This window comes from Sesamum indicum, linkage group LG4, assembly GCF_000512975.1.
Source record: "Sesamum indicum cultivar Zhongzhi No. 13 linkage group LG4, S_indicum_v1.0, whole genome shotgun sequence".
Classification (NCBI taxonomy): domain Eukaryota; kingdom Viridiplantae; phylum Streptophyta; class Magnoliopsida; order Lamiales; family Pedaliaceae; genus Sesamum; species Sesamum indicum.
In genome coordinates, this window is record NC_026148.1 from 12,995,926 (window position 1) to 13,068,014 (window position 72,089).

The 72,089-nt window shown below is 31.9% G+C and overlaps 5 protein-coding genes across 8 annotated transcripts in view; 3 read left to right on the forward strand and 2 right to left on the reverse strand.

Moving 5' to 3' along the window:
• The window catches only part of LOC105160897, a 7,069-nt gene extending 711 nt beyond the window's left edge, over positions 1 to 6,358 (reverse strand). For both annotated transcript variants that reach the window (XM_011078412.2, XM_011078413.2), the window contains exons 1-4: positions 6,200 to 6,358; positions 5,968 to 6,063; positions 2,750 to 2,878; positions 83 to 254 (exon numbers count right to left, since the gene is read on the reverse strand). In XM_011078412.2, the coding sequence (XP_011076714.1) occupies positions 83 to 254; positions 2,750 to 2,878; positions 5,968 to 6,063; positions 6,200 to 6,223 (421 nt within the window). In that variant the 5' untranslated portion in view covers positions 6,224 to 6,358. The remainder of the gene's footprint in view (positions 1 to 82; positions 255 to 2,749; positions 2,879 to 5,967; positions 6,064 to 6,199) is intronic.
• Positions 12,659 to 17,358, reverse strand: LOC105160898 (auxin transporter-like protein 2). Of its 3 annotated transcripts, none has more exons than XM_011078415.2 (9): positions 16,600 to 17,358; positions 16,106 to 16,305; positions 15,540 to 15,725; positions 15,267 to 15,379; positions 14,931 to 15,114; positions 14,532 to 14,629; positions 14,110 to 14,317; positions 13,765 to 14,022; positions 12,659 to 13,144 (listed from the first exon to the last, which is right to left on the reverse strand). In XM_011078415.2, exons 2-9 carry the CDS (start codon positions 16,286 to 16,288, stop codon positions 12,947 to 12,949), a joined length of 1,428 nt encoding a protein of 475 aa, XP_011076717.1. In that variant the 5' UTR covers positions 16,289 to 16,305; positions 16,600 to 17,358; the 3' UTR covers positions 12,659 to 12,946. The 3 variants fall into 3 exon arrangements, with proteins under 3 accessions (XP_011076717.1, XP_011076716.1, XP_011076718.1); XM_011078414.2 differs by having other exon boundaries at positions 16,619 to 17,357; XM_011078416.2 differs by lacking the exon at positions 16,600 to 17,358 and adding an exon at positions 16,434 to 16,551.
• Positions 24,861 to 27,168, forward strand: LOC105160899 (60S acidic ribosomal protein P0). Its single transcript, XM_011078417.2, has 5 exons — positions 24,861 to 25,118; positions 25,480 to 25,548; positions 26,167 to 26,265; positions 26,355 to 26,747; positions 26,834 to 27,168. Exons 1-5 carry the CDS (start codon positions 24,861 to 24,863, stop codon positions 26,978 to 26,980), a joined length of 966 nt encoding a protein of 321 aa, XP_011076719.1. The 3' UTR covers positions 26,981 to 27,168.
• On the forward strand, positions 47,488 to 49,204 carry LOC105160900 (nematode resistance protein-like HSPRO2). The gene has a single exon (XM_011078418.2). The coding sequence runs from the start codon at positions 47,563 to 47,565 to the stop codon at positions 48,988 to 48,990; it is 1,428 nt and encodes a 475-aa protein (XP_011076720.1). The 5' UTR covers positions 47,488 to 47,562; the 3' UTR covers positions 48,991 to 49,204.
• Positions 65,200 to 66,839, forward strand: LOC105160901 (probable aquaporin PIP1-5). The gene is made up of 4 exons (XM_011078419.2): positions 65,200 to 65,630; positions 65,720 to 66,015; positions 66,140 to 66,280; positions 66,436 to 66,839. The coding sequence occupies exons 1-4, from the start codon at positions 65,300 to 65,302 to the stop codon at positions 66,526 to 66,528; spliced, it is 861 nt and encodes a 286-aa protein (XP_011076721.1). The 5' UTR covers positions 65,200 to 65,299; the 3' UTR covers positions 66,529 to 66,839.

A 72,089-nucleotide genomic window follows, 5' to 3' on the forward strand; every position in this document is an offset into this window, starting at 1 on the left:
AGTATGATCAGGGATATACGGGATAGCTAATCAAGAATTATGAAGCACATTGTGCATCTGAATTAGTGATAATTCATTTTACCAGCATTGATCCCTAATGAACTGCTGGAAATTTCAGGGAGTGTAGACTCAGCAACAGCACAAGAGGATCCTGCAATATCTGCTGGAGTAGTTTCTTGAGGTCTTTCATCTTGCTGAGAATCTGGTGCGCTACTGGAAGTACCAGCAGCTATTTCATCCCCAGATGACTTGTCCTGGAAAGAGAAATTACCATGTATAAAGATGAATAGGCAACAACTTAAGCACAATTGACATATCTAATCCAAACATTTAATGCAACAACACCATTTATATTGTAGCGAAGTTTTGAGCCTGCACTTAACAATTCATGCCTTATTGCTTGTGAAACTATAAGATATTTGAGCTTTTTCAACTTAGTCTGTGCTTAGCTTCAACAGGCAAGAATGGTAGGTTGCATTGACAACAGAACATCCAAAGTGTCACAAAAATTTACACAGTGAAGGATAACAAAGGTTTCGGCAAGAGACTCAATATCAATGTAGAAAAGAGAAGCAACAAGTGACAAAGATGAGTCGCCTATGTTAAAGTGAAATTCCCATAGCCACACCGAAAATATGTTAAAATTGCAAACTCTTGCGCATTATTGATGTAATAACTATGAAGGTAGCACAAAATTATCAGTCGGGTATAGCAGATAGAAACAACTTATTAACTCAAGTATACAAACTAAGATATGATGGCCAACCCAAAAACTCTGAGACCTAAACTTGCTAAGGAAGCTACCTCAGTGCAAAGAATTCAAGACATTTTATAGAACACAGAAGCTTTTTTCAGCTGTTTAAAGAGGCACAACTCAAACAAAAACGGAAAGCAAATTGAGATTCATTTCATGCCTGTTAAGCAATTAATCTTAGTTGCCCAGCTTTTAGGTATTCCTATAAGGTAATGGCAGTAGCTGAACAACGAAAATTTTAGTTTCTTTCTGAAACAATTATAAAAGAAATGGTCAAAAGTCTGCTCATGATGCTCTTTTTATATCAATGCCAATTTACTTGAAGGAAGCAGAAATTATTTTCTTGTTCATGCAGCAGAATGAAATGTATGTCATTTTACCATCAGATACAATATCATGGAAACACCATAATATTGATAAAGAAACGCAGTTACCATTTTTCTGTTATGACATATACAGGCATTTAGTTCTCATAATGTCTATCTCACTTCAAAGGTGGTATTAAGAACAGGTTTCTTCTATCACACAGAGATATCATCAATTTGAAGCAATTGGCAATGATGAATAGGTCTTGTTCAGGAGGAAATCAGCTGCCACATTCCAGTGAGTATAAAACTGAATCTCTAACTGTTGTATGAGATAATTTATGATTGTACATCAGTATCTTTGCACAATAAAGCCTACAAAATCAATAGAAACGCCTCAAGCAGTAGCAGAAGCTTCAGAAATTAGATTGACTTAAAGATATTACTTTTTGCCAATTTAATGTCCTTTCCTTTATCTGCTAGCAAATGGCAATTAAGCATTTGATATTACATATCGTTTCGCATTAATATTAGTAGTCTGTGCTTGAGTTGTTACCTGTTATTTCAGAAAGACAACAACTGATGAACAATGATATTTTGATAAAACTCAGTATTCCTTGCAGTATAATGTATTCTGCTTCATGTAGCAATCTGGTTGCGTGGAAGCAATTATATGTTGTTCATCTTCTGCTAAAGCAAAAAGGACTGCTGTTAACATATCAAATGGAGTCAAAGTTTCCACTGACATTATATTATAGCAATATAGATCTATTTTTCACAAACATGGTGAAATGCTACTAATCTTCCTGTACCCTGTTTCCAAAGGAACCAAGATTGCGGCTTCTGTAAATGTATTCTAGAATCTTAATAGTAAGAAGTTTATCCTGAAAACTGATATTGGTACTTTGTTAACACGAATGCACTTTCCACAGTTTAGCTCCTATTCTTTATCTCTGTTTTTATTTCCAGACAGCCAAGAAAGTCACTACTTCCTGCATGATTATCTGTTGATGCAAGAACAAGAGATTCATTAGAAGAAAAGTTTCATGACACAGATTCAAATTATTTATAGTGTTAAGTGTCCCATCAGTCCCAAATTTATAGGCATTGCAAAATAAGAATCATTCCAGAAAACGAAAATGTTTTCCTAAACTAGTTAATGGTACTAAATCTATCACACGCTTTGACGGTAATAGACTCAAAGTTTTCGTATTTTCAACAGTAAGAACAGAAACCTTCATAACAAGTCAAATGGACCTATTATACATTCAGGTGGAAAGGGTATACTGTAAAGTAAGAGGCAAGAAGAGAAAGAAACAAATGAGTCTGAGTGTGCTCTATAATGCTACTTTAATAACCTCGAAACAAAAATGCAACTTAAATTCAATAATTTGTTGTATGCCAAAAACTAATAACTTTGTCCATCTTTATAACCACAAATTGCTTCCTATAATCGAGATTGATGGGCCACGCTGGAAGACAAGTTCTTTGAAGAATTTTTAATTCTAGATAGACTTTAAGTTCATCACCAGACTTGTGATCATCTTTGCTTAGAGCAATGCATATACTCTATTGCTAGTCAAACAAGAGAAGAGACAGCAATCGAAAACCAGAATCACAGATATTAATTCAAGATTGCCACAATAAAACCAGGAGGAAAAAAACAAGAGTGCGCTGATAATTTTTATACCTTGCCCCGGTGGCCATCTTCTGCAACTTTCTCTTGATCATTTTCTTCATCATCACGAAGAATGGCATCAATAAGTTCCTTATATGAGTATTCCTCAATGAAAGGCCAACCTTCATCTCCACCATATTCCTTTGTTTCAAAACATATTAAGTGAATCATATAATTATGCTTCATGGTGGCCGTCTTTCATGTACATGCACCAACTCTGCACACTTATGCACATATACCATACACATGCACACTTTGATGTGCCACACATACTACACATGCTAAAGGAGGTTGAAGTTACCATAAATCATGATCAGTGCTGTTTTTGAACTCTTGAATTGCGGAAGGGTAGAGGGGAGAGAAACACAATAACAACGTGGAGAAAATTCTCTATATTTAGTTTCTTAATATTTTGGTCATACTATACACATAAGCAGCTCATCAATTTCTGAATCCATGTAAACTGGGGGGTCTTTCGCCAAAGCTAAATAAAAAATGAGAATTTCAACTGTACAAACACATTTGCTTTTCCTATCCCTTAACACTTTACAATTTTTGCCCACCTAATCTATTAAAGTAATTAAGTACCCTCAAGTGACAGTTTTCTTGATCTTATCGGACAGCAAAATCATCTAAAAATTATGTGCAACCACCCAACTTGGTAATCTAAATTGACAAGGGAAGTCATCGACAGTGTGACTTTCCGAATTTTAGTATGAAAGCAGAAATGTCTCAGTAGCATCATCAAATAAGTAGAAGCACATGACAGCTATATCATTATCCTCATACGAACACCAAATTAGTCAGCATTTACATGCTTACTGCATCTTAAATATTTCCAAAATGACTAAGTTTTTACAGATGAGCTCAACTAATTTGCACACTTATATTTGAAGACCTATCTCAACATTTGACACAGTCAACAAAGAATTCATTGGGAACATGACAGCTACTCTGAAAGGCAGAACATAAATCCTTAGTGTAGAAACCCTCATGAAGAAACGCCAAATAAGTCAATATATGCAGTTATTGCATCTACAGACTCCATTATCTAAATTCATCACTTCTATTTTCTTTTGTTAAGATATTCTAAGATAAGCTTTCATTTTAAAGTAGACATACTTTTTCCAAGTATTACACTTACTTAAACTCATGATACGATACTATTGACTCTCGACTACTGCAGTTAAAGGTAATAGGAAAGGATCACTATGTTTGGTTTCATTTTTAACTTATTTTGATGTGTTTTGTGGAGATAGAGAGAGAAAAACAAAGATAAATGAATATGTGTTAGAGATAGTGTGTATGTTTGGATTTGTTTTTGAAAATAATATAAAATAAATATGGTATGTTTGATGTTGTTTAGTAGGAGACAAAAACTACTGTTCATTGTCAAATCATATCTCTTATATATATATATTTATATATATGTATGAGTATGTATATAATTTTTTTAGTTGTAGAGCCTATAATTAGTGTAAACTTATTTTGACAAAAAACAAATGAAATACTGTTGCAAAACATCTCAAAACACCACCAAAACTTCCAAGACAAATCAAGGCAAACATTGTCCATGTTTTAGCCCATCTCGGAAATGAAGTAAAATTGAAACCAAACATTATGATCCATAATGTTTTCCCACCACTTTAGTCCTTCATCTTTTTCAGATGTATTATTTTAGTCCCTTATCTCATAAATAAATATCGGTGTCATCCATAACCATTAATACTAACAGAAACTTACTCAAAGTAGATGGAAATGTCATGAATGAATGATTAAGCTGGAAAAGCATGTAGACTTCAATGGTCTTCCTTATTTTGCATCTAAAATAGAGACGAGAATAATAAGTCAACTACTACTAGTCGTTATAGATAGCAACAGGAAAACGATTAGACGAAAGAAATTGAAGGAAAAACTGAAGGTAATAAGTAATAAGAACCTTCATAACCAATGAAACTCTCATAAAAAACACAAAAGATATCAAAATAGAAGTTCCATAGAATCATTTGTAAAATGAGATAGATAACTAGTTGAAAAAAACCAATTCCAAATGTCATCATAAATTGATTACTGCTGCAGTTTTCTTGCAGTAAGAACTACACAATAACACCTTGTTAATGCAAAGGTATAGAATAAAAGTTTTATAATCTACAAAACATTGTAGACTCTCATTAAATATCAAACAATAATTACATAGGACTCTTCATTTTTGTGGATTAAATAATATTACCTTCTTATAGTATTGTATAATAGGACAAATATTTTCTTAAAATGAAATAAATAAATTCAAGTTTAGTAACACATTCTTTTTCTCGAATGAAAGCAATAAGTAGGAAAAAAGATCTCCGCAATCACTTATAGTGAATAATATAGCCAGCGAAGCATTTCGAAATTAGTTTTCACAAAAGAAAAGGCAATTGTCTAAATAGATCTCAAAGATTGTATTATAGATTATATCAAGCAATCTAACAATTCTAATTCTTTTATTGATAAAACTAAAAGCCTATATATTTGTAATGAAACTTCAATAAAATATCACCATCCAAATAATGGCACAATAATTATTTAAAAAGTCTATGTATATAAAAAATAATACACCAAATTGGATTTGACTACACTCAATTAATTAGATTACATGAAAAGCAAATCATATTATAGGTGCACTATAGTTGCTATATGAAAAGTAAATCATATTGCGAGTGCAACACTTGCCATCTAATTTGTACCCAAGGGCAAAACCTATTCCAACAAGAATTTTGCCACAACTTTGTGGAACATCCAGATACACCGCCACCTATGTGAATCACTACCCACTGATACTATCATCCATACTGCTACTTTAAACCATCTTTTTCTCATGAATCTTTTCTAATGCCATCCCCCAATCTTAACATATTCCTGAATTTCATATTTGTTTCTGAAAACAAGTTTGGATTCAAGTTCAAGACTCGAAAAAACTTTCACCCCCCTTGATTGGTCAAAGCTTCACCTGGATCAGATTTATTATAACTAGCTTCTACATCATAACAGGCCTTATAGACTAATGTGATATTTCAGATAACTTGAAAGAAGACGGAACAAAAACAAAAATAACACACAGGAACTCACTGGAGACCCACATCCTTCCATATTTATGCTCATTCTTCACTACAGGCAACTCTAACTAATACACATAAAGGAAAAAAAGAAACTAAAAATCAGAAAAACTAAATAAATAATTTCAAGTTTACCTTCAGAAGTTCTTTCACATGTTTCCTCACTTTCTCCTCCGGGAAGCCAAACGGCACCATCGCGTCCACCGCCGCGTCCATTCGCGTCAACCGCGCCTGAAAATCAAAACCCACAAATTAAAATGCAACAAAAATGTAGAAATGCGGGAAACAGTAGAAATAGGAAGGAAACATGGAAGGAAAACTCTAGAAATAAATATCAGTGACGATGCTGAGGAAGAAAAAGGAATACCTTTCTGGCTCTGCTTCTTGGCATCTCCGATGATGCTCACAGTGAAACAAGGGGAGGCAAAGCTGAAAAGGGCACTGATCTTTGTATTTTGTTGCAAAAAATGGGGTGAAGAGGGGAGGGGGGCCTGCTGAGCGTACAGCACAAAGATGAGCACGAAAGGGAAACTAGTCTGTATGCATGCTTGTTATGCGTGTCCTTGTTTTTCTATTTTTCTATTGTGTGTGTACTGTTTGTGCAAATACATATAAATATATTTGGCAATAAAAGCAAATTCCACGTATGTATATAATTTAAATTTTTATTATTTTTAAATTTATTTAAAAAAATGAACATAAAATTAATGGGTGAAATTTATTCTTATACCCGAATTCTGTTATTAATATAACATCAATTCTTGAGTAATTATAAATAATTCAATTAATACTCGAATTTCACTGTCAATATCATTTTGATACTCAAATTGTTTTTTTTTTTTAATTTATTACTTTGTTATTTATTTATATAATCATCATTTTACTCTCAAATATTAACATAAAAAATAATAAATATATAAAAGAAAAATTTGTATAAATTCCTATTGATATAAATTTGTTTTTATTTAAATCACTTGACATTCATTTTCATAATTGGTTATAAAGATTATTAAATTTTCGTCGCAAGTCCACATTTAATTCTAAATACTATCAAATTTTCGTTGCAAAAAGGAAATAATAGGCACGAAAAATGATCCTAATACAGTGGTGACTAAGCCGTTGAGCAAATAAGATTGAATTTATTGAACAAAATTTGGAGGATAGTTTGAACACGTTCATGTATTACCAGTTTATTTATTAATAAAATTTATATTTACTTAAAAAATATTTTTTTTAATTATTTTGATATTTTACTATCTCTATTCTCAATCTTTATAAAAAAAAATTATCATTATTAAATAACTTTTATTAATAGCCAAGTCCACTCAAGAAATAGATTTCTAATATATAATAAAAGTATGGACTTAATTTTGTTCATCATCAAAGGTACTTTTGCATTTAATCGAAATATTAAAGTCTGGTTGCAAAAAAAGGCTTAAATTTAGATTGAAAAGTTTAAAGTTTAGATTTCAATTTCTTAAAAAAAGCAAAATGTAAATTAAATTTATGCGAGATTCCAATATATTTTGAATTTTACTTGCAATATGATTAATTACTTTCTCTTAGTCTCTGTAGTGCCCCTAGTATCTGCAGCGCTCCAACTTGAGTCTGTCTAGTCTCAGTTTCTCTTTTGTGTCTGTTCAGCAGCAACAATAGTATTCAACTTACTACATTTCAGACAATCCCTCGCTCTGGGTTCACTAATGCCACAAATGAAAAAGTCAGCCTTCGGTCTCTCTACGCACGAGGCTCGAAACTCTCGGTCACAACTTTCGTAGCTTTTTCCTTCTTCTTGAACTTCTTACCGGACTTTGCCTTGCCGTTCCCCCAATCATCCTTCCTTTGTTCCAAGTTGTTTACAACTTTAAAGTCCGCTAAACGATCGGCTGCAGCTATTGCCAAAGGTAAGCCCTTGACACCCTGCCACCTCAATTCGGTCTGTGCCTAAGGTTGCAAACCTGCCATATTAAACAACTTGTCCTCCTTCGACATATCCCTCATGTCCAACAAGAGAGACTCACAAATGTACCCGTATGCCTCAAATTCCACAAGGACTCCCTTGCAACCCAACTTATATTGCAAAGAAGGAATTGCTCCTTCAACTCCTTCTTCAACACTTCCCATGTCTCAATACGCTCCCGATTAGTGTTGGCATCATTCGACAAATGAGAACACCACCACAAGTTAGCATTCCCAGTTAGATACATACTTGTAATGGATACCTTCTCCGCATCCGGCATCTTTGCAGCCTGAAAATACGTCTCCATGTCCCACAAGAAGCTCTCTAATTCCTCGATGCTCCAATCACCACTAAAAGATTTAGGATCCGATTCGATACTTCCCTCAGTTCCACTGGCCCAAACAGCCTTTTTTACCACCTTCAAGTCCGTCTTCAAGGCCTCCAACTTGATGTCCACATCGTCAGTCAGGCAACTCACATTATCCGACACTGCCACTCTCCACAAACTGTGGCAACTCCTCCATCACCATCATATTCATATTCTCGACTATCATCTACAAAGCTGTAAAATCTACTGAATCAGGTCCATTGCAAGAGGTTCTTCCGGCCGCCCTACTAATTCTTCAACCCCATGTAATCTTGCCTTCATGGCGTCCAACCGGTTACTGATCCTTATTTGGTCTGCTATCCCAAATACTTATCGTCTGAGCCTTCGCAAATCTGACCCAGACAAGTTCTTTGAAGTCTCCACAAATTTAACTCCAAAAGCTCGAACTAGAGCCAACCAACCTGGTTGCTCTGATACCACCTGTTAAAAAATAATATGCATGAATATAAAATTACTAAAGAATTAATTGATTCAAAAAAACAAATATCTTGTGAATACATAAATATGTTTAAGGGTGTTTTTATTGATAAAAGTTTTGTCAATCAAGATAATTATTATAGGGGTCTTACCCTTAATAAATAAAAAAAATTATGACGAGTAGAAAATTTAAAAATAATTATTTAATTTTAAAAAAAAATTAACATAGCAATAAATTAATGATGCCAACAAGATGCTCTTATAAATATAAATAGATATCAAAGACATGAAGACATATTCTACACGTACATGTGGCAGTTCATCATTGGAGACTTTGTCGCTGAGGCTTCGTCCTGCGTGATGAGCCCACATCTAAATGTGTAAATGGCTCGATACTACACCCATAAAATATACCTACAGTTCTTCCACTTCTCAGTATTGAAATATGGAAAAATTATTTGCTTACTCCTTTAAATTTGTTTGTTATTAATTTTAATTATTTAAATTTATTTATTTTAGTTTTAATTTAATAATTTTTAAAATTATTTAATTTTAGTTATTGACTTAATTTTGAATAATTTTATTCTACATAACTTTTTAAGAGTAATTTTAGTTCATATATATTCATTTTTTGTATCTCGTAGCTAATGCTCGCCTTAAATGATATAAGAGTTTAGATTTATTGAAAAAAGTATTTATTTATATTATACTTAGAGCATTATAATGGACTATTAGCATTTATCATTAGAAAGACAAAAGAGTCATAAATTTGGGTAAAAGACCAAATCTATGCAAAATTAATAGATAACAGACTAAAACTAATATTGCCAAAGATAAAGGATCAAAATGAACTCAGACCAAAGTTATAGGACGAAAATTTTATTTTTCCCTTGAGGGTATATAAAATATACAAAACAATAATTGGGGAGGATGAGGGTCCGGCTCCAAACCACTAAGACATGGGACCTACTTGAGGCTTCAAAACTCCGAGTTGGACCTGGTCTCGGAACCACTGCCATCCCTAGCTGTACTTATAGATTACCATGGACCAAGCATGCGTTTAGACCATAGATCTATTTATGAGTACTTATTGATTACCATGAGTCATAACATGCTCTTCAGACCATAGGTCGTTTGTAGGAATATTTATAAATTGCTTATCAGTAACCCTCACATTAACACCAATGAGGCCTAGTTTAATTGGTAAAGTTGATGTCCCATGATTTTAGAGGTCATGAAATCCCTTTGGGTACGTGGAATGTTGTTTACTATATAGTAGGAGTCTATAACTATTTACGAAAGTGTTATGTTGTCGTTAACCAATCATCATTAAAAGACGGTATCATTAATCGTCATTTGTGATTACTTGAAATGTTTATAGATAATAGTGGTCCAAAGCAGCGGAACATTGGGCACGAGAAACAATATCTTGATTCATCCAACTGATTAAAAGCCAGAAACAACATCGTACAGTTTCATGCTGTAATTGTTTTGTCTTATAAAGTTTCAAAATCTTGAACAAATAAAAGTAAGTAATACATCTGCTTAAAATAAGTTAAGACATTATTATTTACTACTATAACCAAGAGATCCTCTTTGCACATTTGGTAAACTTATGTTTGGCTTATGAATGATAGAAAATTATTAAATCGCACTTAAATTAAAAATCCAATAATCCTAGAAAATATTCAATATAATCCAGCCAATTATGAATCTCAATTTTTATTGTTTTATGGTATATAGAATTATAATCTTATTTTTATAGTTAATTGTTGAATAACAATCAATAAGAAGCGGGCACAGTTCGATAAATCGATCGAATTGTGTCAAAATAGAATTTTTGCGAATCAAATTGCCAATTTCAATCTGGGTTGTTTATTAAACTTAACCAAATTGAACACTGAATTGTTTGAAGTATATAATTTCAATTTATTTTTGTGAAATGTGAAAAAAGTATTAGAACATGTTGAACACTTTTAGGAGCTCTAATTCCTAAATCTGATTAGTCTAATTGATTTGTTTTATATATTGGAATCATGTTTGATTTTAATATTGGAACTGGATCTTTGTGTTTTATTTTGTTTTCTGATTGAAATTTGGAATCATAAATGATTTGTTTGCCATTATAAATTTTTACTTTCACATGTCTTTTGAACAAATAAATTTGGAATTTGCTATATATGGATTTTTTATTAGAAAAAATAGTTTTATCAATTTTTAATCGGATTAGAACAAAATTTTCAGTTATTTACTGAATTGAATTAAGTGTGATTGCACAAAAAGCACACTCCTACAATCAACTAGCATAAAGGGGTTTTTATGTCAAAACTTAAGTTCCGAGATTTGTATAATACAATATGAAAGAATTATTTTTAAGGGCTCGAGTCCCACCAATATGTCGGATTAATAGTAGTAATAGTTTTACTTTAATATTGGTTGTTGATTAGTTATACATATTTGATATTGATTATTCATTAAAAAACAATAAAGACATGCTCGATCATACAGACAAAACCAACACTATAAGTAAATATAAAAATTACATTAAGAAAATGATACAAATATTCCCTTATTGTTTGAAAAATGACTGATACCCCTGATAATATCGTCCAATAATTGACCTTATTCCATAAGTTTTCTATAGAATTTCTTTAAAAAGTTGTATTGAATTGCTCCAAATAATTTTACATATATTTTTTCATAATATCGTCCATCTAATATCAAACTTTTACATTCTTTTTCTAAAATTAAAATTTCAGCAAAAATAAAATTGACATTTCCAACTTATCTTCCAAAGTTGTATAATTATGTCGAGAAAAAAATATTTATAATTATATCAAATATGTGAACAGTAAAATATAATATGTCCATAAGAAATCAACATTTCTTGCCAATGTTCTCATACCATAATACACATCTATCAAGCCAAGAAAACAAATGGTCAAAATGCACATACACATGCTAAAAGATGATCATTTCCCATGTTAAACATATCACACAAACAAGAAAACATGTCCACACAAAGATTGTCCTTTACAAGTATGGGTTGTTATTTTCTTGCATAAATGATTTGATTCCACAAGGGAGTGGGCAATAAAGTTGAAAAAACAAATTATTGAAATTTGTTTGAATATTATAAAATATTGCAAATACTTCGACTTTTATTCTGAATCATACTTTTTTGAATATTTATGAACTTTCAAATTCTTCAGTATGGAGTCATTTGAAAGTTTTTTTTATTTTTAAATCATTGCCCTTAATTCAATACATCAGGCCGAATGTAACTTAAGGTGATATTTACGCATCGCAATCCTAATAATTCAAGATTATCCAATAATCTAAATCAATGTGTTATTAGATATTTGAAATTAGGATAAATTACACCAAGTTCTCCTGAGGTTTAATACAATTACAAATTCCTTCTCGTGTGTTTGATAAATTATCAAAGCTGCTGATGAATGACATAATTGTGTAAACTTTAAATAGTAAGGTAAAAATGTCAACTTTATCCTTACTGAAATTTTAATTCATTTTAAGAAAAAATTGATTAAATGTGAAAAAAAAATCTAATGTTGGACAACAATTGTTGTTAACCAAAAAAAAAAAACACCAATGCAAATACCTAATGTTGAACATGTGTTAGTATAAAAAATTATAAAATTAAAATTTAAAGTCTAACAAGATATATTTTAGATAATTCGACCAACGTTTGGATGAAATCCTAACAAAATAGGTCAGTTGTTGGATAAAGTTATTATCGGGGGGTATTAATAGTTTCTCAAACAACAAATGAATATTTATAAGTGTAAATTACAATAGACTCCCCTGATATTTGAAATAATTACAAATATCCCCTAAAATTAACAGTCTTTTAACAAATACCCTTAGTGACTAACATATTGTAGGAGGTTTTTATTAGATGCCGTTAATTTTAAGAAAAATGAGATATATTTGTAATTTTTCAAATAATGAGATAGTATTTATAATTATAGTAAATTTCAAGAGAGAATATTATAATTTACCTTATTTATAATTGTATCAAATTTCATGGGACATTGACGTAGTTCACCATTTGATATTATTACCCACAAGTTCCTTAATCCTAACTCCATAGTTCTTAAAAACTGTCCTGAATCCTGGTTGCCCATATGCTTTCCATAGGAGCCATCACACTCTGTTCATCGGCATAACTTAATCAATCTACATCAGATCAGACTATGCAATCAATCAGCATTTACACCGAACATCAGACACAGTCCACATCCAGAAAATGAACTTCTTCATCCTGCTACATTACTTGAAATTGGCTTCCAGCCTCAGAAAAAGTGTGATCTCCATACAGCACAGCATCAGTGCTTTGCCGGTGGCTGGCACTGATAGCACTTGGCGAAGAGACCAAATGTGTCGACTTGCTTAATGAAATTAGTCATGCTCGCCCACCCTCCGAATCCGAACCCAACGATGAAAACCCACAACACCACGACTATGTTGATGGCATACATGCCTGTCCAGCTTGGGAGGAAAAATGGAGGCTTTTCTGCTGCATTCTGCATGTAAACCGGAAAAATAGGCGATGTTAGCACGACTAACTTGGAGTGACTTGATTGGGGAAATAACCTGTAAATACTTGTCCATAATGTGGTGACTTTTACTAAGATCACAAAGAGAATTCTGTTCAGACAATATATCTTCTACCTAAACTATTGATGCTAGCAATCATTGAATAAAGGAACTAAGTCAAACATCGAATTGCTTTCTACTATTTTCATTAGGAGACAAATCCAGCTGGGATAAACGAGCTGTGAGATAAACCTGTCAGGATCGTGAGTGATGAAACGACAGTCTTATAATCACACAATTGTAGTTGCGCTGGAGATGCTAACCATTGGATAAAGCCAGCAGAACATTGTTAGAAGGATGATTGCATCGACATCCTTCGATTTTCAAGTTAACACCAAAGAAGAAAGGATCTTTTTAATTTTGAAAATATACGCTTTTCATTTGCATTATATTTGGCACTACAGGTTCCCCCTAAAAACTGGGCGGTCTGAGATTTTGTAGTCTAAAATATGACTGCAGCGGTTGCTAGTGTAACTTTTTCAACATTGAGAGACTTATTTGCAATTAGAATGGAATGAAAACTTTGGAGCAAGCATGGACTGATTACCTGCCGGGCCGAGGCTTTCCTGTAGGTGAGCATATGGGCAAGAGCAGGGATGATGTAGACCGTAAAGCTAACCAGAAATGCCCCCACAGCTGAGTTTATAGGCCCGAAGAAGGGAAAGATAATGGCCAAGAACCATATTGGTATTACTACCGGTAACCTAGCTAGTGCCCTCAAACATATGCTCTTCGTGTCGTGCACACCGAGCACTTTCTCCCAAACAAAGTACAAAGGTGTGCAGGCAAACCCAAATGTTATAAACTGCAAGAAAAGACGATAGTTTTTATTGCTTCTGTAGTCTCAATTTTGGCACTAAACTGCCAGCACCAAAGTCAAAATTTGAAGGACCTGATGTATAAGCATTAGAATGACAGCAGCATCACGGAAGCCAGTCCGTGGGAGAAGCGAGAAGGCGTTGGAGTGAGTGAGAAGTTGGTCCCCGAAGGCCCAGTAGACAGCAGCAGCAGATGGAATTGTAAGGGTGAACACATATGACGTTGCTAGCAAATATATGTACTTGAACTTTTGAGGCTTCCACATAGCATGCATGATTTCCCTGAAAGCATTAGTGACCAAAACATAAGTCACACTACATATGAAAGCATTGGAATAGTTTAAAAGAAGAAATTAGCTCATGCTCAATGCATTTGTCAAAGAAGCTCCATCAACGATTTTTCATAGTTACTAAATTAGTACTCTGGCACTATTTTAGGAAGTTTGCAATGCATAAGAAGAATATGTTACTCAATAGAAGTGAAGAAACTACTTACACGGTGACGGCATGGCCACCGAAAGTGTAAAGTATATTGGTGGCACCGGTAAAATATAAAACCATCTTCGTCGGTCCGGAGTGCGTTACTCCTTTGACCTGTACATGGAAATGGTAAGGGACTCAAAATCTTGTACAAAGTTGTGATGCCAAATTTAATCATGTCGCATGTAATGAAAACTCAAGTACCAAAAGTTATATCGGGACACTTGTGCCAAATACAAAGACAAAAGCTCCTATCCATCTACTAGAAGTGCCTTATTTCTCTAGGCACGAAGCAAATTTTAACACAAAAGTATTGATACCCGTAGAAGATGCAATCGCTTTTTCGTTAATGCAATGATCTTATTTGCAAGATTTCAAGAATGGCAAGTAGGCTGACAATTTTCACTCATATTACCTGGCCGTGAACAAAGGATGCAATCGTCAAATACCAAGCTGTATAAGAGGTCATTCCTAGACCCAGAAAGGACCATATTCTGTAGTTGTGATAAGATGGAATAAACACGGTAGTCGCACAACACGCCCCAAATATGTATGTCCAAGTCCTCTTGTCCAACCGATCGTTAATGTAATATATGTTACTGCAAATTCATAATGATGATTATGAAATATCAAGGACATTAAATTGCACTTCTCTACATTCCTTAAAGGTGCAAAATTGACATGAAATGCAGCAGCGAAAGAAAGGAATTCAAACATCAACAACCAAAAACACTATAACAGGTATCCAAACCTTGCACAAGCTATAAGCTGGATGACAGAGCCAAATAAAAGGAATGTGCAATTGAAGGCTAATCCCACAGCCTTCCAGTGTGGCCCCAGCAAGCCATCCAACACCTCAAACCACTGCATACACATCGAAAACAAGCAAATTAAACTGATACTCCTACGTTATTGCACCTACAGACTCACAATGATAAAAATAGTTACTCTTTGATTCTTGAATTTTTACTAACTGTTCCAAACTGAAAACAATTTCTATTAGAAATATTCTTGGAAGGTTAACCTGAATGACATGATTCTTGAAACTGACATTCTCTTTCTCTTTTCTGGTTCTGTACTCAACATAGAGTACACTGATAAGATAAGCAGTCCAGCTTCCAAGTAAACCATAAAACACTTGGAGAATTACTCCTGAGAGCATTCCCACTTGAGAAAAAGAGTACGGCAAAGTCAACAAAACTTGTGCCACCTGCATCCAAAACATCCAAGACTCAACTTTCTTATAGAAATGAAGAAACTTTGAGAAAAGAGCTAAGCACAACAAAGTTTGTATAATGGCAGAAAATTCACAAAAATTAACTCTTTAGTGGAAAAATTGCACTTCTGATCCCATGCGATTGAGGATGTTTGGACCTACAACATAAAAAATTGTAGCATTTTTTTGTATCCGAGGATGAAAAATTATACCATTTTTGGTCCCAAATGCTACAATGTTTTAGCCTCTGGACCAAATGTACTAAAATCGCAAACTATGTGACCAAAAATGCAACATCCCCCCTCTATGATACGGGCTAAAAATGAAACATCCCCCTCTTTAGCATTTCTTGTTTTCTGAACTTTGAGAATTACCTGATTCGAGGCACAGCTGAACCAAGCATCATACACAGACCCTCCATGCCAAAGAAAACTTTTGAAGTTACGCCTGGGATGAATGTCCGCTGCTTCTTCCTCTACCTGATGATGATCATCATGATCATTCTCATTCATATTCCCAGGGACAATGGCTTCTTCTGCTTGTTTCTGGGGCACCATTTTCTTCACTATAAGCTCTGAAACTCAAAATAAACAAGAATCCAATCAGAGAAGTTCAGAATCAATCAGAATTGTGTACTGAAATGATGGAATAAAGCAAACACTTTTGCCTGAAAAGACAACAAACTCATACTAAACTCCTTACACTTTTGTGGGAGTGAGGTCTCTTTCTTGAAAGTGCTATGACTATGAGTGTATTGTGCCTAACTGAAGCTAATATATATATAGCCAAATGTACACAAACCCGAAAGTTCAGACACATTTTCAAATACATTTTTGTAAAAGTAATCATAATTTCGCTGTACTCCCACCTATTTTTAGAGTGCTTACAGTGAAGACTGATTTTTGGCGGACACAGGCTGCAGAGGGCGGTTACAAATTGTGCAGACTGTTGATTTCCAAGAAGAAGCAGTGTAGCAGCTTAAATGCCATTCCACATTTATAAACAAGAAAGATCTCTCTCTCTCTCTCTCTCTCTCTCTCTCTCTCTCTCTCTCTCTCTTTGTGTGTGTGTGTTTTTCCAACTCAAAAATCACGACTTTTTCCCTCCTTGATCCTTAGTAAATAAGGGTTCTTGGTTATCTGGTTGAAAAAGAAAAAAAATTTGACAAACCAAGGCACAGATGATTGGTTAAGAGGAGAGCTATTGAAGCTAGATAGCCAAGAAACTGCCCAGAGAGAAACGTTTCCTTGCTGCACACACTAATACAGGCGTAAAGCCTCTCTGTTAATTTGCTCTTCTTACAATAATGAACACAACAGACAGTGTGTGTGTGTGTGTGTTTTTTTGATAATCGAGAGATGATTAAGGGAGAGGCTGCTCTGAGTTCTCTCTCTTGAGTGTAAATAAAGATAGCCAGGAAGAGGGAGAGAGAGAGAGAGAGAGAGAGAAAGAGATGGGGAAAAGCTCTTTTTGCAGCAAAAGAGGAGGCACTTTTTCCACACAATCTTTTTTTCCTAGCAGAATTGAGAAATACAACAAGGGAGAGCAATGCAACAAGAATTCCTTCTCTTTCTCCCTTCTGCGCCTTCTCTTTTGTGTTCCTCTGTCTCAATGTGCTTCTCTGTTTGCAGATGGAGACAGTCAGAGATTTTTCTCCAACCACTTGTGCTTTTACACTTGTAGTAGCTGTGTCATACTCTCTTTTCAAATTGATGAGCAATCGAAACAGGGTGAAATTTTAATCTAAATCCAATTTTATGTAAAAAAATAAAGCCTTAATTTGAAAGTCCCTAAATGGGAATATATTTTCCTGAATTCTGTGCATGCAACTTTTAAGGAATATTTGCAATAGCTCCAACCAAAAAAAGCTGCAAGTTAATCAATAATCAAAGTTGGAAGTACGTAAAAACAAAAGCTAAAAATCGAAAAAAAAAAATTGAAGTTGCAATATTTGTAAAATAATTTAATATTTACAATCTTACTAATAAACTGCAAAAGTTGATAGAGAGCTGCTTATAATTATTATCCAAAATCAATTTAATTTAATCAATTCAAAATCAAAAACTATAAAATAAAAACCATTATTTTTAATTTATTTTGAACAATAACCTCATAAATACTTATTTTAATATTTACAAACAACCAATTACACAGCTGACCAGCAATTGATTGATAATGATTATAGTTGATAAGTTTGAAATTTTATTTATATTTTTGAAAAATAGATAAACTTAAAAATTCATGTGTTTTGTAGGTGAAAAATGGCCCTAGGAATCATACAAATAGGAAGTTTTCTCCTCATGCGGCTCAAGAAAGCAAAAGCACATCTTTGATTTAAGTTGGTATAATTGCTCTACAACTTGTTGCTATTCTATTTCAAAAGCAGGATGGATGTTGACCAGAGAAATAATTAATACTAGTAAATAAAACAGACTCGATGCATGTGCATAATTTATATTCTATTTATTTAATAAATGCAAAAAAAAAAGAATAAAATAATAATTGATTAAAATCGGGCAATCATTATTGAAGTATATGGATCATAGCGTTGAAGGGCAATTCCCGTAATAAGAATAAAATTGTATAAGTACCTTTAATTTTTGGGATTTTACTTAAAGTTACAATGTTATTATGGTATTTTGACCTATAAGCTAACACCCTCGAGAAATTTCTTCACGATAGATGAATTTGAGTGGGTGTTTGATGTTTTATATTATACTGGGGGTATTTGATACCAACCTAATAAATAGAAGAAGAAAAAGTAAATTTAACCTTTAAAGAAATAATAAATACATTAGAGGGTATTTTAGTCAATTAAGTTCCTAATTTCAAGAGATTGAGCCTTAATAAATAGTATAAATTGAATTTTATCAAGCAAAGAAAATGGGAGTTGAACAACATTTTAATTCAGCAACGAACCCTAATTTAATCAGCGAAATTCAGACCCCATAACTATGAGGTTATAAGTTTAAATTCTAAGTGTGCAATATTAATCCACTTTAAAAATAATTGTGTTTTTATATTGTAATTGTAATTAACCGCTAGATAATCATAAATATTATTAGATTGCGATAATCGGTACGTGGATTGGTATAATCGTTAATATTTAAGACAGTATGAGTGTTAGAAGGTGTATTTTATTTCCCGATGCTAGATAGTGTTTATTGTGAATTTTTTTCAAGTCACAATTAATTCAGAAGAAAAAAGTTGGTCAGTTCATCAATTTAAAGGGTATTTAGCTAAGCTTATTTATAAATATTATAAATTCATACATTTAAGCTCAAAAAAATATCTTATAAAATATTTGAAAGTTTATAAAGTGTTGAAGTATTTGATAACTTTAGGCAAACATCCTCTTAATGGTAAAAATCTGAGAAGATATGAATGTGGAACAATTAGGGAAATAAGGTTCCCTCCAGAAAAAAATTATTATAATTAGGCATATTTTTTTATTTTATTTTTTTATTTTTTTGGGATAATAAAAGACTAATAGAATATTTAGTCCAGTGTCGAATTTATAGCATCTATCATAAACCAATTGTGCGCATCAAACTTGATGAGGTAAGACAAGCTATTAGTATCACATAAGAGGCATTATCTACTCTGACTTCATAAATTTTACAATTTTATTTTGAAATGACGCATTGTAAAGAAGAGTAAATGGACTTTATAAGTTGCACAATCTCCACTTGTGCAATTGATATAGAATGATGTGCAACATTATTGGCGTTTTCAGATGAGGGGCTTGTGATGGGCAAATGGCATTGTCCTCATAGATGTCGCAAAAATGATGCAACGAGCAACATAAATGATATTTTGTGGCTCGAAGTATTGTTATCTCTGACTTCACGAGCCTCACAAGTTCGTTCTAAAAGATTATTTCACTGTTTAGGCGAAATTACACTTTTATCTTATAGAGTTTTAACACTTTTGGTCCTTTGCTTTACCGAATTTTCTAAAATTGAAAGAACTCAACACATATAATCTCATAAATCCCATAAAAGACTAAATCTATTGAATTTTTTTTCAATTTTGGAACCATTTTGAAAATTCTATAAAATATTAGACTAAAAATGTTGAACCCTCTATCCTATTGGACTAAAAATATAATTTTTTCTGTTGCTTCAAAAAGGTCTTGAGACTTATAAGTTGGATAAACTCTTCGCTGCAATCAATGTGAAATACATGACTGTATCATCATATGCATTTAACAAAAATATCTACCTTTTTTTTGGTTTTTCTTTCTAAAAGTTGTATTCTAGTAACAAGAATCCCTAATAATTTCTTGAAAGAGTAAAGGGGTGTCCTCCTTCCTTCATAGGTTCTTCCACCACTTTGAAATCCTTGTATTTTAATCACCATATCATACTCTCATGCTCCCCTCTTTTGTGCTGCTAAATGGGTAGATTAGAGAATAATTCTTCATATCTTTCTCTTTGGTAAAAAGCACAAAATTGTTGGTTGGGAATTAAACTCCATAATTAGTGGGAGACCTAATGATTAAAGATAAAGAGCTCATTCTACAATGTAGCCTACTTCAAAATTATCACCCATCATTACTTATCACACATCTTTTCTTTTCAACTATATTCATATGGACAATTTGAATTTCAAAGAAAATTTTAAAAGAAAAAAGAATTCAAATAATTATATTATGGTTGTATTTTGATTGAGAATCCGAAATTATGAATTTTCAAATTTTAGTAACAAATTCTTTGAATTTGTTAGAATTAATTCTAATGATATGATCGGTATGAAGAAATAGATTAGGAACCGAATGAGCATTCCTAAATTTATTTGAATATGGTTGGTACAACTTAAGAAATTGTAATTAAATTTTTCGAATTCTTCCATCAAATCGAAATTCTTTGTGACAAAATTTTTTCCAAAGAAATTCTAATCAAGGATTTGAAAAGTTACTAATGTCAGATATATTTAACACGCAAAAACCACGTGTTCAAAAATTAAATTATTTATATTCTTTCAGTTACATTTGAATTGATGTGTTTGAATTAGAAGAAAGTATTTAAAGAATGAATTTTAAATGACTCCATGTCAAAATAATTTGAAAATACATTAGTATTCAACAAAATAAAGCTCAAAACTAAAGTTAAAGTATCTAAAATCCTTCGAATTTAAAATAATTCAAATAAATTTAAAATATTTATTATTAAGAATTTGAAATCCATGACCTTCAAACGTCCGAATCCTCGTTGTAATCTTTTTCAAGCTTGTGATTGAACTCGACTCTGGAGTAATTTTTTAAATTAATTTTTCTACACAACTTAATGGCCAAAATACCTACTTTTCTAAATTGTGATTAATCTGATTTAATAAAAAAATTATGAAAGCCAAACATATCATGAGACAAGTCATATTCCAATTCTTATCAGCCAATCTTTGTTGTTGCAATAAAGTTTTTGATAATGCTTCATTATTATTTTCTACTAGCCTTTCTCATCTACTGCTACTCCTACCACTAATATATTATTATTTCCTAATAATATTTCTTTTATAACTTTTCCTCTTTTTTTTTTTAAATCCTTTTGTCTGATTCTTCAATGAAGTAATTAAGCTAAATGATCCTTAATCACATTAAATAATCTTTAAATAGCATAGAAAAATTTTTGTCCAAACAAAAATAATTTTTGATTTGCCTATTAGATCACTTACTAGGAATTAGGACGGATCAACTTTTAATTTAATAAATTATACTAATATATTTCGAAACTTATATTGGTACTAACTCGTTATACTATTACAAAATAAAAATAAAAATAAATTATTCTTTATATAATGAATAACAATCGCTTAAAACTTAAATTTTGGCTACAATTAATTAATATTTGGTATGATTTTAATTAAAGTTTAATACAAACGCCCCCCAAACCTATAGAGGGCAATGCATTTTGCCCCTCAAACTTCAAATCCAAGCGAAAAACACCTGAACCTTTGTAAAATATTGCGTGATACTCCCTAATTCTGTTTTCAGTGAAATATTCTACTTAGTTTAAGTTATGTGCATGTTGCCCCTTAAACTTAACAAATATACGCATTCAACTACCTAAACTATTTAAAATTTCACACTTCAGACGTCGTTTGATATATAGAAACAATAAAAAAGATAATTTTGTATCATCATTATATCTCTCATTTTTTTTTTTCCTAAATTGAACTACAAAAATGTTATGTACATGCATTACCTACGGTATCATAACAATGATGAGGATAAAAACTGTAAAAATTAACTTTTATTTTATCACATACGTACACATACTGATAAAAACCGTCCAAAGAGTTATAATTTCATATAGCTCAATTTGGTTGTAATATTCTTATATTAAGTAAATGAATAGTTGGAGACAATAAATTTGGTGAATATTTAATCTCATTCCATCAAAATAAAAATTTTATAGTAAAATGTTGGATTTCAAAGAATATATGTGGTTAAACTCACATTTTTAAAAAATTAGGGTGCAAAGTGCACATAATCAAAACTTTGGAGCCTCCAGCATAATATTTCCTGGGAAATGGAATCAAGGGTTTTTATACAACGTTTTACAAACAAAGCACATAATCCCTGTAAGTTGGGGGTTGTCCGCATTCAATCTTTTTAGCTATAATCAAAATATTTATTAAAATTTTTAATTATATTCGATATATTTATCATAATTTTTAATTATAATTAATGTTCCGATCTTGCTTACTGAAATAATAAGTAATAGTCATTACATAACTAAATTTAATTATTATTTATCATAATTTTTATTCCACGTCAATTCCCTAAAGAATCTATTTACATTGGACTGCTACTACTTTGATTTTCTTTTTTTTTTTTTTAATTTAAAAACAAATTATACTTTGAGTTAATGTTGGCATGATGGCATCCTAGGATTAGCTTTTTCTCTTTATCCCTTTAAGGTTCTTTTTTCTTTCTTTACTTTATTTATTTAATTTTTTATGTAGGAAAGTGGACCCTTCATGTATCATGTGAGGATTTTAATCATTTTCAGAATTTTTGACACTCAATAGCAACAAAAATGATTTTAAATATGCTCGAAGGAGGTTGAACGAGTTTAATTTTGGTATAACGTAATTATCATTTATATAAAAGATCACGACCAATTGTTCAAATTCAAAGTATTTTTTTTCCACAAAGAATTAGGGAGATTTATAAAGTTATACGACGTGATCAATGTCCATAAGGTGGAACGAAAGAAGGAAGTATTCGATTGTAGGGACAACGACGTGGTTAGACACCTAGAGTAATAAATGCTATAATTATTACATAATCCACAAGTCACAGAAGGAAAATGACTTTTGGGGGTGAGTAGAAAGGGAGAAGAATGAAATTTGAAAGAGTTTGAATTTGTATCCTAGCTATATGGTTTCTAAGAAGTTGATCTGGATTTTGGCGCTGAAACTAACCTAATTAGTTGTATTCTAATTCAAATTTATTATTTCTGGATTTTAATTTTGATGTATTTTAGATTATCGTCGCTTGTCGGAGACTTTAAAGTGTTAGAGATGCAAATTAGATCAAAAGCCGGGAATGCTACTATAGGAGAGTAGAAAATTCAAGAGGAAGACAACCAACCATTATCCCTATACGTAGCTTAGATCTATATTCCCCTATGCGGGGGAGCACCACGTGTGAGAAGGGAGAAACCTCAAGGAGACCTCTGGAGGATTCTACTTTCATGTCGGTTGTCTAATTAACTCCGAGAAATCTTATAAGCTTTGATTGAAAATGCCTCAACTGGGGTAATGGAAAGCACTTGCTCAGTTCTTCTCAATCTGTTTTCTTTGTACCAAATAAGGAAAAGTATTTAAGATTTACTTCCCTTTCAATCATACCAAATAACTTTAACGAAATCTTTTTCTTCCCCTTCCCCTTTTCACTTTCCCTCCTCCTTTCACTTTGTTTTTCTTCTCTCACTTGAACCAAACGAACTTTTATTCGGATTAGTTTTTCTTTAGCTCGAGTTAATCTCCCTAACCAAACATAATTTTTTTTTATTATAGATAACGTTTTACTTTCGCTTGTCACACTTACTTGAAAAAGAATGTAAATACCCTTAAAAGTTGGTGTCTATTATAGAGTTATGCTTAAGATTGGCACACTACCCTACCCGCTTAGGCAACCCGAACCCAAAAGCAACTCGCTCTAGCAACCCAGACCTGCCTCAGAGAACCCTCTTGATCCGGGTTGGGTAGCGGGGTCCAGGAACTCGACCCACAACCTGTCTCAACGCACCTTCTCAATTCGGCAACCCAAACCCGTGACCCGTCTAAACGCACCCTCTTGATCCAAGTTGGTTCCCCGAACCTTGCTACCTGACCCGGATCGAGAGGTTCTCTAAGGCGGGTCCGGAATACTGGGAACGGGTCACTTTGAGACGGGTCAGGATCGTCGAAGCGGGTCGAGTAGCGTGCGGATATTAAGCACAACTCTGTAATAGACACCAATTATTAAGTGTATTTATGTCCTTTTTCAGGTAAGTATGATATACCCCTATTAACTTGCCTTCTAGATTTAGTTTTTACGTGAACTAAATAAGCAGTGAGACACGCCTTACAACTCGTACGTAAAAACATTAGGTCAGAAAATTGCTTAGGGAAGAGAAAGGTGAAACAAATAACGAATATGCGCAAATTGTGTTCCGGAGTCGTGTTAATCAAATTCCAAAAGCGCTATTCCATCATTTTGAGAAGCCCAATAACTAAACTTGGGAAATATACTGACCCATTACACATAAGAGAGGCCCAAATAAAAGATCTGATATCTACGGTCCATCATTTTCTTGCAGAGCGACAGCCGTTGGATCCTATTAGAAAATCCGAATCTAAACCGTTAATTTTAGGTCACGCCATTTGTTGATGCTATAAAATGCTGGACGCTCCACCAGTTTCTCCACTGCGCATTAGGGTTTTACCTCCTAAGCTTTAAGCCAAAGAGCCCCAAAATCTGAATCGAAGAGGTTAAAGAGACGGCGCCGCCGCTGTCCGCCTTGACTTAGCCACCGCTGCTGCGTCTTGGCCCTCGTTTTTGTATCTCTTCCGTTCATTTTAGGGTGTTGTATTATAGACAAATATACTAGGTAGATACACTTGTTATAGTTGTGAGAAATGGCGCCTAAGCTTTCAAAGTCCGAGAAGAAGGTCGTTTACGACCAGAAACTCTGCCAATTGCTTGATGAGTACACGCAGGTTCTGGTGGCGGTGGCCGACAACGTGGGTTCGAACCAACTTCAGAGCATTAGGAAGGGATTGAGAGGTGACTCTGTGGTTCTTATGGGTAAGAATACCATGATGAAGAGGTCTATTCGGATGCACGCTGAAAAAACTGGAAACAACGCTATCCTTAACCTAATTCCTCTCCTTGTTGTAAGTCTGAAGCTTCTTATTGTTTCTTTCTCCGCATTGGTTCATCTTTTAGTTGTTTTGGGAATTTATTGATGCTGGGCTGCGGTTGACGAATTGGTTTATTGATTGACTGAAAATAAGGGACAAACTTCTCTTGCATTTCTGTTTGTAAACAATAGTATTAGAAGAATATGTTGGATTCGTCTTTGTTTTTTATATGAGTCAGTATACATTTTTTAAGACTGTTGCTAAGGTCAAATCGGAATTAGACGAGATTTCTTATTTTTCGTATAATTATGTAGATGGTGGGAAATTTATTAATTTGTTTATGTTGATCGAAAAATGTGTGAAAGCTCTTAACTTGTTGACTCCTATTGGACAGGGCAATGTTGGGCTGATCTTCACCAAGGGTGACCTGAAGGAAGTCAGTGAGGAGGTTGCCAAGTACAAGGTGATCTAGTCAAACTTAGTCATTTCTTGTTCCTTTGTATATATGTTCAGTTGATTAACTTTACAACTGCAGTAACTAGTTGTAAATGCATGATTATGAAAAGTGTATTTCTTTTACCACCCTGCCTGCTTACTGATTATCCCTGTTTTTGATTTTTCGTCTGAGCGTTTATGCTCTTTAAATTTTGTGAATGAAACCTTTTGTCATGTATATAGTTTCAGTTTGTCTAAAAATGTGGTTGTGGTTTAATGTTTTCCTTGTCTTGAACTTCAATAGTTATATATACTTTGCCCTTCTGGCTAACACTTGTAAATCTTTTGCCTGTGATTTAGAAGAGGATTTTATGAAGGCTATATAGTTTATAATGCTTGAACTGTTAAGTATTCTTCTGAAACCAAGTTTAGGCTAAATATTTCTATTTTTCCTTTCCTTTGAACTACAAGGGAAAGTTACACTAACATTGCTTGCGGATTATACTCTAGAGACAGCACCATTTATCATACCAAGTTTCCATGATCTATGACATTGTTAGCTGTACTTGTAGAGTTTGCTTCTAAAATGCATGTTTTATCCTTTGATTATCTTTCTGTTTCTGATGCTGGTATTCATCTTTTACAGGTTGGAGCACCTGCTCGTGTTGGTCTGGTGGCTCCTATTGATGTTGTTGTTCCACCTGGCAATACTGGTCTCGATCCATCACAGACTTCCTTTTTCCAGGTATTTATTGATTGAGTGATGTTATTAGTTCCCTTTGGTGCATAGCCTTCCATCTGTAAGATACCACTACATGTTTTCTCTGCCTCCAGGTCCTCAACATCCCAACCAAGATTAACAAGGGTACTGTTGAAATTATCACCCCTGTGGAGCTTATCAAAAAGGGTGAGAAAGTGGGTTCTTCTGAGGCTGCCCTGCTTTCAAAACTTGGAATTAGGCCCTTCTCTTATGGTCTTGTTGTCATCTCTGTTTATGACAATGGATCTGTATTCAGCCCTGAGGTGCTTGATTTGACTGAAGATGACCTCATTGAGAAGTTTGCCATGGGAGTTTCCATGGTTACGTCATTGTCACTAGCCATTGCATACCCGACCCTTGCAGCTGCACCACATATGTTCATCAATGCATACAAGAATGTTTTGGCTGTTGCTGTTGCAACTGATTATTCCTTCCCCCAAGCTGATAAAGTCAAGGAGTATCTTGCGGTATGTGTTGCTATCTTTTGTTAGCATTTTATATTGTGGTTCACCATTTCGGTTGCTAACTCATTGATGTGATGTCTGCGATGCAGGATCCCAGCAAGTTTGCTGTTGCCGCTGCTGCTGCTGCGGCTGCCGACTCTGGAGCTGCTCCTGCTGCTGCTGCTAAGGAAGAGGAGAAGAAGGATGAACCTGCTGAGGAGTCTGATGATGATATGGGTTTCAGCCTTTTCGATTAAGTTAAATTTTGGCTTTGAATTGAATGGTTTGATCATGAACTTGATAGGTTGCTCTGTTTTCAATTTCTAAAATGTCGTACACTTTTAGACCAAATTTTGAAGTCTTTTGTTAGAAGTATGTTCTCCCTTTTGTTTATCCTGAATTGCCTTTCCTTTGGTAGCTATGAAAACCATACAGTTTACATTTAGCGTTCGGTGCAAGAAGTGGGAAGTGAAAGTGGGAGGGGAGACTAAGAAATATACATAGTGTTTGGTTTCGGAGATGGGTCAAAACATAGTAAATATTTGTTTTGATTTGTTTTGGAAGCTTTTGTGGTGTTTTGACTCATTTATTTTTGGTCAAAATAAGTTTATATACTGATTATAGGTTTTACAATTAAAAAATTCTATACGTACTCGTACATATATAAATAGGTTTTACAATTAAAAAATTATATACGTACTCATACATATATAAATATATATAAAAGTATATGATTTGATAAGGAAAGTAGTTTTTTTTTCACTAAATAATATTAAATATGTCATGCTTATTTTATATTATTTTTAAAAATAAATTTTAACATGCATATTATTTTTTATACATATTTATTTATTTTTATAAAATACAATAAAATAAGTTCTTCAGAATTAAAGAAATGTTTTAGATATTCTTGATGTTCGGTGCGACGAAAGTAAGTTGAGAAGAAAATATTAATTTTTCATTATTATTTTTTTAAATAAGAAACAAATATACCAAAATGTATTTAATATGTTTTAATTGAACTCTATTGTACGGGTCCATATGGCTTAAACTTATAAAGTCTAATATTTTTGTAAAATTTTGAATTAAAGGTATATCAAATTTAATGGGCCCATGAAACAACATATAACAAAAATGGGTGTCCGGGTGCCCTAAAAAGAATTGGTCCAACAAAATCTCTAGGAGTAGATGGCCCTAAAATTCCACTTTTACCAAACATGTATAGTGGGAAAAAACTAAAGAACAAATAATAAATTACAACGATTTCTTATTAAGTGTGACATAATTATGAATATTTTATTATTTCATAGGTAATATCGAACTATATAAATAATATAGGGTCAAATTCCTTGTGTTATGAAATATGTTCAAATAAATTTATATGAACAAAGGTGTCAATTTAATTTTCTTCATATATTAATAGAAAAATTGACTGTTTAGTTTAATAATATTTCTACTAACTAATATAATTGTTGATCCGTACATAATAAATAAACATGCGTGATTGCAAAAAAAGAAAAAAAAATCTTAGTCATATAATTACAGTTTTAATGATATAGGAAATTATTGTAATTAGATAATATAGCAAATAAAATATTAAATATAAATTTTAATTATGTGAATTCTAAATTTCATTATTTTAAAAAATTATGCAAATTATTTAAAAAAGCTAATATCAACTTGAAAATGTGGAATATTAAAAATAAATTAAAATCAGTAAAGCAACGAGAAACACTCACAAGGTGATCTTCTAAGTAGTTTAAGAAATAAAAGTTGATATCCTAAACACATAAAAAGTATTTTTTTTTTTTGTGCCAGAAATTGAAAAACGCTTTTTTCAAACCACTCGCAAACACTCCTAAATCAAAGACACCTATGACATATCATAATATGTCTATTCGTCTTAAAGTTTCAGGATAATTCTTTCCTTTATCATTGAGGAGCGCAAACATAACTAATTATTCCTTACTTGAGTAGTGAAGTTGAGGTCTCACAATTAAAAGGTCATAAGTTTGAGTACTATATGTATGTTGTATTGTTGTTAGTGTACTTTTAATAATATATATATATATATATATGTTGTTTCTTTATTTGCTTTGAAGTTGTTGGTTAATTTATAAATGGTTGATTGATTTAGAAATATTGTTATATTTCTTACTGAATATTGTAATAATATGTCGGTTACTTTAAAAATATCAATATTTTTCAAAAAAAAAAAAGAAGGAAAAAAAGAAGGCAAACATGTGGAGTACATATATATTTAAAAGATGAATAAAAGATAAAGACCAATGATATAATTCAGGGTATATTACATTGCCACCCTTTATGATTAAATTCAAATAATACCAATATTTTCTGCTTTTTAGAAAATTACAAATATATTCCTTTAGGTTGTAGTTGTCATTACCAGTGCACCCGATATTTTTCAACAAAAGTTTAAATAAACACCTCGTGAGGGACATTATACTAACACCTATAAAGGGGGTGTACCTATAATTTTGTAAAGGCAAAAGGCCTTGGTGTATTTGAATATGAGCTCAAGTGATATTAATATAATTTATCCTATCGTATAAGTAGGCTTAATTGCAAATTTGGTATTGTAACTATATAGTCATGGCATTTTAGTCATCTAACTTGTTATAGTTGTAAAATGGTCCCTCACACACACACACACACATATATATATTTTCATTTCATGACAAAATTGGTTAGAACTTTTTAAAGTTGGCCGAAAAGTTGCATGTGCCTTTAATGATCAGGAAAACACATCTTATTTCCTAATTTTTGCTGACGTGGCGTTGTCCTCTTTTTGTGTGGGTTTTTACATCAAATACCACTTGCCACGTCAGTAAAAATCAGCCAATAAGATGTGTTTCCTCAATCTATAACCAGCAAATGACAGACACGTAGTACGGTCAATCAATTTAATCTTGAAATTAAAAATAAAATTAAAAAAAGACATGAAGAATTATTTTACAACTCTAACAAATTATAAAACTAAAATACCAAATTAATAATTATAATTATAAGACTAAAAATAGATTTAAGTCAAAGACACACTTATCAAATTGCATGAAAACTACAAAAGATGCCGAAAAATTTCAACATTCTACAGATGAATTCAACCTTATAAATAATTATCACGTTTTGATAATTCAAAATGAGGTTCATTAATTTGAAAGTAGAAATATTGCATGGAAATTGGGAGAGGGTTCATTGAACACATTTGGAAGATGATAAAGGTTTGGTTAATACTGAAAATGTGTGAAAAGGGAATGCATCAGCATTTGGTTTACCAGTTACATGCAAACACATGGGTGGTGATGGTGTATTGGATAAACATCCAATCTTCCCATATTCATATATCTGCCAACTTCGGATCTGTCTCTTCTCATTTGCATTTCTTTTGAAATCATTTTTATCTTATCTGCTTTGGATGAATCAACAAGTTGCGTTTTGGGAACTATATGCTTTTTGAAATATAGTTTTGGGTCTCTTTTTCCTTCTTCTTCTGTTTTTTTTTTCTTTTAAGAAAAAAAATTAAATTTGGTGTAGTTACGTGTTCTACTAGACGAGGAGTTTAAGTGACTTGTAAGCTTCGAAATTCTCTTTTTCCTAATTAAGCATCTTTGGGGACAAAATCATAAAGTTTATATAAAGTCAAAACGGTAATACTTTACGCTTGCTGCCCACCTTATCATTTAGGGTCGTTTGAGAAAATGGAACTATATGTCCGTTCTCACATTGTACACTGTATCATTTACGACGGTGTGTGGGAATGTGATCATGCGCCTGTCCCAAGCCCCTGGTCTGGGAGGCTGATGATGTATGTGCAAATTTCACATCAGTTGTTGATGAAAAGCCTATTGAGATTTTTTTCTTTTTTTTTTGGACAAAACCACGAGTCTCATATTAAGACAAAATAGATATTACCTCGTACAACGAGCCATCAACTACAAAAAATAAAAAAATAAAGTTTTTAATGTCGTAATGAGATTTTAACCTAGCAGTTAAGTTAGGGATGCACACAAAAAAAAATTATGAGATTCATATAAAGTAAAAGCAAATAACACGTCGCTTAATAAGACACTGATCGTGCCGCATATTGCATTAAAAAGCAAACTTTTTTTAGTTTACCAATGAGATTTTAACCTACTTTTGCTAAAACTAATTATTTTAATATTAATTATATTTTAATTAATCATACAACAACTAGACTAAATTGGGCCTAAGTATGTAAACTTGTTATATGATTTTTTAGTTTAATAATCTTGTGTTTCTAGTCTTCCCTCAAACAACTGCCTATAAAATATACAATAGCATATAATCCATGCTATGCATAATTACATACTTTTTCTTATTTTAGAATTTGAATTACATAAAATGTATAAAACTAATTTGTATAAAAAAATATTTAATTTATAATAAATTATTAAAAAATAAATATAATTTTTCATTCAATTTTTTTTTTCCGACAACAATAAATTTCATAAATTGTATTGATAAACATATCTATTAATAACACGACTACAGCTATTCGGATCATCCAATAAAGAGAGATGCCTTTCTGATAAACAGTGTCTCAATAAATGGATTGGGTGATATGTACAACAAACGTCCAAAAGATATAGGAAAAAACCTCTTTGGGGCCCACGTCCCAACAAATCAGGCACTGACAGTTGCGTGATGGGAGATGAGATGCCTTTCATGATTGGCTAAATCCCCATCACAGCTGTTGTTTTGTGCTTTTAAGTATTTGTTCTGTTTATGATGAATGAATGGGCAGAATTTTGATAATAAATATGTTTCTTCTTGTTATCAATGAAAAAATCATACGATAATACTTTTTTTGAATATGACCCATACTTTTAATACTTCAAAAACTTAGATACATTAAACAAATTAAATGTTAATTAAATAAATACCCGTCATAAATGGATAAAATTTAGAACATCTCAATTTAGTGCTAGTTAGATATTTACTTTTGAAAGCTAAATAGGTCTCGTCTATCAACTACGATAACATTGATATAGTGTACATATAAGAGGGTAGATGCATATGGTACATTTGATTTTTTAAAATTATATAATATTGGGAGTAGAGGTTCGTTATAAAAATAAGGTAATAATGTGAATGGTCTTCTTCCTAAGATAAGTAAAGAAAGTAAGAAAGATTATTGAAAATCTGCCTATACTGCCCCTCAAGCTGGAGCGTGTATATCAACCATGCCCAACTTGTTACACAAGTCTAAAATGCTTTCCTAGCAAAGGCTTAGTGAAAATATTTGCAATTTGTTCCAACGAGGGGGGTAAATGGTGTACTAATACTTTATCTCGTCATAGCTTCACGAATGAAATGACAATCAACTTCTATATGCTTAGTTCTCTCATATAAAACAGGGGTGAGGACAGTTGAAGACATGAAGTCCCCCTCCTTCAATGCTCCAGCTTACACATGAAGCCCTTTGACAAATGATCGAGCACGCCTTAGCACAAGTCGCAATAAGAGCATTCACCCAGTACATCATAGAACATGCGTTGCCCCCCCCGACCCCTTGTCATATTCGCAGAGGCCAAGATGCTCATTGACTCCTGATGACCGCGAGCTAAGGTTCAGAGATGCCCAAGAGAGGATAAGTTATGCAGAAGTGAACAATCGAACTACATGGCTAGAGGACAACTATTTTCCTCCACCACCTCTTAAAGGAAGCATGCTTGAGGACATTTACTTTCCCCCACCTCTCTAGAGGGGATGCCACCAAAGAGAGAATGAGCTTAAAGAGAAAAGAGAGGGCAAGAGAATCCCCTACCTAAATCCCCTAGCCCCATGAGAACAAGGGGGCTCCCAATCCTCTCGCTGGCAGTCGCACCCCAAGGCGCAACCCATTCGCGCCTCATATATTAGCAGAAACTATTCAACCAGGGATCAAGATTCCACACTTAAGTGAATATAACGGAGTGGGCATCCCAAGACCACTGGACCAATTCCTAGCTGAGCCAATTTTCTAAACATCAGTAATGCGGCCTACTGCAAATTATTTCGACCTACTCTTTCCAAAAAGGCGATGGCATGGTTTAATCAATTATGCCCAAGGATGGTCAAGGCTTTTGAGCAATTATCGCAGTGCTTTCTGTATCATTTTGCGATCAACGAGCAATACCCCAAAATCGTGTCATATTTGTTCACAATAGTCCAATGTGAGCATGAGAGTCTCAGGGAGTATGTTTTTTTTAGAGGTTGTGCTTGAAGTCCCGCACATGGACCCCGAACTTTTAGCAAGTATCATGCAACCAAATATAAAGAGTATCAGGTTCAAGAAATCAATACAGGGAAACCCCCAGCTACCAAGGAGGAGTTATTGACAAGGGCGGAAAAATAATAAGGATAGAAGAAATTACATGCACAGGGCCGATGACTCCAATGAAAAGAAGGTTGACCGAGGAAAAAGGAGTTATGCCTCCAATGGCAGAGGGAGGCAGACGAGAGTGTACACATATGCCCCCAAACAACTTAGCATATTACACGTTGTTGAGCATTTTGCGAGCTAAAATCCTTGCCATTGCAAAGCAATAGGATCTAGTCCGTTAGCCGCCGCTCATGCAAGAAAACTCTAAAAGGATGAAGTCTGATTGATTTTGCCAGTTCCATGAAGATAGAGGGGATAACACGAAAAATTGTTATAATTTGAAAGACAAAACAGAAAGGTTGGTACAGGAAAGACATTTCAATGAATTTTTGGCTCACAAAGAAGAATGAATTGTTTTGAAGAATTGAGATAGGACAGAAGACCAAATATTTAGTGATAAAGAACTTCGAGATGTACAACTTTCTTTGTGATCGCTTTCCCAGGAATAAAATATAAGATATTTCTTATCTTAACATCAAATAAGTAATTTTTATTACTACATCATCCTTTGAGAAGAACCAAAACACCGCTTTCTTGAGGTACCATACGTGATACCCTGAAGTTAAAAGAAAAACAACTTATTTGAGATGCCATAAGCAACACCTCGAAGTAATAAAAAAAATGGCTTCCTTGAGGTGCCACATGCGACACCCCGAAGTCAAAAGAAAAACGGCTTTCTTGAGGTGCCATAAGCAACACCTCGAAGTAATAAAAAAAAAAAAAAAAAACGGCTTTCTTGAGGTGCCATACGCAACACCCTGAAGTTGGAACAAAAAATGGCTTCCTTGTGGTGTCATAAGCGACACCCCAAAGTCAAAAGAAAAACGGCTTTGTTGAGGTGCCATAAGCAGCACCCCGAAGTCAAAACACCAAAAAAAAAAAAGGCTTCCTTGAGGTATCATAAGCGGCACCCCAAAGTCGAAAGAAAAACCACTTTCTTGAGGGGACATAAGCAACACCTAAAGTCAAAATGACTCTTAAACAATTCTCCTGAGGATTCTACAACTTCACTCTAAAATCATCAATTGAATTACTAAAAATCACGAACCATACAAAGAGATAGAATCAAGAAAAGTGGAAAACAAGGGGGCTGAGGAGAAGCCTCAGCATGAAAGATGAAAGGCAAGTGAAATGCTTCGGAGTGCTTCACAAATGAATAATGTTGACTTGTTGACTGTCGAACAATAAAATTGGGAAGCATCATACTTGCACGTAGACATGCAATGTAGCGCGATGGAATACAACACAACACGACAACGAGGTCTAATCTGGGTGATGCATCATCAAAAGGGAATCGAAATGTTTCCGACGGTCTCCCAAACTTGATTCCACAAAAAATTCTAGCAAATAAGATGAAAACTCGAGCAAGCCTCTAATGATTGAAAATCACTAGTACGGGGATGAGAAGAGTTCAAGAAATTTTCTCACAAAGTAGTTAGAAAACATGTACACATTAAGCATAATCCATCACGATCGAAAAGAAACCTGGTTGGGAAAGCCCCAACGGAAACGGACCGAGATCGAGCGCCTCCATATATCCTTGGTCGAGGCTGCCTCGACAAAAAAAAGTGATTTGCTTTTTTAGTTGAGGCTTGCCGTGACCAAGTGCATGCATGCATACATTGAAAAAAAAAACAAAAATTTCAATTCATCAAAATGAAATTCCACATTAATGGGTCAATATTTTAAGTGGATAAACACCAAAACATGCATATGCATATACAAACTTATTCTTTGATTGTTTGTGGGCATTAAATTCTATTATTTTCAACTATTCAATTAAATTGGAGAGTTTGACTTGCTTTCATATTTTTATTCATTTATATTTCATTACTAATAATAATATTTTGTAGAGGAATGTGAGCAATTACCGTATCAAAATTCTCAACCAAAGAGAATGGAAGCAATTTAGGTGACGATAAGTTATTGATTGAGTCTCTCCCAAAACTCAAAAACAAAGGTCTAGTCAGGGACTGAACGGGCCAATTCTACCTCCAATACAACAAAGTGTGATAAGACGTGACGCGACGTGAAAAATGACCTCAATTAGACGCAGGTCGAGGCCAGACGCCAGACTCGCAGTGGCATCACCCTCATCCAGCAACGATATTGCCCCCTCAATTGCGATGTATCTTCATCGTTGATATCCTAATTATACATGCCAGACTTAAAGAAAAACCCAAGATCTAGTTTAATTCCTAAATATCCTAATGATAGGAATTGGGTGGCTGTTGGTGGAGGAGAAACAAATTATGATGGAGGAGAAACAAATCTCAGTAGTAAAAAGAAAGACCACACCACGAGGAAAGGAGAATATCGCCTCAAAAGGAAAGTTTGAGTCAAACTTACCAAACTATTGTAACTCGACAAATTACAGGAAAAACCCCAATAGACAAATTATAGCCATGTAAAGGTGTATCCTGATTATAGATGAGAAGTTTGAGCAGGTGTAAGTCCTAAGTCCTTTTCTCACTAGTGAATTGTCTTTTCAAAATAAAATCATTACGTTCATATGAAATCAAAACGAAAAATACCTCACATATGAAGACCACCAATTGCATCACACGCCACATCATTTTGTGTTGTCTACAGAAATGAAGCCATGTGTATATCCCAAACACCTCATTTATTGGGCTAATGATGTAAGCAAACATTTACATCAATTGCAGACGAAAAACTTGAGCAGCTTATAAGCCTCAATGGCTCATCTCCCTAGTGATGCACTTTTTAAGGACAAAACACGCGATGTTTATATGATCAAGTCAGAACGAACAATATTAGCATAATAGAGTACCAATCACATTGCATACTGCGTCAATATATATATATATAGGTGATGTATAATTTAATAGAGAAAAATGTAAATAAGAGGGCAATAATAATATTAATGTGTACCCCCTTCAATAATTTCGGCTGGAGAATATGAGCATAGGACAGTAATAGTGGATAAGCAGCACATGGGAAGAAAGAGAACGACACAAATTGATATTAAAAGAAACATGCATGGTTGCTCCCCAGGAAACCAAAACGCAACTCAACTTTGACACGCTTCAAAGTCAACCCCTCCATCACTTTCCAACCAAATCTATATATAATATATATATATATATATAAATTTATACATATTATTTATTATATATCATTGGAATTATCCACTCACCTATGCATCTATATCCATAAATATTTTTCAGCCCAAAAATAATAAAATAACATATGTTGAATGCACCTTCATGCTACAAGTTATGGGCTACGTCGCGTTATGGGAAAATGTATTTTAAAATAATTTTGACGTATTTAGTAATTATATATATATATATGTATGTATAAAAATAATTACAGATTTTGAAGTTCAATTTTGAATATTGATATATTTTTAATGGAGAATAAAATCAAGTTTTTAATGTTTATTAAAAGATGTAATTTTATACTGAGATTCAATAAAAAAATAATATAATATGATGTCATATTACCATCTTCATAAATATTACTTTGACACTCCTTCTACCTTTTGATAATTACATAAACACCACTTGAAAAATTATTTTAAAAGTTGACTTAGTCAATAGGGGCATTTTTAGATTTTAAATATTGTCAGGGGTAGTTTCTATAATTTTTTAAAAAGTACGAATAATTTATATAAAATGACAATAAACTAAAGGTGTAAATGTAATTATCCCTATTTTTTATTGAGATTTTCGGTTTTACAATTTTGGTATTTGTGTTGTGGTAGTAGTTAATTACAAAAGTTAGGTTGATGGAGCTGGTGGAGATTAATGCAAGACTTAACACTACATATATCTTTGTCCAATGACTAAGCTTTGGAAGGTGAGACATTACCAAACAAATAATGACATATTCATCTCCTTACAGTTCAATTGGTAACAACCAACCACTTTAATTTAAATAATTATCAATTTTTAATTTTGTTAATCAACTTGAAAATTATATGGATAACACTGAAAGAAATGTAATAATTTAATCATGATTAATTACCATAATTAAAATTAGAAATCATCGGAAATATCAATTAACTATGGCCGTGTGTAACGGCTACTAGACGTTGTTTTTGCACACAAAATTAAAATATTAGCCACAACTAAAAATCATAGCAAATATTTTGGCCATGCTACCATAACTAAAACCACAATGAATTTCGATTGTCCGTAGTATAAAAAAATTATTAGTTCTGTATGATCATCGTAGATAATATTGTTTCGTCATAATTTGTAAGTGTTAATCATTAATAAGCTATCTATGATTCTATAGTTATGTTTTAGTTTGGAGTGGTGATTGATTTAAATTTTTGTGTAAGAAAAAAAAGCAGAAAAAGAAAAAGAGAGAGACATATCCATCAATAAAGGTAGAATGTTCCATAGTTTAACTTCTCAACCACTGACACCAACATTTGATTTGATTAGCTGCCATTTACTTTTACTTCTCAAATGAAGAAACCATTAAGGTCCAGTTTGGTTGATCAATTTATTTTTCAATTTTTTCAATTATTTGAAGAATACGAATTATCAAAAATATTAATTTTTTAATTAGTCAAAAGTTCAAAATGGCGTTTGGGTCACATTTATGAGCTGATATTTTGAACCAGAAGGAAAAAGGTCAAAATTTGACATACAGTTGATATTTTTTAAGAGTTAAATACAATTTACGTTTTTATGATATACAAAATGATCAAAAAAATCTCATATGAAAAAAGAATTAACAAATTACCCTCATGTATTTTCAAAATGAAAGGTAATTTGCTAATTTTTTTTTTTATAGAAATTTTTTTATTCATTTTACATATCAAATGGAGGTAAATTGTATTTTTTCAAATTTCTGAACTTGACCAGAAGACGTGGTAGTAAAAGTTTTAGGGTTTTGTTTTGTATCAATTTATATTTGATATTTTAAAAATTGACTTTTTAATGCAGTCAATTATTTTAAGCTAGACCAAACTATAAATTGAATTAGAAAATTGACTTCTTTTATTTGAAGAAAACGGCCCTTCAATAATCATTTAAAAATTTGAACTTACATTTACACTCCTTCTGAAAATCTTTAGTTTACGCATGATTTTCTTTTGTTAGATTTAGCTGAAAAATATTGACGTCAGCAAAAATAATTACATAAATTTTCAATTTTGCTTCTCATTTAACCTCGTCATATATGAAAATGTTAAATGAGAGACAAAATTAAAAATTTATATAACTTTCTTATTAATATCAATATTTTTCTTTCAAACTGTAACAAAGGGAGTCAACTACGAATTTTCAGAAGAGGCGCATATATAATTTTAATTCTTTTTTGAAAAAAAAACATAATTTTATATTTTTAAAAAGAATTTAAGTATAACTAACCCATATTAATATTTTTAACAAAATTTGTACGATTTATAAGCTCTAATACCTCTTTTCACCCCAAAGCCATCTAAAATCGTAAAATCACAAAATCAAAACGAACAATACTGTCCGATCCCCTTCAAAATGAGGTCCCAAACACTCCCTTAATCTCCTTCAAACCCGTCACTAATATTACAGCTAGCGACTTATTCCACGCGGATCGAACTTAAGAAAAAGTCGCTTTTCTTCAGTCAAAGGTGTTGAAAATAAGCTGACGCCTGTCCTCTGTCCAGACGTGCAAGCCAAAGTCCAAACATTCGGCCAACTGCCTACGTCCACATGTCCATCGCATGTGACCAGCAAGCCGCGTGTCCGCCCATGAATGGATGTCGGCAAGTCACGTGCTGGGCCGCCTGATTTGTTAGCTGGTGAGGCAAGTGAGTTGCCCCTTAGTTGGATGCCACCAACAGGTGGAAATGGGGTATGAATTGTGAAACGTACTCCAACAATATTATTCGATTTAAGTTGAATATATTATTATTAAAAGTTATTTAAATTAAAAAATTATGTTTGAAATTACTTTGATAATTAATTTAATTGAGTTTAAATGAGTTTTAATTGAATTAAATATGAATCGAGTTCGAATTATTTGATATTTTTAAATATATTTATTATTTTTGAATTAATAGAATCGAATTCGAGTCAGGCTCGAAAGGTATTTGAATTTTTTTCTATACAAATTTATTTTATTAAATTCAACAAATTGAATTCAAATCAATTTATTTCATTTGATTATGGAGTAATACTTGATTTAACTTTTATCCCTATAAGAGTGTTTGTTGTCGTCATGATTTCTATACAGGGTATTTGATTAAATTTATTTAAATTATTTTATAAAATTTACATATTTTTAAGATGCTATATTTTATTTTGAAAATAAGTTGTTAAATGTTCGGATAAAATAAAATTATGAAGTTTATGAGATGTTAATAATATAATTTTATAATTAATATGTTTAAAATAAAAAAATAATTGTTAAAATTAATAAGTTAGGAACATCAAATCTTTTCGTAAAAGGGCTTATAAGTTCATCATCTCGTATTTGAATTTCATAAGTTCGATATCTAAGAATTTTATCGGACAAGTTCCAATATCTTATAAGCTCTTAAGTATTATAAGATATTTTAAAAATATATAAATTCATCCGAACGCCCTTTTGTTAGTACACATAAATAAGTTGATTTTTTTATTTATAATCTAACTAATGTGGTCATGATTAATCACGACAACATCATTAATTTTAGTGAAAATTGAAAGTATTTGAAAATAAAAATTAAATGCAGAAGTTTAAATGTTTGGGTAAAAAAATTAATTTGTACAATTTTACCAGTGAAATACAAAAGTAAATAGAAAAAATGAATTCTTTTTTAGTTTAAATGAGTGTAATTTAAGTAATTAAAAGTATAAACTGTAAATAAAAAAATATTTTTTTAACATATTTTCAACCAAAAAAAATAATAAGAACCAGCTGTTAAACTAAACTATTGCAAACATATATTCAATCCTGAGTTAATTCGTAGGCTATATTAATTACTTGCATAGTTAAGTTAATTGCTTTTAAGAATTTTATAAAATTTCTAATAAATCTGTGATAGGATTAAGAAATAAATTAAATTATTCGATACTAATTAAAATTGATAGATAAAAACTCATTGCAGATGAATTTGATTAATAATCACAGCAATCTCAAACATATATATGTTTCAAACTCGACAACAATTCAAATAAATTCCAACAAATACAGAAGATAAAGAAGGCAGACATCGAGGGAGGAACCACTTCACAATAAATAAATAAATAAATTCTAAAATTAAATATTTGAATTCAAAAATTGATTCAACAAATTGATAGTTCAAATCAACGAGTACGTCCAAACAAGACGAGAAAATAAAAATAACTCAACAAATGATACACTTAAGGTCTTTTTTATTGAACCATAATTTATAATTCCTCCAACCAAATACAATATTATATTATCACATACAATATTACACATATAATACGTCGAATCAAACACTATATAATGAATGACGGAATTAGTTATTCAATTTCTTATCCCACCCAATTTCATTTGGGATAATTACACTCTCCTCCTCTTAAGTTTGGTGTAATTACAGATTGACTCCCGGTAGTTTGGAAAATTATATCTAGCACCACTGAGTTTGCTTCCGTCTAACAAATAAGTTCTCCCGTTAGTCAAAATTCATTAAATTTGTACAAAAAAATTGAATAAAAATTGATATTTACCCTCGATTGACTGATTACTGACTTTTTGCAGGTCAATAATTTTTTTAAGACTAAACTACCCTTTTGACGGTGAAAATATACTTTTTCAAATACATTAATATGTGAAGACGTATGATGGTAATTTAATTATAAAAGGATTTATTTGACCTGCAATAAGTTAGTAATAAGTCAATCAGGGATTAACATAGATTTATTCTAACTTTTTTTTTTTTATTAATATCAGCAAATTCGATGAATTTTGACTAATTGAGAAACTTATTTGTTAGACGGAAACAAACCTCAAGAATGTTGGATGTAATTTTTCAAACCACTGATGTTCTACATATAATTATACTAAATGTTTTTTAAAAAAAAAATGTAGTTTCACATGTCATTATGTATAATTCTATCACAGGAACGTTAATGCAGATGGCATTGAATATAACATGTATTGCAGACTTAGGGGAGACATGGAGGAGGACAGGTGGAGAGGGAATTTAGAAGCGGTAAACGCGGAGAGAGAGTGGAGTCCAAGTCCAACAGCAAAGAAAGTTTTCGCCCGCCAACTTTTGAAGTTTGAACTCAATTGTTTGGTCTATACTTATCCGAAACTAACGGAAACTTTCCTAATCCTACCTCTATCTCCTTGTCACTTATCATTCCATGTTCCCACCACTTAGCAGTAGGAAATCACCCTCCTGCCTTTCTTTCATGTTTTCCTACCTGATCTATAAAAATAAATATACATTCAGATTGTCTCGTAAATCTTTTCGAATAAAAAATATAATAATTTAAATTTTGTTGTTAAATCAATCCCTATGTATTGAATTTCTGTTGTTATAACGTTTTCAAAATACACTCATCTCTTATTTTTCTTATTAAATCTAGGTAAAATTGTGAAAGTAGTCCCACAGTTTAGGATAATTTCATACTTAACCCCATATTTGAAATTTTAAAATTAACCCTATATTTCGTTAAAAGTTGCAAAAAGAATCCAAAAACATTGCCAAAAATTAAAGAACCCCCCACCTAATTGTGAGGATTTTTTTTCAGATTTTTTTTGCAATTTTTAATGTAATATAAATTTAATTTAAATAGCCTTACACCGTGGGACTAATTAATTTTATAATTTTGCCGCAAATCTACATCTCGTTTTTTTTTAATATCTAAACACACCTAAATAATACAATTGTTCGTCTCTCCATATAAAAAGACAACATATATATATATATATATAGAGAGAGAGAGAGAGAGAGAGAGAGAGAGAGAGTTATTCGCATTTTGATTTTCGATTAATTACAATTCGAGACAAACAAAAATTAAATGATAAAACAGAAGCATAAAATTAACAAAATGAACAAAGGTGGATTGCAAGAGATGTTTGGGAAGAGACTTTCACTAAAGTTAGATCTCAGTCGTTCTGACCATCATGTTTTTGTCTTAACAATTACAAGGGGAATTGTTGGGCGAAGTTATAGGAGAATTATTCCTTGTGTGCAGACCAAAACTTAATCCAAAACAACAAACCAAAGGAATACGATTCTCAAACAAAAAACAACACTACAAGAATTTGGCTATGTACGTACGTACGTTATATTGTCTTAATTAGCAACAACAACACTTAGGACGAAAATCTTAGCGTAAACATTAAACTGGAGCAACTTTGTCTCAACCTCCACCTCTCCAATTAACAAACTTTAGGCATAATCCACTTCAGAATTAGTATATTCTGCCAATTAATCCCTATATTCGAGCCACAATGATGTTTGTTTTTTTGTCTATCTTGCGACAATGCAATTTATCTCATGTGATACTGTAAACGAGCAAATTATCCTCCTATCAAGAGAAAAATATTAGCAATTTATCATCTTGTATTTTTTAAAATAAAACAATTTACCTTCTTAGACAAAGAAGCAAGTTGGTTCATTTTAAAAAAATAAAGGAAGGTAAATTGCTTTTATTGTTTTTTGTTTTCTCGTAGAAAATAATTTGCTCATTTTTAATATCACGTGGGGTTGTTTGCATTTTTTCCTCTTTTCTCGTCATGTACGCCACATCAAACTTTTGTGAATAATTGAAAAAAAGCATGGGATAAATCAAATTTAAGGATTGTACCATGTTTGAAAGCTTGGAAAAAGAAAATTATTTCCATTGGGAAAGGATTTTTGTGAATTGGTTATGTTGTTTTAATTTTATTCAATTTAAAATTTGGTCAAATTTGAATCGATTGTATATTTTTACATGTATCTAGAGATCATCATTTTATTTAATGATTAATAATCGAAGAACACTTGATAAGTGTGTGTAATTCAAATTTTCATTATATATTTTTTTAATTTCATAAAATGAAAAAGAAGTAAATGAATAAATGATTAATTAAAGCAATGGCTATTTATGGAAGAAATAAATGAAGGGTATTTTAATCCATCCACATTTATAAAAAGTAGTTTTTTTAAGTTCTTGCGCCTTAGTACATATTTTGACCCACATGGACATCATACATTTATGTTGAGAGCGTCTGCAAAAGTTTCTATTTCGGTAATTAGTTGCAGTGAAAGTTGAAAACATCTGAAAAAAAAAAAAAAAAAAGCCTACAAAAAATTGTGATACTATGCTTGCAAAGCTTGGGAAAATATCATTCTTTATCTTGTAACTTAGGTCTTATTTGTTTTTAGTCCCAATGATTAGGGGACTCTCATTTTAAAGACAATAAGTTATGTTTTTTTCTCACTTCTTGTCTTGCTGTTAATATTTGATAGAAACGGCCACGTTGTCGTTTTAGAGGAAAATTTTGACATGTGAGAGACACATGCTATAAAATGGCCACGTTATCACTTTCTTCACATTTGTGTGATTGGTGTGTCTTCCCACACAAAAAACCCACACCTACTTGCAATATCGTCATAACATCTGAAAAAAAAAAAAAAAAGCCTACAAAAAATTGTGATACTATGCTTGCAAAGCTTGGGAAAATATCATTCTTTATCTTGTAACTTAGGTCTTATTTGTTTTTAGTCCCAATGATTAGGGGACTCTCATTTTAAAGACAATAAGTTATGTTTTTTTCTCACTTCTTGTCTTGCTGTTAATATTTGATAGAAACGGCCACGTTGTCGTTTTAGAGGAAAATTTTGACATGTGAGAGACACATGCTATAAAATGGCCACGTTATCACTTTCTTCACATTTGTGTGATTGGTGTGTCTTCCCACACAAAAAACCCACACCTACTTGCAATATCGTCATAATCGTAGATTCTTGTTCCTTGATTTGAGCTCGTTTATGAGGTTCTCGTACATGCTTAGTTACCACAATAACATATAATAATCGATTTTACAACAGTTGAATCACTTGTTGAAGCCATTTTTCAACTTGAGAAGCTTAATTTACTCGAGTTTGGTAGAACTTAAAGGGTGGAAGCCCTAATTTTATTATTTTCCTCTCTTTTGCCAAAACCTACAATTAATCTCTCAAAAAATAAAGTATGTGCGTCTCATATGCCATCAATCCCAAGCACGCCAACATAACGAGTATGTACGGTTTTCGTTGAATATTTAACGGTGGACAAAAAATGATAAAAAGATATAAGTTATTATTCTTAAAGCAAGAAACCCACAATTATTTATATCGAAAGTGAATAAGAATTAAATTATGAGACGAAAAAATAATTTTTTTTTCCCAAATCTTAGGCTTAAAACATTCTGGTGATGTAAAATAATGGTTGGATAACTCAAATACTTCAAATAGCTCCTTTTAAGCAATAATTTGATAAATAATTATTCTGTATTTTTTCAAATACCTATTGAGATCAATTGGATTAGACTAAGGCTATATTTGATCGATGTATTTTGATTTGAGAAAAATATTTAAAAAAAGAATTTTAAATAATTCTATATTAAAAAAAATTAAAATTTATCATATTCAACAAAATATAATTTAAAATCGAAGTCCAATAGGATTTCAAATTGTTTGAATTTAAAATATAACCCAGATAAATTCAAAAAAATTATTATTAAAACTTTCAAATCTCTCAATCCAAATATAGCATTAAAATACACAGCTAAAACGAAAAAAGTGCAAACAAATTACCCCTCTAATAAAAAAAAAAAAGTAAAATACCTCCCTATATCACTACAAAATGTAACATTTAACTATAGCTAATTGACATAGTTAAAAATAAAATAATTATAGCATATAATCTTTGATCCAGCCATGCAACGATTGTCGGTCGTGGTATCTGCGAGGGTGGTTAAAACATTGCCATAGGTAAAAATCATGACAAATATTTTTTCCATGGCTTTTAGCCATGACAAATAACTTTTTCTTGGTGTAAAACATATGTTTTTATATCGTATTATTTAATGTGGTCAATAAAAATTATTTACTATGATTTTTAGTCCATAGCTATTAAAATTGTATCCAATAGTCATTTTTGTTTCTAGTGTATATTTTTTAAAATGAAATAATTTACTCATTAAACATGAAGATAAATTGCTCTATTTTAAAAACTACAGTAATATAAATTAATATTTTTTAATAAAAAAATAATTTACTCATTTATAATATCATAATAAATAAATTACATCAAAGCCGAGACAAAAAGGCAAAAGGGATAAGATAAGCAGAAATTCTGGAAGATAACTGCAAGTGCTCCAGTTCCAAAAACATGGCCTCATCTAACAGTTGGCTGCGGCAGTCGTTTTCTCAAACAACACCCCAACATATTCGCTGCTGTTAATTAAGGTTTTGATCATTAAAATGGCAAAACCGTAGTTTCCGCCGATATTCAAGGCCATAGATGTAATTAGAATTTGAACAAGAGGAAATTTTAACTCAGGTATATGACAAACGTAATATATTTATTGTGTAATTGATACAGAATTTAAGAAAAATAATACTTATTATGTATTAATTTAATTCTATCAAATCCGATCCGAGTAAAAATACATGAATATTGTGCAGCAAAGGTTCAAATCAACTTAGAGCAATAAGGAAGCATCCTAGGATACAGCCATGCAGTGGAATAATCTATAGAGAGACAACCTCCTAATTTTCTTCGTCAACCTTGTGGAATTGAACTTGCTTCTTGTTGTGTTTGTGGTAGTGATCTTGTTTTATCATGCCAATTGGTATACATATCATGCATCATCTCATTCAACATGTCTAGAAACTTTATTTTTTCTTTATTATTATTATTATATCATAAAAAATAATAAAATATCTGTCGTTTCTTTTTTATATAATCCGTTCCAGTATTCAATTCTAGTATTAGTAATTGTTGGACAAGTTAGATCAAGTTGGCGAAATTGAAGTTTCGTGTTTATGGGATCTTTTTGTACGCTTGCTTTCTGAAACCATCCCAAAATAATTCGAACTGCATGAAGTTATAACCTTTCTAAGATTTATTACTGTATATGTCTGCAATTTCATAAAACGTCTTAAAGTATTCGGTAAAATCGGAGAAAAAGATACAATATTAGCAATTTTCATAAATCCGTCTCTAAAATTTTTAAGACGTCTCCATTAGATTGAATTATATTTTTGGATTAATTTCAATTATAATTATTTTTTAATTTTGACCCTCATTTAATATTTCTGGCTGTTTTATTGTACTTATAAATGGATAAACATAATATATGTATATATATGTGGAGTAAGGTTAATATTATTAAAAAAAAAATTATATAAGTACAAAAATATTATATGAAAATATTAAATGAGAGGCAAAATTAAAAATATATGTATTTTTTTTTATTTCAGTATTTTGCGTCTAAACTCTAACAAAAGGGATCAGGTGTAAGCAGTAAATTTGCGGAGGGAGTGTAAGTGTAATTTTAGAATTATTTGGAGAGAAATATAATTTTATATTTTTAAAAGAGGTCTAAGTATAATGAACCCTATGCTTTTTTTTTTTACCAAATTAACAATAATAAAATTCCATAAATTTTCAAATCTTATTTCTACATAAATAGCATACTTTTAAAGTAAGATAAAAATATTCCATACACGAAAAATATTTTATTCACAAAATATAGAAACTTATAGAACATTTCGGATAATTTAGATCTTTTCCTACTTCCTATCTTTATTTTTACTAATATAAAAATAAAATAATAACCCCACCACTTTCACCAATTATTTACCAATTTTATACAAAAATAATAATTTAATCCCACGCTAAAGTAATCTTAAATAGTACTAGCATTTATCTTCCGGAAAATATTTATTCGAGTTAAATTTTTTTGAATTAAATTAAATATAAATTGAGTATATAATACTTGTTATATAATTGATCATTTTTATTAAATTACATACAAATAAATTAAATATATTATACTTATCGTTTAATTTGTTAGGTTTAATTGAGCCATGTGGAAACTAGAATTTTTTGGATCCTAAACCTACAACCCAACACGTGGCGCGAGTCAATTGAGAGGAAACCAAACACCAGTCAGCACCGAACGCAGTAGTTGATTTCCCCCTGGGGCAGACTTAATTGAAATACGAAAAATAAAGACACTGCTCCAAATTCCAAGCAAAGGACACTTTCGTCAATTATTAAATACTCGAACCTACTGCGTTAGGTATATCCGTATATGGATAAGATTTCCGTTCTTTTTTTTCCTTAAAAAAAAAAAAGAAAATAATTAATAGTAATTCTCAGAGCCGCGGCTTCGCTTCCACACGCCTTTCCCCTGTTCTTGTCCCCCATCCACCACTCTGCTCTATATATACCTTTTCCCTCTTCATCATTTCTTCTCAAACCCCTCTGAGAATTCAGAAATCCCATAATTTGATCTTCAGTTCTATGAAAAATGGTGGATCTGGACTGGAAAACCAAGATGGTCTCCTCTGAGATACCCAACAAGTCGCCGAGGATAGCGAATAAGCTTCATATTTCTATTCCGCCGCCCAAGATTCGCCTTGCTGAGCTCTCTGCGGCGTCGGATTCCGCCTGTTCCGCCTACGAGCACTATCTCCGTCTCCCTGAGCTGAAGAAGCTATGGTCCGCATCGGAGTTTCCATCCTGGAAGAGCGAAGAGGTTCTCAGACCGGCTTTCGTGGGCCTTGAGATTACCTTCCGGTTTATCTCGACTGTGTTGTCTGACCCGAGGCCGTACGCCAACCGCCGCGAGTGGAGGCGGAGGGTGGAGGCTCTGGCGACGAGTGAGATTGAGATTATAGCGCAGTTGTGTGAGGAGGATGAGGAGGACCCGGAGACGCGGGGTACGATCCCGATCGTTGATCTGACGTCGGCCGGTGGTGTTTTGGCCAGGGAGAACAGCTCGGCGGAGGTCTGGAAGATGTCGGACGATACCGTGGTGGTGAGCCAGGTCAGCGAGGAGAGCCTGTTGCCGCGGCTTGCCACGTGGCAGAAGTTCGAAGGTGTTGCGAGGAAGATCCAGTACTCCATCGAGTGTCAGATGCAGGGGTGTCCGTACACATTAGGCTTGGGAGAGCCGAACCTGAGCGGCAAGCCGAGCTTGAACTACGACCGCATCTGCAAGCCGGCAGAGCTCCACGCCCTGAAGAAATGCCCGAACGACGACGTCGGCTCCAAGAACTTCGAGAACCGAACGCTGTACTCCACGCACCAGATACTGGAGTCGTGGGTCCGCGTTGGCAAGGAGCTTCTGGCGAGAATTTGCGACGAAATCGACGGCCGTCGCTACGAGAGAGCGGCCGGCCATTGTTGGATACTCGAGAAAGTGTGGACGATCATCAACCAGATAGAAGAATTGCATCTTCTGATGGATCCTGACGATTTCTTGCGGCTGAAGAATCAGCTGATGATCAGAGCGAGTTCCGAGTCGGAACTCTTCTGTTTCAGGTCACGGGAGCTCGTCGACATCACCAAGTCGTCCAAGGATTTGAAGCACAAGGTGCCGGCGGTTCTTGAAGTGGAGGTCGACCCCACCGGAGGGCCCAGGATACAGGACGCCGCCATGGAACTGTACAGGAGGAAGGAAGAGTCCTCGAAAATCCACCTGCTGCAGGCGATGCAGGCGGTGGAGGCGGCAGTGAAGAGGTTTTACTTCTGTTACAAGCAGCTGCTGGCGGTGGTGATGGGGAGCTTGGAGGCGAAGGGGAACGTCGAGTCAGGGGATTTGCTGAGTCAAATTTTCCTTGAGCCCACGTATTTTCCTAGCTTGGACGCGGCGAAGACGTTTCTTGGGGAGCGGTGGAGCCATGACAGTGGAAGATATAGCCCGGAGAGGAGGCGGAGGAATGGGGATATGTGAAGAAGGCGGGACGGCCGGCGGCCGCTTGCGGTGGCGGGTTGAATCAGTTGACTCGTCCTGTTGAGATATATATGTACGTAGGTATACTAAATACGTAGTCTATTGTAAGGAATTAGCAAATTAATTGATTTTTTTTTTTTTTTTGAGATCAACGTTTAGTTACACGATTTTTCTTGTTTGCTTCCCTAATATTATTACATATTTTTTTGTAAAATTTTGGCCTCAAAACATTGAATTCTTACACTCACCTATGAACACGCGACACCATAAATATAGAACTATCTCAATGTTTTTATTCACATTTCATTTCATCTTTTATTACTATTAACACGTACATGGCATCTCTACCAGAAATATATTTATTTTATAAATATAACGTGTATATATTATTAAAACAAAAAATTAAAAGAAATTAGAATAAAAAACCGATTGTGTGTGGGTAATTAGCATCTTTTATTGTGGATTTGTCACATTTTATTCTATATTTGTAATGAATCGAGTTTATTGGTACTCCACATTTTGGTATTTGAATTTTATTATTAATATCATTTTGAATATATATTTTTCATTTTCTTTTTGTTATTTTTCTTGAGTTACTTGTAATTTTAGTCCTAGACTATAGCGTGTTTTGTAAAATCAGTCTCATATTTTTTATATTTGTCAATTTTAATCCTATAATGTAGCAATGATATCCAAAATTTTTCTCACCATTAATTTTTTTATCAAGTAGCCAAGTGTTGCACATATGGCTATTAAGGACTCCAACTCATCGGATATTACTTCTATCATTAAATTGTAATTTAGTTATAATGTATTTTGCGATATTGGTCATATACGTACCAAAATAGTTAAGTCGTATCATAGTTTAATAAATACGTGCAAAAAGGATCACAATGTTAAATTTTGGATGAAAAAACTTCGTTCAAGTTGGAGAAAACTTTTCGACAAAAAAATTCCGAAGGGAAGATGATTTTGTGTTTTTTTTTTTTAAATTTTCTTTTATTTAGAGACACAGACCCATATGTGCCATGAGAAAAAATGATCCCTGAATTATTGTGTAGAACAAATTGTATGGAAAAGAAATTCCATTTTTGAATAAAAATTTCGAAATTGCATAAATACGAAGAATTGAAGGAAGAATATTTAGTTTGTATTGTTGATAATTTCATGGTTTCGACTACTTTGAAGTTGTTGCTTTAATGACATAAAAGGATCATTCACAACTCTAAATTCAGACATGATTGATGATATTAGTGTCGTGCCTTAGGAAGAAAACAAAAAAGTGCATTTAAATTACTTTTTCTTTTTGCTATTTTGTAAATTATGGGTTAATGTATGAGAACTACATTTTTATATTATGGGATATTAATTAATGTACTATTTTGAGTTATGAGATTATTTTGGCTATTTTAAAAAATAAGGGATTAATTTTTCGGTACTGTACTGTACTGTGGGACTAAAATTGCTATTTAATAATTAAAAAAAAATACTAAACTAACTGAATTTGATGGATTTCATCGAAAATTTAAAGGTGATATGATTTTTGCACACTAGCATTAAATAATGATGGAACTAAAATTACCTGTTATAGAAAGCATGTGAGTAATGTATTATAGGACTAAATTTGCAACTAACTCTTTTTTGATTTAATTAATAATCATTTTACTCATGTACATTAAAATAAAAAATAAAAATAAATCCAAGAAACATTTGCATATATTTCAGTTAATATATTTTGTCTTTATTTGAACCATTTTTTTCTTTTTTTCATATTTAATTATTATACTTGACAATAAATTTTTCATAGTGAAACTTGGGTACGTATCAATTGAGTCATTTAATTTGAAATTACATCAATATCAAAATAACTTAATGACAACTTTGGTATCAGAAGAAATTTTACCCTATTTTAAAAATATAGAAAACTTAAGTTCTGTAGAAATAATATTTAATTATTTTCTAAGTTTCTACCATTAATTTAAGGGAGAAAATGTTTATGTTATATGTATAAATTATTTGATTTTATTAATATACAATTTAAGGAAGTAAATGAAATTAAATACTAATTTTCAATAGTAACAATACATACAAAATACCAATTTTAAGAAAAAAAATTAGTATTTTTGTGTTTTTTTTAAAAATATTTTCTTTATATATGGAAAGTGCTCAGTACCATATATGCAGATATTACTCAAAAATATTTTGTTCAAGCACTTATTGTTGAATTAAAATACAAAAAATACAAATATATAGCAAGAGTTACAATTAAATCTAATGATACTCGACATATATATAGCAAGAGACGGATGCATTTAGGAGCTTTTGGATAGGTGGAAGTTGAAAATATATTACTTTAATTATGTGGGGTGAAATTTCAAATGAATATAATTTTGACTCGAAAAGAATTACAAGACAATCTATTTATTGTTTCGATTGTTTCTACAAGTAACACCCCCCTCCCATTGTTGTAAGAGGCCACCATTCGTCAAGATATTCAATCACTTCGACTATTGTTTGGATTATATTTTAAATTTCCAATTGATTTTAGTTATTTTTTATATAATTGTAGTTCGTGACTCATATTTTACCATATAATTTTTAGGATGTTTGAGTATTTTTTAACAAATTTTATAAATTTTTGAGGTAGTTTAAATTTTAGCTCGTTTTAGACACGTTTTACTTAAATTAGGACCTTTTCTGTGAGGTACCTGCAATCTCTCTTAATTATAAGAATGCATTGAATGGTCATTTAATAAAATGATCATTAGATTAATTTTTTGATTTTGGAAATCAAGGTAAAATGAAATTTTACTACAATTTTGCTTACAAATATAAAATATTTTTAGAAGGGATTTAAGTATAACTTTTAAAGTTTTTTAAAAGAAAAATTATAATTGATGTGTTCAAAAACGTATAGGTCCAATACATATGGACAATCTTTCGAGACTTGGGCCAAAGCAAATGCAAATTTTGAAGGGGGGACCTGCAAACAAGGTGTTAGCATTCCGACGTCCAAGTTAAATTGTATTTGAGATTGAATAAAGTAAAAAAATAAATAAATGTAATTGAAATCGAGATATGGTGAATAAAGTCGGTAAAAAGTTCAAAAACAAGTGATAATGTGCTTGTAGAGTACTTAGAGAATGTTTAAAGAGAGAGAGAGAGATGATTTAGAGAGTAAGAGAAGTGTGAGGGACGTGAGGGAGACGTTTAGAGAGTGAGAAATGTGTCAAGAAGGTCCCGGAAAGTGCCCTCAATATAGAAGAGTAAACCTGTATTTATAGGGGGTGTCCTCTTCCAATAAGGCTATGCACGTTTCCTCAATTTGCGAGAAAAATAGATGAAGGCCGTTTTGATAAGTCATAATTTGTTCTTATCTTTTGTTAGGCATGCTTTTGAATCTTTATCTCCAAGTTGGGGGACTCTTCATCAGTGAGGATTCCTAATCGCTATGGAGTCTAAGTTGCCAAGGAATCTAGGGCTTTGGAGAGATCTCCTTGATCCAATATGGATGCTGACCTCGGGATTGATGAGCTCCACGTGGGAGAGTGGCTGCCACATATGTGGGATTTTTGGAGCAAATATTTTGTTGAACTGTGATCATGGTCCGAGTAAGGGGATGCTTTCAGCTTCTTACCTTTGCCAATATGTTTTATGGGGGCACTCGCCAGGGTCGTCTACTGCATCTTTTTGGATCTTTTAGGATGTTACGGGCCTCTTATAATATTGAATTTTTGCATGCAATATCACGCTACATGAAATATCGACCCAAATAATGAATAATGAATAATGAATCAAGGAATTAGTTATTATTCCATTTGTCCGAAGTCTGCCACAAAGAAGCTCATTCCCAACTTGTCCCACCCATTGCATCATATCTAATTTCATTGTCCTAACCAAACATGCCCCCAAGATGTGCTTTTACTACCTAAATTGATACGTAGTCATCTTGATTTTTGTATGATAAAAATTAATACTTTTCAAATGGTTTATTTTCTTGAACAAGTTATAATTTACTCATTGTGAACATAGAAGTTCTCTTGTACCTAATTTATTCATATTATATATATATATATATATTAGCAATTTGAAGCGCAATAAAATTTTTATTTGTATTAATTAGCTGAATAAAAAAAGAAAAGAAAAGAAAATTAATAACTTATTTATATTAATACAATAAATTAACTTTAAACGTGTATGAATATTACTTTAAGAGATATCCAACTAGCTCTTCCTAAATCAGGGGTACCGATTTGATAAATTAGCTACTAACCACGTTTTTTGTTTCTTGGATTGACTGGGGAATGTTGGTTTAGACGGTCATAAATCTTTAAAAATAAGTCCAAATTAGGTATGGATACTTTCGTTTGTTAGCTAACTTCTAGCGATTTCCGCTTATATGCAGTTTATTTATTCTAACTAACCCACGCATTTCGCTCTATACCTCTCTATAATAGATCGTGTTGCAGTTGAAAATGTAAAAATACGTATTTTATGTTACATTTTTTAAACACCACATGCTCATTTTAGCTTCCATCTTTACACCCCCAAGCATTTCATATTACTTATTTAATCATTATCTCACGTTTCACCAATTTTTTCTTTATATTTCTCTATTGACATAAGTATCGGAGTGTTAATTTTTTGCAAGTTAGTTCCCCCTTGATCTTAGGACTTTCACAAAGTTGATTCAACCATTTTGGTGTTGCTGGTTTTCGGTACGCATCAAATATGAAATCATTAATTGAATTAATATAATTATTTATGAAAGAAAAAAGTGCAATTAATAACAGTTCAGACCGATCACATTTTGTCAATCGTTATCATTACTATAAATTTCTCCCTATTAATAAATAATATAAATATACTAATATATAAATGTACCAAATCAATTGAATGTTCATTTAAGCATCGGATGACAACCCCAGAAAAATTCTTTTCATCAGCCCGAAATTGTGTAGAAGTACAAACTACAACTTATTACTACATAATAACATATTATGTTTGATAAATTTTCACAAATATAAACGTAAAATAGTACATTCCAACACTAAAAAACCTTGTTCGATTTTAATTTTACACAATAGCATTATACGTATACGACCCCACTTAAAATTATAGCTTAATTTAATTAGATTTAAATTTTAAATGAAAACACACATCAATTACACAATGGTGTCCAAAAGTCATTGTCTATCCATGTAAAATCATAGTATTATATACCATGCTATTCCCACCTTGGGAGAATCAAGAAATACATTGAATTATGCTAAGAATACCAACTGGTAGAATCTCCTCCTGTGTATAGAGAACAAACAAGCAAGACATCAACATAATATGTCAAAGAAGAACTTCTCATTCTACTTCACTTGGTATCACCCTAAGTTCAATGGACCAACAAACAAATATTATGAGATTGGGACATCAATGTCTTAACTGAATAATTAAAGAAATTGAAAATCCAAAAGTTCTCAAGTGAGTCAGAAATATTTCAGCTGTGATTATTTGTGATTTTATCGTATTTCAATAAGAAAAATAAGATGTAATGAATTTGGTCGGGAGAGATTTCTTTCTTTCTCTTTTCCCTCTTGAGGGTACATTTAGATTGGTGTAGGCCCGAGCGACTGTTTACCAAAAACACAAAATCCATCAATATTCAACAAAATAGAGTTTAAAATTATAATTAAAAGATTTGAATTTTCTTTTAAATTTAGAATTATCCAAATAAATTCAAAAAAAATATTATTAATTCTTCAATTCAAATATAAACTGTGTAATAGTTTTTGCGTGTAATATATTTTGCGTTTCAGACATATTTGGAAGAATTTCTCACAGACAATTGCATATGTGATCAATTTCTCACAAGCAAGCACTCCCTTCACCGCTATTTTTCTCATGATACGCATCCATGTCATTGACCAATACGGCAACTGCAAGTCGACATTCTTTACATTAGTAACGACATATACATTATTAGTCAATCACCACATAAAGAACAAGAAAACAAAGACATATTATTAAGGTGAAAAACATTTTTTTGTTAAATGTTGCAATTATTTTAGAATTAATTACATTTAATTTTTTTTCTAAAAAATACGAAATTATATTTTTATTCAGAGAAGTTTTAAAATTACCCTAAGTCCCTCTAAAAATTTACTGTTACACTTGATTCTCTTTCATTAAAATTTGGATGGAAACTACTTACATTACCAAAAAACATTACTTATATTTTCTAATTTATCCCTGTTTAATGTTCTCATGTAATAACTTTGTACTTATAAAGGGATAAATAGAATGGTGTTAACCTCACTCGATACAATATATATATATATATATAAATATATATTATATTAATACTTTTATAAGTGTAAAAATATACATGGGAATGTTAAATGAGTAGCAAATTTAAAAATTTAGATAATTTATTTTGCCTACATACAATATTTTCCGTCTAAACTCTAACGGAAGGGGGGTCAGGTGTAAATAATGAATTTTCAAAGGGGGTGTAAGTATTCAAAATTTATTTACGAAAAAATAATTTCACATTTTCAGAAGAGGTTTAAGTGTAATTAACCCATTATTGTATTCAAGTTCATTTGAATAATCAAATACATAATGTAATATTACAATCTTTAAGATATTATCTCATTATAACATTTATTATTAGGTAAATTATATGAGCTCCTATAGATTTGACATAATCATAAGTATAATTTGATTTTAATGACCATCTAGCCAATCTAATCTATAAGTCCTTGTAAGGTTTTCATAATTTTTTTTTATAGTGAATTGACCAAGATGCTCATATGGACTACGAATTATAATTTTAATTATTTTTTAATTTTTTTTTATGGATTAAGTGGATAATTTTTTTTTTATAATATTTTTAAATTTCAATCCACATCATCTATTTTATAATTATTCATTTTTTAAAAAAAATAAACAAATATAGTAACCACAAAATTGACAGTTTCATACTTTTATCAAAGAATTATATAAATTTATCAAACATTAAGAGATATTGATAATTTTCAAACAATAAAGGAGTATTCATAATTATGTTAGATTTTAGGTGAGCTTGTTATAATGCACCCTTATTATTAATATAAAGAAAGGTCCTATGAGCCCATCCAGGTCGGTCCACAGTGCTCGGTTTGTCCGACCGTCACTGTTTGTAGGCTGGCCCATCAGACCCACAAATTTAGATGAAATGTGGTCTCAGCCTAGCTGCTTGGTTTACAGTTCGGCCCAGTGGACTAATCACCTAGTGTCGAGAATATTATATCATATAAGATTAGAGTATAATTTTAAATGTTATTGTAATTATAGGAATAAATATTTAATTGAAATATACTGTGTTGTCACGACCATGGTTATTATAAAGGATTCTAGTAACAATATTATCCTTACCATTTTTAATAATTATAAAAATAAAATTTAATACAAAAAATCAAACAATAAAAATAGAACCTTGAGAAATTGTGAACAACTATAACCAATGTTTAGAACCCAAGCCCTTTTATCAAATTGGAAAAGTAAATGGATTATGGATCACTGGTTCAAAAAATTACGATCAACCATAGTTGAATCAGTGGTGTGGTATTTATTAATATATAAAATTAACTTCAAATATTAAATAATGTATATATTTTTAAAAATTTATTTTTTAAGCATTTTCCTCTTGCTATTAATATTTTAATAAAATATGGGAATATAGTATAATAATAGTCAAGACATAATAAAAGTTACCAATGTCTAAGATGAGAGGTATCAATGGGTAGAATAAGACTCTACTTGAATCCATAACATAATCCAAAGGCCCATACCCTTACCCAATGAATATTTTTAGACCAGCCCTGCAGACCCATTTAAAAAATATAGATTAGGTTTGGGTTGTACTCTACCCATCAATACCCATGTGTTTATGTACCCAATTTGGACCCATAAAATATCTATCTTTTTTTCTTAGCTTAATTAGATTATTATTTATCAATCGATCTGCTAGAGATTGCAATTTTCAGTTAATCTACCGAAAACTGACTCAATCAAAAATTTGGTTCACTTTTGATTATTTTATTTTAGATTTCAGTTATTCAGTTCGATTTCAATTTTTTACGCCAGTTAATTGAACCAAATGGAATACTAAATTTTTCAAAAATATAAATATATTATATTATGAATATATATAATTATATAAAATAATATATAGATATTAAATATCTTACTATAAGTATTTATAATAAAAAATAATAATTTTATAGTTAATACATACTCAATTGTTATATTTATGTATAATTTATAACAAATAAATTAACATTACATTTCTTTTTATAATTTTTTGTGAATTCGGTACAAAAATCAAATCGGACCAAAAAAGGTCCAATTTTTCTCGAACCAAATCAAACATTTCGGTATGGTATATGGTGTACCAAAATTTCAGTTAACTGAACTTTCGATTCAGTTCGGTTAGGCGAATTAAACACCCATATGATTTACAGAATAAATTTTAAAAATTTAAGACACCATAATATTGTTTATTGTGTAATTTTTTAACTATTTACATTTTTTAAAAATAAATAATTAATTATATTACTATATCATCATGTTGGGTATATTTTTCAATATCTTGAATTTGAAAACTTGAAGTGATAAAATAATTTTAAAATTTTATAATATTAAATTCGAGTGCTATTAAAGACGTAGATTTGATACTTTTTATGATTATTTTGTAAATGGTATAATAAATGATATAATATCTAAAAATTCTATCGAAAAAGAGTTATTGTATATTGGTCTCAATAATTATAAATTTATTGATAAATTATAGAAAAAATAAATAAAATTAATTTAATTAGTATGCCCAAAAAATGGGGGTCTGGATCTAGCTCTACTAAAAAATCTAGTCTTGATCGGCTCTAGAGACCCATGGATCCTGATGAGCCTTGAATGGAGTTTAATCAATTGGGTAGGGTTTGGGTATAGAAATTATTTTTTTCGATCTAGAGAATGTAATAAAAGTTCAACACAAATGACTACACACTTATTATTTTAGTTCAAATCATAAAAAAATAACAAAATCAACATTGTATAATTTTAATTACACCATAAAATTCTGAGGCCATGCCATACATTTACTTTTTAGTCCTTCTTAACCATTTTTCATCCTAAAACATGATGCCACAAAAATTGCTACCATCCTATCTAACTCTAACTGAGACATCGCGCAAGTTATCGTTAGGGTTAAACTAGCTTAGGTCCTATATAGCCTCAATGTTTTTAATATAATCCACATCATCTATATTTATATAATATATCTATGTTAAGATATGTATTATACTGCAGTATGCAAAAATGGTTGTGAGTGGAAAATCCATGCCTCTCCAGTGATGAGAACTACCACTTTCCAATCAAATCTATCAACGCGAGGCATAATTGTGTGTATAAAATAAAAAACAAGCAAGCAAATTGCGAGTACATTGGCAAGAGAATACCGGATTTCGTCAAAGACAATCCTTTAGAGGCACTGGAATTATTGGAAAACAAAATCAGAAGAGATATTTAGGTTGATGTTAACTTATAAATACGAAGTGTATAGAATCAAACAATATGCTGTTGAACTAATGAAGGGTGACGTAAAACAACAATATGCTATATTGTATGATTATTGTGCCACAGTTTGCAAACATAATTCTGGTAGTTCAATAATACTAAAAATTGATAGAGGGCTGAGTCCAGTTGTTTTGCAAAAAATATATGTATGCTATAAATAATAATTTTATTTCTTTTAAGAAAATATAAAATTCTAATCAAGTATTTTAAGTTAAACTCCTAGAACCCAAAATTGGGTTAGGGTAGGGGTGACATGAGACAGGATTGGTACTAGCGCCATACCTGTAGTAGGAGATACCATAGTAACCTGGCTTTGGGGTGGGTTCTCCGTGGACAATGCCACCTTAAATCGTTTTTTTAGTCTTCATCATTTACTCCCCTTTATTTTAGTAGGCGCCAGTCTTCTTCATCTGGCCGCATTGCATCAATATGGATCAAATAATCCATTGGGTGTACATTCAGAGATGGATAAAATTTCTTTTTACCCTTATTTTTATGTAAAGGATCTAGTAGGTTGGGTAGGTTTTGCTATCTTTTTTTCCATTTGGATTTTTTATGCTCCTAATGTTTTGGGGCATCCCGACAACTATGGATCTTAAGGTAGTAAGGATTTCCTTACTAAACTAATTCAACGGCCGATCTGACATGGAAGATAGAATAAAATGGTTCCATCCAAATAGAGGCAGTATGGATTGGGCCTAGAAGCGGGGTGGGGAAGGTCCCCAGTCTTAATAAATTAAGCGGGTACGTCTCCAATTTGTCAAATGATTAATGAAAAGTAATCCAAGCACACTCCGGACACTTCTTCAATTCAACATAAGACCTCCCTATTAAAATGGTGAGAGCCCCTCAATAATTATCTACATATGGGAAAACATACTTTTGCCAAGGTTAATCTAGTAAATATATTTTTTGATATTTTTGAATTAGAAAAATACTATTATTATAATATTCGGTACTCAATATAATAACATTTGTATCAACTAACAAATTCAAAGAAACAAAAATAATAATATACTAGTATTAAAAGTAAACTAGATATGTATACTCGTAGAGCTCGAATTGACAATCAGACTTCAATCTCACCACTCAGATAAGAGATCATTAATATCTAAATATTATAATCGTAAAATTGTGTGGTGTCTCTTCATTCTTCTTCTGTGGACATGACTTTTTTGCCTTCCTACAAATTTTTCCTCCATTAATAATAGAAATTTTTTCACGATAATAAAGTTTATAATTTTTACAGAAAGTCAAGAGTAACATATTTTTTAGCTTATTGAGCATTCAAAGAGTTTTTAGTCCTTAACAGTACGGCCCTCACACATTCTATATACCATTCATAATATTTAATACCAAATTACTTACTAATGATTCCTTGTCTGGATGGTCAGGTTGAGGTCTCACAATCAAGAGCTCGTGAGTTTCAATCATACTCCTGTAGGTCTTACTCTACTTTTATAGTAGTATTTGAATGTTGTTTTCTTGTTTCACTTGAAGTCGTTGACTGATTTAAAAATATTATATACTGCTTATCGAATATTGTAATAGTCTATTACTTACTTTAAAAATATGACAGTATATTTTAAAAAAAAAAATACCAAATTACCTGAGCGATAATTCCCATCCACACATCATAATGCATTTAAAATCAACACTCACAATAATTTCAAATTCAATAAAAAAAATTAAAATTTATTTAAACACTTATCTTGTTTTGAGTCAGCCCGATTTCTACGACTTTTGTAAGGTTATGTCACCACATCGTGGCCACATAATAATTAATTGTGCTGTAATAAATTGGACAATGTACGTAACACACATTAGTTTATGTTATCCTCCACACTAAGAAATTGTTAGACCAACTAATTCATGTGATTAATATAATAAAAACGCTTAAATCATTGCTTATCTATAAAAGGCTGCCAGCGTGGATATATTCTATGATTGGCGTCGGAAATAATTAATAATCACCAGCTCATGAGCCAACAAATGATTAATCAAAATTATGTACCAATGAGTGGAGAGATAAGCCACAGGTGTCAGCGGCGCGCCGGCCTTTTAATTCTTTATTTTTGTTTAATAATAATATGTCATTATGATTATACTAATTGAGAGTGACAAGAGATTGATGTTACGTGAGAGTGCGAGGTTGAGACATTACAATTGAAATAAAAATAATTATATATTTTTTTTATGAAATTTGATATAATTATATATAAATCTCTTATACTTCAAAAATTATATATAGTATTTTTGGAATTTACTTTCGTCTAATAAACAAGTCTCTCATTTAATTAAAATTTATCGAATTTGCTGATATTACAAAAAAAATAGAATAAAAATTTATATTTATCCTCAATTGATTCATTATTGATTTATTGCAGGTCAAATAAACTTTTTTATGATCGAATTATTCTTATATATCTTTATATATTAATGCATATGGGAAGGTATATCTTCTCCGTTTTATCGGTAGTTTAGTTAGAAAAAATTTGTTTCACCTGCAACAAGTCAATCGGGATTACATAAATACATATTTTTATCCAATTTGTTTGTTAATATTTATAAATTCGATGAATTTTGACTAATAGAGTTGTGTTGTCCTTTTTCTATTAATATTTTCATAGAAAATAAAATATAATTAACGTTAAGAAATAATATGAGAATTATTGATGAAGCATTGCATGCGATCTGAACAATTATTCAACCAAGTAGAGAACATATATATATGTCTGTTTGATAATAATTCAATGTCTTGGTGTGGACAAGGCGTACCCTTCCCAAACAAACGGCTACTTTTCAGGGACATGTAAGGAAGACCTTTTTTTTTTTTTTTTAATATAATTTTCTCATGTTAGGAAAAGACTGTTATAGAACAAAAGGGAAAAGAATATTGGTGAGATAATCTTGGTTTCGGTTTATTCAATATAATTTTTATTATTTTTAAATATTCAATATTCGATTTAATTTTAATTTTAAGTATTGGTCATCGAACAAGATTGAATATTGCAATATTTATTCATATATTAATTTTTTATATTACTCTTATTATTTTACTTAATAAAAATTTTAAAAAGTAAAATATTGTAATTATCGATTTTAGTATCTAATACTTTATTATTTTTATAATTTTTTTGAAAAATTCAATTTATCAAATACAGAACCAAAAAATATAAAATTTTTTCGATGATTACCAAAATGAAATCGAGTAATTAGATTCCATGTATCATTCATTATGGAGTATAAGACAGAAGATTCAGCTCGTTTCGATTTTACCGAATATAACACCCCTGATTATTCGTATCATACCTCGGAACGTGTCACAATATTTTCCAACATTTTTTTTAAAAAAGAATTGAGTGCATGTTATATTTAATATTTAATACTCATTAATCAATAAATAATAATTATTATGAACATATACAAATATCAATATTTTAGTGGAATTCAGACTCAAAATGTTTTATACCCTAACTTTAGTCACCCAATCTTAGTGATTTGCATAATGAATAGTGTTATATCACGATGTGGTGGTGTAATTTTTTATGGAGGTGTTTATTGTGGTTAAACATATATCATAATATAAATGTTGATTTTTACATGGTTAGTCCCTTCTCTCTCTTTTATTTATTTACTCTTTTTATTTTTGCAACAGTAAGTCAACTATAGGGACTCTAACCGTGCAGACATAGCTCCATGTGTTCATTCAATATGTTTAGGTTTTGATTTTTTGCAACAGTAGATCAATTATAGGGACTTTAACCGCGGACACATGGCTCTATGTGTTCATTCAACATGTTTAGGCCTCGATTTTTTTTTTCAACAGTAAATCAACTATAGGAACTGCTGCCGACACGACACACATAATTATGAGTTGATTTTCATGTGGTTAGATTTTAATCAACTATAGAAATTGCTGTCGACACACATAATTTTATGAATTGATTTTTACGTAGTTAGGATTTTAACTTTTTACAACAGTAAATCAATGAATATCTAACTTATTCACATACGGTAAAAGAATTCCATCCACACAAAAAAGGAAGCGGCCTCCCAAAGCAGCCGCCCCTCTACCCTTTGTCTAGTCTAGTGCACCCAAAACGTTGATAACACTCAAAGACCGACATTTCTTTTCATCTTAAATCAATTCCTCACTAAATTTTATTTCATTTAATATATACATTCATGTGACGTGTATATATTAATTAACATAAAAGATCTGATATAATTTAGAATGAAAAATTCAATCCAAATGAATCCAAACTATTTACATAAACGTAAATTTCTATCAATGATTTGCATTCTTTTTCTTTAGAGAAATAACATGAAAAACAAGGAATTCAAATAAGTTGATGATTCAACATACACGCCACGATATAATATGGTATAAGATTTGTGTCGATATGACAAAAAAGATTACACTACTCCTAAATTTGTTTTAAATGACTGCACTCTAAAAATTTATGTATTTTTATTTAAATTGGATTGATTCAGGCCGACCCGATTATAGCATCACTCATACAAAACCATCTATTTATCTAAGATTAGTGGAGCTCAATCATCTATTGTTGATCTAGGCAAGCATCCCAGGTTGGTCGCAAACGCAAAATTTGAGTGGCTTATAAGCACCAAGGCCTCCTCTTCCTAGTGAGGCTCATTTTCAAGACAAAACCGTGAGGCTCATATAAAATCAAAGCGGACAAACTCTTGCACAACAGATCACTGATATCTACCCAATAGGGCATTGATTGAGTCGCAAGCCGCATTATCTATCTAGTGTTTAGCGTCTAAGAAAACTTCAATGAATACCCTTGAACTGTCTATTTACTCACTCGTAAAATATTCTTGAATCTTATAATTTTTAACATAAAAAATTTCTATTTCAGGACTACATTTGAGGACAACATGAGATCAAAAAATTTGATGGGATGATTAAAATTTAAATCAGCTTCCATATGAGCCTCAATTTAATACATATATATACATACATACGTTATGAAGGTAGATTAATATATTCTAGATATGACATTGAAGCATCAATCTTATTCAAATAATTACATGAGGGCCGAAGTCCCCAAAATTCTTCCATTTTAAACTAAGTGTCGGCGGTGGGTCGCCGCTATGGCTGAACCTCAACGCCCGCCCCACCCACAATCAAACCTCGTTCTCCTCCAATCCAACTTAATGCTGGATTGAATTTTTATTTTACATCGCGCGATTGTGGCACGTTGATTTTGTATATATATAATGAATAAATTTTTTTATATATTTTAAAATATATTAGACATAATATTATAAAAAAAATAAAATATATAAATTAATATATTACATTAAAATAAAAATATTAGACATAATATTATAAAAAAAATAAAATATATAAATTAATATATTACATTAAAATAAAAATAAGAAAGAAAAAGAAAAATTAATTAATATAAAATTTTAAAAGTTAAATAAGTTAGTTATTTTATCGATAGAAGAGTATTATTGGCTTCACAAAAATTGGTACAACGGTGTCATTAAATATTTATCGCTATGGAATGCCTTTTCTTTTTATATAGTATAAATACGTATTTTTATTTTATTCAGGATAAATTACAGTTATTGTTTTTAAATTTTTGCATAATTATAAATACCTCATGTCTGAAAAATTATAAATACCTCCTTATTTAATATACTTATAAAAACGAGCTCGTTTCATTAGATTTTCATTTAATTTTTAGTCAACTGCCAAAATGACCTTTTGAATTATGAATATGAATTATAATTTTATATACCTTTTAAATTTTTATAAAATATTTTTATGAATTAATATTTTCAATGATTATTTACTTTATCCACCCTCAATATTTTTTCAAATATTTAATTTTTAAATAAAAGCAATGATAGAATAGTAATTTTTATTTCACCGTTTAATGACAACATAATTATTTTTTCATTTAAAGGGGATATTTGTATGTAATTGATCAAACAATGAGAAGATAAGTAAAACTACATAAAAAACTTCAGGGGAAGTAGCTCTAATTTACCTTTTTATTTAATATATACACAACAAATATATAAAGATGATATTATTTATTTAAGGTATAATTACATTTTAATATCTCTTGATCGGTGGTCTATTTACAAAAACTGCTCCTATCTTTTGCATAACTACAAAACTCAGTTTTTGGCGGTTAAAAAAAGGGTTAGTTTGTAAATGTTGTTGATATTTGTGGCGGGTATGTGTAATTTTTTTTAAAGAATAAAAATGATTTGGGTAAATGATATTGATATATATGAGTGTATGTATAATTTTTCAAAAAATAAGAATAAATAAACATAATTATTAAAAGGTATGGATGTAATTATTCCTTTATTTTCATTTCTAAAAATATTTTATACACATCTTTTGTATATAATATTAAAAGACCAAAATACGTCCAAGAAAAATTCATTACACAACACAACAACTAACACTGAATAATACAAAACATACAAACGCAGAATTATTATGTAGTGATTGGTCATATCACAGTGAAAATGAAGTCATCACAGCGAGTCACTAGGCCCCATCCCTCTCCCACAAACTCTCTGTATAAATCTTCTCTCATCACACTGCATTAGCCCATCCTTCACTCAGCACCACTGCAAAAATTTCTCTACTCTTCTTCCATCTTCTTGCCCTTTGAATTTTCTTGATTTTCTCGCTTCCAAGATGGAGAGCAAAGAGGAGGATGTGAATGTAGGTGCCAACAAGTTCTCGGAGAGGCAGCCGATCGGGACGGCGGCGCAGAGCCAGGACAAGGACTACAGGGAACCGCCACCGGAGCCGCTTTTCGTGCCCAGTGAGCTGACGTCGTGGTCCTTCTACAGAGCTGGGATTGCTGAGTTCATTGCCACTTTTCTGTTTCTGTATGTGAGCATTTTGACGGTTATGGGGGTTAACAAGTCTGACTCCAAGTGTTCGACAGTCGGAATTCAGGGAATTGCTTGGGCTTTTGGTGGAATGATCTTTGCCCTTGTTTACTGCACTGCTGGAATTTCAGGTGAGTTTTAACTAAGGAAGTTTTTGACTGATCGTATTGATGTACTGTCTTTGTGCATTGATTGATGAACCGTATTTGATGTTATGCAGGTGGACACATCAACCCTGCTGTGACGTTCGGGCTATTCTTGGCGAGAAAGTTGTCGTTGACGAGGGCGTTGTTCTACATGGTGATGCAGTGCCTGGGAGCCATCTGCGGGGCTGGTGTGGTGAAGGGGTTCGGCAAGACCCTCTACCAGACCAAGGGCGGTGGTGCCAACGTGGTTGCACACGGCTACACCAAGGGCGACGGCCTTGGTGCCGAAATTGTTGGTACTTTTGTTCTTGTTTACACTGTCTTCTCTGCTACTGATGCCAAGCGCAGCGCTAGAGACTCCCACGTCCCTGTAAGTACTAAGTAGAGTAATCTTTGTAGTTTTCCTTGATGACATATATCAGCTAAGATTAGTAAATTCCGTTTCAAAGAATGGGGATTGATGATCGAATGGGTGATTGAATGTGTTTTTTCAGATATTGGCACCATTGCCTATTGGGTTTGCCGTGTTCTTGGTGCACTTGGCGACCATCCCTATTACCGGCACTGGTATTAACCCTGCACGGAGTCTTGGTGCAGCCATCATCTACAACAAGGATCATGCCTGGGACGATCATGTAAGCTAATAATTTGACTTCTTTTTCATTTGAATTTCACCATCACCAAATTAGAAGAGAACCAGATATCAATATATGAAAGAAATCTGCCTAAAAATTATATATAGTTCTTAAAAACTTGTTCTTACTATGTGAGTATGATGATATTGTTGCAGTGGATATTCTGGGTCGGACCGTTCATCGGGGCAGCACTTGCAGCTCTATATCACCAGGTGGTGATCAGGGCCATCCCCTTCAAGTCCAAGTGATTCCTATTTCAACTACATGAAAGCAATCCCTTCTGCTCCTCATGAGCATATTGTTATCATTTCATGAAGATGAAGACTTGAAAGTCCTGTTGTGTTTTTCTATTCCCCTGTTGTTCGGATTGTGACTTTGTTGTATGTATATTAATCTTCTATTTGATAGATGCCAATTATGTGATGGGGCAATGCTCATCAGTAGATGGTATTTTACTTCTTGAATGAAAGTCAAACAAAGGACTAGGTTGGCTTTGGTATGATTGTAACTGGCTGTGCAATGAGAAGTTATAATAATAGCACAATGCTCATACCTACCATCTCTTTGTGCGCATATTACACCTGCACCTTCTATATATATATATATATATATATTTGTTGATGGGAAAACAAATATCATTAAGGTGGCAAATCTAACCTGATCAAGTCACAAGCAGGAAATGGAAGTAAGGTAGTGATCTCTGCCAACAGCATGACGAGCGTACAACTATATTACTAGTTCTACAAACTTCGGAAAAGAGCAAGACACAAAACTAGAAGAAAGCAATGAAACGTACTTACAACTGATTGGTTCTTTGCTGATACTTGTTGTTCTATTTGAGTATTTTCTGTGTTGTTTATGTAATTGTACCTAAATGTATTCCTTGGAGGTTACTTATTCATATGGTTGACGTTGTGGCCAATGTTTGTTTGAATACTTTCTGGTGGGGTAATTATTTAAATAATATAAAAAAAAATTACAAAAGTAACGCTGGTGTGAATTTGTTAAAGAATTAGGCGGCACCGCGATTTGCAATCGCGGTGCCTGCCATTTTTATTAAAAAAAAAATTAGAGGCATCGCGATTTCGTATCGCAATGCCTTTTTTTTATTTAAACAAAAAAACAAAAATTTTAGAGGCATCGCGATTTCGTATCTCGGTGCCATTTTCTATATATAAAACAAAATTTTGGATGTTTTTGTCCCTAAGAATTGTATCTATTTTATCTTCAAATTAATAATACACATGGTTTATCAATTAATATAATTCAGATGGTTTATCAATTTAAATGGTTAATAATATGGGTAAACATATTAATATTTTAAGAGATTAGATCAAATTACACAAATATCATTTGTATTTTTTTATTAAATTAGATCAAATTACACGAAATCGCGATGCCTCTAATTTTTTTTTTTAAATAAAATGGCAGCAAATCGCGGTGCCGCCTAATTCTTTAACAATTTCACAACAACGTTATTTTTGTATTTTTTTTTATATTATTTAAATAATTTTGCAAAAAATGTTAGGCACTCCAAAAAAAGTAAGTATTGTCTAATTAACTTTGAAACTCTACACCTAATGTTTAGCTTTGTTTTTAACTTGTTTTTGGGTATTTTGTGAAAATAGAGAGAGAAAAATAAAAATACATAAAAATAAGTTAGATATAGTGTGTATGTTTGAATTTATTTTTGGAGATAATATAAAATAAGTATAGTATATTTGATGTTGGGTAGTGAGGAGATAAAAAGTACTGTTTATTGTCAAATCATGTCTCTTTTATATATGTTTATATATATATGTATAAAAATGTATATAATTTATTTGTATAATATACGAGATGGATTGGGCACAAATGCGTGCAAGACAACAATCCCAACAAAGAAATTTTTCTACACAATCAGATGTGCCGGTATCGAGTTGTTAAGAATAATTGTATACTTCATGGTATTTTTTACAACTATACAAAAAAATTGCGACTCATTATATTATTATTAATATATTTAAAAAATTTATATTAATATAATTTTTTTTATAATAAAAAAATTAATAACTCTAGAAAATGGCCATTGAATTTTTATTTTTTCAAATAAAAAAAGGCACCGCGATACGAAATCGCGATGCCTCTAAAATTTTATTTTTTTTAATAAAAATGGCAGGCACCGCAGTTGCAAATCGCCGTGCCGCCTAATTCTTTAACAAATTTACAGCAGCGTTACTTTTGTAATATATTTTTTTTAATATTATTTAAATAATTACCCCCTTTCTGGTTTTGTTTCTAATGTTGCCTGATCGTTTGCTGTTGTAGTCAATAGCTTTTTTTTGCAAGTTTTTCTAACCCCTTTCACAGGTTCAACGGCTGCTATAGCCATACAGACAAGATCTCCACGCTCATACTAATGTTCATTTATTTATCCTTTTGGAACATTAAATACATTCTGACTTGGCTCCTCTGTACAGATTTATTTGAAGGTACTGTGTGATCCACGATGTGGTGGGATAACAAGAACCTTTTTGACTCGCCATAATTTTTTTTGAACTTGTTCGTGTCTTTTGTTTTAAGGGAGCAGTACTCCTTGTTTAATATTGCTCTATTTGTAAGAGGGTAGTACTCCTTGTTTATAACTTTCTAGAAATTATAGGGAAGTAGCTCTTCCCGCTGTAACTCTTTTTATGCACCTTAATATAGAATTGGGGAACTCCGAAAAACTCCCCCTACCTCTAGGTGGTTAGCCTAGAAAAAAAAAAGAAAGAAAAGAAAACGATGAAACGTTATAGACAATTGTTGAGAAAATGTGGCCCAGGACCTTTTTTGGTAGGTCCAGCCCAAATCCACCTTAATCCATTATTGGATGGCTTGGCCCATTACCCACCCCTTTGGCCCGACCTACTCCTCATTCGACTCGGTTCTTTGCCTAATTAAAAGGATCTCTCACTCTCTCTTACTGCAGAATGAAAACCCTAATCAAACTATGTTGCCGCTTCGTCTCTCCCTCCTTCTCTCGATTTTCTCCACCGCCGCCTTCTTCTCTCTCCGATATCAATATTCACCTATATATACCTCCGATAGTTTTTTGGTAAATAATAACCCGGATAAAAAAACCCCTTCTCCCTATTCTCGATCGAAAGTTTTTTGTGAATTGATTTCTTGGTGAAATCTAAGTGAATTATCCTTTGTGGTATTAGCCAAAGTAACCATAGTAGTTGCCGGCGTTTGGCGAGTTTGGGCTTCCTCCTTCATAGATCTGGCTCCCTGAGCCATTAGTCTCTCTTTTATGTTTTGTTCTTTTGATTTAGTTCTTTAATTATAATTGTGTGATTTATTATTGTATTATTGATTTGTAATATTTAGGTTTTTGGAACCCATCATTTTTTTGTAATGGTTTGATTAGGGTCTCGATTTTTTTTGGGCTCATCACTGCTGGAAGAAGTTTCCAATAGTGGTATCAGAGCCACTCGATTCTGATTTTCTCCAATTGCATTTTGGTAAGATCTAAATCTTATCCCTTTTATTTTTTTCAGCTGAAATATTACTGTGGGGTAAATTCTTTGGTGCAAATAATTTTTCTGTTTTGTGGATCCATTTTATTGTACGTTGTGTGGGGAGAATAATATGTTATCTAATTTTTTTGAAAATCTTGAGATTTTTTGCTGCATGGAATCTGTTTCAGGTTAGTGTTTAAAATTTACGACATTTTCTGAAATTTTTCTGCAATATCTATTCTCTCGAAATTATTTTCTAAAAATTATTTCTGCAAAATATATATTGAAGTCCGTTTTGTGCGAAAAATAGTTTAGTGAATTTTTTCGAAAAAATCTGATATTCCTTAGTACTGTGTTTATTCTGCTATGTGCGATCGCTTCAATCTTGCTATCTTTCTTGAGTGCTTTTTTGTGAAAAATAGCTTAGTGTGAAAATAATTTAGTTTTGGCCATTTTTTTGAAAAACTGATATTAACCGCTTTAGTGCGAAAAATAGCTCAGTGTTGATTAGTATTTGAAAAATCTTAAATTTTTCCGCTGTGTGCGAACACTTTTTTGGTGTGTACAAAAGTTATTTAATGCTTAGTGCATAAAAAGTACTGCTTAGTGAATCTAATTCAATCTTCTTTGTGGTTAGTGCATTATTGCTAGTTTTCTGCTCAGTGCATAGTGCAAATATCCTTACCACGTTTATTGCTTAGTGCATGTTTTCTTTTTGGATATTGTTGCTAGTGCATTACTATTGTTATTATTGTTCTATTGATCTGCTGGAAAATAATATTTCTTATTAGTGTGATTATGTACTGCTTTGTGCATTATTCTTACTGCTTATTATTTTCAGCCTAAGACCAAAACCCTTGCTAATTTTCTCACCTAGTCGAGCCCTTGAGGCTAACGGGTATCTGGTTGAGATTTAGGTAAATCTGTTGATATTAATTTGTTGAAAATATTCTGTATCAATTGTTACCTCCTGCTTTGATTAATATTGATCCTGCATTGTGGATTCTCCTGTTTATTTATTACTATTATTTTCTGCATTTATGGCTTTTATTGGATCTGTTGGACATTTTTGGATTTACTGCATTGATAGTAACTTTTTACTGAAAATTGGTATTTCTATGTTTTCTGCCAAAAGCTTTTTAAAAAATAATGGTTGGTTATCATTTGCAACCTTTTGATGGTACATCTAACTTTTTATTTGGCAACAGGAAATAGAAGGTATTTGAATTCAATAGAAGGTTTTCAAAGCTATTGATGAAAACTATTCAAAAAATATTTTTGAAAAAAAGAAAATTAAAAATGGTGAATATGCTTATTCTTCTATAATTCTAAATCTTTCAGACACTGTTTTAGGAAAAGTTGAAAAATAAAATTCTACAAAAAAATTTATGGAGAAGATTAAAAGAAGTTTATACTGAAACATCTTTACCAAGTAAGTTATTTTTACATGTTGTTTCGATACAAACTGAATTTATTTAAAAATATTGGAAAAAATTATGGATGACTTCACAAAATTAATCCAGGATGTTAAACTAATAGGAGATAAAAAATATTATTGATTATTCTCCCATTATTTTACTAAATACAATACCTGATAACTATAGTGATGTTAAAGCTGCAATAAAATATGATAGAGATAATGTCAGTCTAGACACTGTAGTTAAGGGATTAAAAAGTAAAAAAATAGACTTTAAAACTAGTAAACATAGTCAGGACTAGAATGAGGTTAATTATGTTAGGGGAAGATCTAAAAATAGAGATTCAGACTATAAACATAGAAGACATAGTCAAGATAGAAGTTTCTAAGTCTAAGACTAGGGGTTCCCTCTTTTGGGTCTTGGTTCAAGGTGGGAGAATGTTGAGAAAATGTGGCCCAGTACCTTTTCTGGTAGGCCCTGCCCAAATTCGCCCCAATCTATTAATAGATGGCTTGGCCCATTACCCGCCCCATTAGCCCAACCCACTCCTCACGCAACCCAGTTCTTTGCCTAATTAAAAGGGTCTCTCGCTCTCTCTTGCTGTAAAATGAAAACCCTAGTCAAACTATATTGTTGCCTCGTCTCTCCCTCTTTCTACTCTTGATTTTCTCCACGCTTCCTTCCTATCTCCAATATCAGTGTTCCTCACTTATATATATCTTTGGTGGTTTTCTGGCAAATAATAACTCAGATAAAAGATTTCCTTTCTCCCTATTCTAGATTGAAAGTTTTTTGTGAATTGATTTTTTGGTGAAATCTAAATGAGTGGTCCTTGCTGGACAAAGCCTTTGTGGTATTGGCCAAAGCAACCGTAATGGTTGCTGGCGTTTGGAGGGTTTGGGTTTTCCC

What these genes read in the sequence shown, in the direction of transcription:
- LOC105160898 (XM_011078415.2), bottom strand. Translation starts at nt 16,288, where the DNA reads ATGGTGCCCCAGAAACAAGCAGAAGAAGCCATTGTCCCTGGGAATATG. An exon ending in CAGCTTATAGCTTGTGCAAG is followed by an intron (nt 15,115 to 15,266) that starts GTTTGGATACCT and finishes ATGAATTTGCAG; the next exon opens with TAACATATATTACATTAACG. An exon ending in GGTGGCCATGCCGTCACCGT is followed by an intron (nt 14,318 to 14,531) that starts GTAAGTAGTTTC and finishes TAATGCTTTCAG; the next exon opens with GGAAATCATGCATGCTATGT.
- LOC105160899 (XM_011078417.2), top strand. Translation starts at nt 24,861, where the DNA reads ATGGCGCCTAAGCTTTCAAAGTCCGAGAAGAAGGTCGTTTACGACCAG. An exon ending in CACAGACTTCCTTTTTCCAG is followed by an intron (nt 26,266 to 26,354) that starts GTATTTATTGAT and finishes CTCTGCCTCCAG; the next exon opens with GTCCTCAACATCCCAACCAA. An exon ending in AAGTCAAGGAGTATCTTGCG is followed by an intron (nt 26,748 to 26,833) that starts GTATGTGTTGCT and finishes TCTGCGATGCAG; the next exon opens with GATCCCAGCAAGTTTGCTGT.
- LOC105160900 (XM_011078418.2), top strand. Translation starts at nt 47,563, where the DNA reads ATGGTGGATCTGGACTGGAAAACCAAGATGGTCTCCTCTGAGATACCC.
- LOC105160901 (XM_011078419.2), top strand. Translation starts at nt 65,300, where the DNA reads ATGGAGAGCAAAGAGGAGGATGTGAATGTAGGTGCCAACAAGTTCTCG. An exon ending in CTGCACTGCTGGAATTTCAG is followed by an intron (nt 65,631 to 65,719) that starts GTGAGTTTTAAC and finishes GATGTTATGCAG; the next exon opens with GTGGACACATCAACCCTGCT. An exon ending in CTAGAGACTCCCACGTCCCT is followed by an intron (nt 66,016 to 66,139) that starts GTAAGTACTAAG and finishes GTGTTTTTTCAG; the next exon opens with ATATTGGCACCATTGCCTAT.